We start from the raw sequence: 71241 nt of genomic DNA on the forward strand, positions 1-71241 counted from the left end.
TTCTGCCCTGGGACTACAACATATTGCCCAGGAGTTGTCTTTGAGCCTTGACTGATAGCCCCCAATGCAACAGTGACATGCTGGTCTGCTCACAAATTAAACACCACACAGCTCTGTGATCCCACAACCCATCTCTGCTGCACACCTTGGCCTTTGCTTATGACATCCCAATAGTTCTTATCCCTCATTCACAGCACAGCTTCTTCTATGTACCTCAGTCTCAATTCACCACCTTCTTTAGTCCATACAGACAGAAACCAGCAGATGTGGAATATGTGAGTCGCTCTGTTGCAGCAGTCCCAAGGTCTCCACAGTTCAGTATTTTACCTCCTGAAAAAGCTACCAGACTAGACAGAGGAGGATTTAAAATCCACTTAATAGCCTGTCCACCATCCAAATTTGAACTGATATTAGTTTAAAAGCCTGAAACATCATGTTTATTCTGGATTTCAGTTATGTTATTAATAACTACAGTGACTCTCCACATACTTGCCATTCACACACTGCCCAGTCAAGTAGACAGTAATACTACAAATGCACTGAGTAGTGATGCTCAGATCTTTTGCTAAACTAGAAGAATTAAGTTAGAGCAATTCAAGACATCTGAGCAAATTAGTTTTCTCCCAGATCATGCTTTGTCTTCTGGCACTCTACAAGGAACTTCATTTGCCATAGAGCCTCCTCCTCAGTAAGTTTAGCTGAGTTTCTTTGAATTCTCCTCTAGTCTCGATCAACCTAAATTTGGCTAGTGCTGGCATACTAATATTTAAAGCTCCCGCAGTGCAAATGAAAAAAACATGCTATAAAAGGATTCAAAACAATACCATTTGTTTTTTGTTTTAAAATTTTGGTATTGAATTTCATGCTATTGAATCCACAGCCCTGGAGTCCAAAGTCCCCTTCTTACTCAAAAAGAGCTGCAGAGGCAAGACAAGATTCTTCACAATGTGCTGGGGGATGGACTTCTACGTTCCCTAGAGAGTTCAGACTCTAAGGAATACTTAGTCCACAGTTTTTTTGATTAAACTGTCAATGAGTGCAACAAAAGTCCAAAGCCTTTTTGAGACAGGGATATCCTCGACCACTAGGAACTGGACTACAAAAAAACCAATTTATTTCACACATGTACTGCCAAAGAGCTGTCAAATGAAAACAGTTTATTGTGAAATGTTTTTGTCATGAGAATGAATATTCATTCAAGAACAAAACAAAACCTACCAACCTCTCTGACTTTAAAAACAAAAAGCCCTTTGGCCAAGAGTTTCAAAGCTTTTCACCACCCTCAGTTGGCCCAAGATCCAGGATCCAACAAAGTTCAAGAGCTGCTGCCCAGTAGGACACGGAATGAGATCCCAAACAGGTGTGGACCAGGTGTGAAAAAGTAGAAGGTTAACACACCCCATCCATCACTGGACAGCACATCTGTAAAAACGGAAATAAATATTAACTCAAGTCACAATCTTGTCTGGAGATGAGCAGAATTCTCCCCAGTGGCAACTACAGAATATCATGTGGTGAGGATTGCAGCTGAGCTGATTTACTGCTAAACTGTGCTTGTATGTTTGCAGGAGGTTCTCGTTCCCTTGCTGCTGAAGTTCTTTTCCTTAATACAAGAGACAAAGAGTCCTAGTGCTCTTCTGAATATCTCTCCGGCTCATTTTTCCAGTTGCAAAGCAAATGGTTTGAAGTTTCATTGTCTTGCCAGACTCATAAAAAGAAACTATCAAGCATTAGCCAAATTGTGAAGAACAGCATGTTTTATGAAAACCCAATTAAACTATGGTCATCAATATCACTTTCATCTTTGCTGAGTACTGCCTCAGCTTTCTTATTGCACACCAAGCTCATGTTCTTCTCTGATTCACTCAGTGAGATTACAGTTAACAGTTTTGTTTTGCTGGGTTTTTGGGGGGGGGACACATACAAAAGCAGAGTCCTTCTTGTTTATATACTAGATCTGCAGGGTACCAGAAATAAGTGTCTTTGGGCTCAAGAGGGTATTTTATTTTCATGTCTCGGATATCAAAATGGGAATTGGTTGTCATTGTCACTCACACAAACAGACACAGAATGCCTTTCCCGGAAAGAACTGACAGAAATTAAATTACAAAAAGCACCACACTGCAATACACTTTGGAAATCCTCATCAGTGAAACAGCTCTTTGAGCTGCACAACATGACCCATGTAGATCCTATAGTCCAATGTACCAGGAGATTTGGAAAGTATCAAAAAATACTACCATGTCCTTCTTTCCCCAAGGGAAATTCTTTTTTCCTTTATCTGTCTCTAAACAGATAAAGAGTCCAGCCAGCTATGACTCATAGAGGAAGCCATAGGGAAATGCAAAAGTATATTGTGTTTTCACCTGATGGCAAGGAGGACAACACTATAGCTTTCCAGAAGCCTCCATGCCTCTTCCAGGTCGATGATTAATAAAAGTAAAGAATTCACTAAAAACGCAGCACAAAAGACTGCAAAGCAGAAAGCACAGACAGTTAGGGATGAAGTAAAACTGATTTTAATAGACCAACAATTGTCACTCCAGCCCACCTGATCTTTTTTCCCACATGCCAGTCCAGGAAGCAAGCTTGATGACGACTTAAACAAAACAGAGAGGTCCTACTGTCTTGTACGGTTATCACTCTTCTATTGTCTTCTACTGTCTTTTCTTTTCAAGACTGCCTAATAAGACTGTCTCCTATTGTCTACTACTCAGTGCAATTTTAGTGCTAAGTGATAAAAATGCAGTGAGAAGGGCATTCCCTGCTTTTATTTGTCATGATATTTGAGGGTTTTCACGCTGAACAATATTGGAAAATTTAAAAAAAATAACCTAGAGAGCAAATGCATATTTTCCAGATTTGTAGAATGCAAAGATAATTAGAAGTTCAGATAACAGTGCTTTGTGTATTAGAAAAATCTGCTGGGACTGACGGTGGTGGCACACATAGGTGTGTACGTTAAATGCCATGTTCTAAACTATTAAACAGCTGGAAAACAGCAGCATCACAAAGAAATACCACTCTGAGAACTACATCAACAGCACAGTTGGCTAAGGGAGCACTCTTCTCAGAAATACTCGGAGGAGTCAGATGACCGAAAGCCTCCAAAATTGAAGGACTTTGAGGCGAATCCAGCTGATATATTTGTTGTATGGTGCCAGCACAATTTCCCCGAAAGGCTAAAGAAAGGGGGAAGCATGAAAAGGGTCAGATGGGAATATATGTGCATGTGGGGGAGGGGGGCAAAGAAAAGGCAAAACTAGCTGAGAACAGGCTCCATTTAAATTGCATGCAGACCTCACACAAAGCACAGAGAATTGGTCAGTAGATTGAAGCCATCTGGCTGGAGGAGCCATAAGAGTAAAACCCTGCTGGAGATCTCCCCATCACGTCCCATCATGGTCCAACATCAGAGCACAGCATGGGCTTCCCCCACTCCAATCTCATGGAGTGAAAAATGGGAAGATGAGCAAGAAGAGGATTGCAAAGTTTGTCATTATAACAGAGCCTCTTCTCTTTTCATGAAGTATAAACCCAGCTGGCACTTTCTCCTGCAAACTATTTCAGCCTTGACTCTATGCCTGATTAAAAAATACCACTTCACTAAAAGTCTAGGTGTTTGATCTCTGGCTGGAAGGGGCTGTAGAGCCTGCTTTGCACTCAGCCAGTCTCATATAACTCTTGACTGTAGTGATTGATAGCTGAGCTTGTGGATCCTCCTGCACTCAGAGACAGGGATATGAAGCTTACAGATGTCCACACTAAATACTCAATAAAGCAGTTTCTACAGCGATACATCAGTTTGGCAGAAGGAAGGACTGAACATGACTGGTTTTGTCTACGTTGTCCCAAGGCCTCTCTAATAAATCTCAAGCTTTGGTGACAAAAAAAGAGAAACTGAGTCAAGGCTCTATGCTCTGCAGCCAACAGCACAGAACAGTGATGCAGACAGCTGGCTTCAGGCTTCCATGGCTCCCCAGTGAAAGACCACCCCAGGGCTCTCCTAATGTGAATGAACCAGCGGACTCTGAGTCTCCTACTCATCCTCGCCATTTTTACAAGCTTGTCTGTTATTGAAGGCAAACTCGGCATTCGTTAAAATGCAGCCTGGAAGCATCTGAAGACGCAGCATTCTTATTGTAAAAACATACAAATGTATTTTAAAACTTATAAAACATATCCTGATTTATGTCTCAGATAAAGCCTCTGACTTCATTTAATGCATATTAGCACTGATTGTGTTTCAGCACACTGGTATCCGAACACTCAGCGATGCAGTGGTCTTTATGCCAACCAACCCTTACAAATCCAATGGTTTTTATTGTCTGTTTTTCTGAAGTCTCTCCTTCACCTGAGCTGGAAAATCAAGGCACTTAACATCTGGAAAAATTAAAGCTTTGGAAGTCTGCCTGTCCGATTGCCACGGTGTTGTTACAGAATTTGTGTTCCTTATGATTCTCCCATGCAGCCCAAATATTAACTGCCAGAGATTAAATCCAATGCAAGTTCTTCAGTTGTTTTCCATCACTTTGACTTGCCCATATGGAACATTCCCAAAGCATCAAAAGTCATTAGTATTTTTTAAACACTGAAAATCCCAGAACTTATCATTTCTGTATCAGAAGTGCTTTTCAGTGATCCCAAAGGCTTCTCTCTCTGATAAATGCCATCACTGAGGTATTGCAGCTGATGTCAACAATGCCACAGATACTGGGTATAAGAACAGTAGCAATGAAAATACATAAAGAGAGTGGTGAGGGGAGAAACAGAACTGAAGCGCTCTTGAAAAAGGAAGTTGGATTAATTTTCCCACTGGATTTTTCTTGTTTACACTTAGCTTGAAATCTTGGAAGGAAACGTAATGAAATTATTACTTGGTTATTTTACTTTGAAAAAAAGCCATATCCACTGGGAAAATAAGAAAACCTTAAAAATATAAACAAGTTATATTGAAGTGAGTCGGTCGTTCCTCTACCAGAGTGCCATCTCTCTCTGCTCTCTTTGCAGCATTTCCTTCTTACCATCTCCAGCCACCTATTCATCCCCCTCCCCACTTACAATTATTAATTTTTGTCCCAATACCATTCTCTCCATCCTCTAAGATCTATTTCAGAAGCTAGCTGCTACTTCTTCATGGACACAGGCATTTGGGGTACACTGTTGTTGTGTGGAATAGGCCAGGCTTTCCTGTTGATGTGACCACTCTCGACCAGGACACTCGGTTCACATGCGTGCAATGAACCCTGCAGGAGCCTCTGCGCCCTAACAGACTCGTGACACTGGACAATCTTCAGGGAAGTTCCTGTATGTCAGTGGTTGGGTAGGATGAACTGTATTTTCAGTGAAACATGATTGTTATTCTCTTCCTTTATTTAGACTTAAGAGGGGTTTGGTTACTTTTTTTGGTCTTTTATGATCAGAAATTTCATTTTAATTATCCAGACTTTTGTGTATGTAACTACAAAATATTATTGTAATACGTGCTTTCTAAGTATGGACAATCCAACAGGATAAACCTGTGAATCTGTGTCACTGTCACTACCACTAAGCATCCCCAGAACAGTTCTCAGGATCTGTAACATCTAATATACATACATACCTAGCAAGTAATTCTGAAGAGCTCAGTAATTTTCCTCATTTAAAATCCTGGATGATAAGTTGTTGGACTTGAACACATTTCTTCTGCTTTTGATCACCCAACTTCAAATTACAGGCTATAACATAAATTCTAGACGTTTTGCAACCTACTTGTCACTAGATTCAGGTTTCCTAATTTTTCAAGAAGGGGGAAGGGCTGTTGGATTCAAAGCGAGCGCTGACCTGCACTGACCCCTTCTGGAAAGCACCAAAAATGTACCATTGGAAACAAACCTGTACTGATTCAGGGGGTGCGTGTGGGAACTACTTGACCTAATAGCTTTTTCCATCTCTATTCCTATGACTTTTAATCATGTTTGGTTGGAACAGCCTCAGCCTTCACAAGCTATTTGCATGGGTAAGGCTCTGGAGCAGATATACATGTCATCCATTAGCATCCAGCAGACCAGAAAAGGCCCAAAGGACAAGAAAAGTTTCTTCGTAGCTGGAAGCAGAAAATAGTAAGACATTATAAGAAACACGGCAAAACATTTTCAGACAAGGACAGAACACAAATTAGTATGAAAAGAAAACAGAGCCTTACAGAACGTCTACAATGTGTAATCCCAAAGCATCTGAAACAAGGGAATACAATTTCTTTGAGAACAGTCCCATAAAATCTCTGGAGGCTATAAGCAATTGGGACATAAGTTTCTAATCTAAAACATGATACTTCTTTGCTCCTGAGCAGACTCACACTTGGGAGCACAGGTTTAATTTTTATTCAAAAGGAAAAGGACTAATTCTTCAATGGCCAGTGACATCCTGTTCTGTTCCTTGGAAACGTCCAGTTCTGTCTAAACTGGATGACCCTCCACAGTGCTGACAAATCACAGACCATGGCTGAACCGGCTTACAGAAAGAAAATAATTTTCTTTTCTCTCTTGTGTACGTGAACATAATATTCAAAGCTGTATTTCTTCGCCCTTGAACACAAGGGCTTGATAAAATAAACACATTCAAAAAATATCTGCAAGAAATCAGAAATATGTCAAATTTCCAAATTTGGAAAGAGATTATGGGCTTCAACTCAAACTGGCATATGCTTTGTTTGTCTCCTTGGGACTCAATGGTCTGCACTGCTAACAGTTGTAGAAAATACAAGACAAAAAAAAACAACCAACCAACCAACCAAAAAAAAAAAAACAAACCACATCTCGGGAGAGGACACAAATCACTCAATCCAGAGAGTGCAGGTTTTTAAGAAAGCAATTATCTTCCTTGTTTACATTCAATTATGTGTCACATAAATTCCTTTGGAGACAGCGTCTTTAAAGGTGAGGCGAGGAAGTGGAGTACTTACTCTATTTGAACTACGACCATATTGCTGGCCTCTTCCTGTCTGACCAAAAGCCACACTGCTGCTGAAGTATCTGCTTCAAAAGTCCCATGACATGGAGAAACTCTTGGACAGCCAGTAACCCTTTGTCTACATATCTTTACCATGATAAGCCAGCACTGTGCTTATCAACTGTTGGTTTCTATGACATGAAGAAAGCCACCCCTTTAGCCTTTTCAATCACAAGAGGCCAGCAGAAGAAATTGCATTTATTTTAAGACATTGAATAAACTCTCCTCTTATGTTGTTGCAGACAAACTCCTTCCACTTGGATAAAAGTCACTTTATAAAGGAAAAAAAAACCCAACCCTCATAAAAATGTGACATCACTACATCACTGTGCATAGCAATGTTCCTTCTCCTCATAGAGTTGATATTCCCAGACTGGATGGCAGTTAATATTTTGTTTGGCTCTTATGTTTAAGATTTTGGACAAGTTAAAGATTACCCTGCTTCTAGAAATCATTATATAGCATAAAGCAGCAAGAGAGGAAGAGATCTCTTCCGGCAAGCATTCTTACTCAATTTGCTCTCTGAATAACCGTGATGGCCCTGTTTTCATCGCTTGGCATAAAGCACAAGAGCCTGGACAGAAGCCCTGCCTTCATTCCCACTTCTTTGGAAAGTCCCAGAGTTAAGTGCATAGATCTGCCACATAAAGAGATTTGCAAACTAGACTGTAACAAGAAGCAAGTGCACACAAGAGGATGGAGGTGGAAGACCTACTGTGGCAGGAAGAGCAAACTAGATTTTATAATAAATTTTACATTTATGTGAGAGTTTACATTTTACACCACATTTTAGCTATAAGCTCAGAAAATGTACAAAAGACCTCGGATGATCGCTGTTGACCACTGATGGAACTGAATGGCATTATTTTCCATCAATGCACATGACCCCCAAGTGATTTTAATTTACTCAGTTAGTTTTCGCTTGCTGAAGTGACAGAATGCAAACAAACACTTGGAGAAACCCCATGAATGACCTTTCCCATCGAGTACACTTCAACCGAAGTACTCTCTTTATGAAGATGCAGAATTACCATCTAAGATGAACTGTTTGTTGGTATCTGAAGTCTCAGCAGACTAAGCTGGCTCTAAGCGTGCACCTCTAGGCTACCTTCCACGAAAGGCAGGTGTAAGAAGCCAAGAGGTGAGGCATGCTAAGAAAGATGATGGGAAAAGTGACCTCTCAGCAGCCTACAAGCTGCCCAAGGCCTGACAAAGGCAAGTGATATTAAAACAAAAATGGAAAGCGTTTAAACTGAACAGACTAGTTACAAGAGTTACATCCTGGTAACATGATGCTTCAAATCTTCACATGCTGAAATACACAAACCACAGTGGGAACATGCAGGGACCTCAGGATCCATACAAATGTGGTCATTTGAAAACAAGCCCCTTTCACACATCCCACAGAAGGCCTGAAATACTCCTTGAAATGAGAGTCACCCCAGAGCCCATCCAAATAGGGCAGCCATATAGTTCAAGCAAAACCACCCCTTGGTCTTCCTCTCATTGGAGAGCTAGGAGAGACTCAGGAGCTGTGGCAGGAGTGTAGCTCAGACTTCCATAACACAAAGGCAGCAGTACATCTAAATTCACCTCCATTCTCCTGAACATGAGCCGGCAGTGTGCCCAGGTGGCCAAGACCAATGGCATCCTGGCCTGTATCAGGAATAGTGTGACCAGCAGGACTAAGCAAGTGATTCTTCCCACTGGTGAGGCTGTACCTCAAGTCCTGTGTCCGGTTCTAGGCCCCTCAATTCAGGAAGGCCATTGAGGTGCTGGAGCAAATCCACAGAAGGGCAGCTGAGCTAGTGAACAGTCTGGAGCACAAGTCCTATCAGAAGCAGCTGAGGGAGCTCAGGTTGTTTAATCTGGAGAAAAGGAGGCTCAGGGGGCTTTATGGTTCTCTACAACTACCTGAGAGGAGGTAACAGCCAGCTGGGTATCTGTCTCTTCTCCCACGCAACAAGCGACAGGACAAGAGGACATGGCCTCAAGCTCCTCCAGGGAAGGTTAAGGTTGGACATCAGGAAGGATTTCTTAACAAGAAAGTGTGGTGAAACATCAGAATAGACTGCCCACGGAGGTGGTGGAGTCACATTCCCGGGAAGTGTTCAAGGACAGAACGGACGTGGCACTTAATGAAAACGAAAGCCCCGGGTGGAAGGCGCTGGGCAGGGGAAGAAGACCCTCCCGCCCCGTCCTGCCCCCCGGTTGCCGAGGCGGGGAGGACGCGCCCCGAAATGGCGGCGGTAGCACCGCCCTCCCGCTGGCGGAAGCAGAGTGACGGCAGCGCCGGCGGCGGCAAGATGGCGGCGTCCAGTCTGCTGTGCGGGGGGCTGAGGCGGCTCTTCGCCGGGCTCTGGGGGACCGGCTGGGCCGCCCCGCCGGCCCGGGCCCTCCGCCAGGGTGAGTCCGGGGGCGGCCCCACGCTGCCCCGCTGCCCCGCCGTCTCGCCGCGGTCGCGGAGAGATGGTTGCGGTCACTGTAATTCGCCTTCTCCCAGTCCCCAAATACCACTTCTTTAAGGCTGAATGACTCTCATTGTGTCCTTCTGTCTCTTTTTTTTTTTCAGTTGTGGAGGTGACTGAAGGCAACACGACCACAGTAAGTCCCTGTACCCCTTTTTCTCAGTAGCTGCCTTTGCTGTCGCTTCTCCTTCCTTCAGCCTCCAGTCATGTGTGTGGCCGTGTGTGTCCATGCCCGCACCCCCTCGCCCGCCCCTCCCTCTCCCCCCCTAGCAAAGTTAAGAAAAAAAGGGCTGAAGGGCCGCTTTTTTTAGGGGTGTGAAGGCAAACCCAAGGTAGGGTGCGTTGCGAATGCAGGTAAGCAATGGAGGATTTGGCTGCCGAAGGTCAGGATTGTCGCCCTGCTGCTGGTGGCAGGTGCCTCTATTCCGAGCCACCTGTGAGCACCAAACCCCTCACTACAGTCCTTGTGAAGCTGGAAGCCCTGACTGGAGGCATTCAGAACCCAAAACACCGCAGTTCTTCAGAGGGTTCATTTCTTAAACTGGTGACACTCGACAATGTCTCGAGTACAGGCACAAAAGAGGGCCTGGTGGCTTTGTCATTCCATCGTGGGCTGGCAACACGATGTGGCACTGAAGGATGGCTCTGTATCGGCTGTGTGCCATGCGCATCTCTTGCCTTTGATCTATGCTGTGTTTGGTAACCACTGTGTGTGCCATACTGACTGCAGGTGATACAAAGCTTACATCTTATAACACACATGGTAAGAAAAAATATTCGGTGAAAGGGGTATTTTCAAAGAAAGGCCTTAAATACTAAAGGGAAACAGCCCCTGAAAATAGAACAGAAGTTCTGAAGTAACTACTGAAGAAGAACATCTTCTCAGCTACACTTTAAGACAGAAGGAAAAGATTAAAGCAGTAGAATTCGAATTTTACGTAATTGACATCATCTGATCTATTGCACTTTATTGAAAGAATTGTCAAGGAGATTGCAATATTCTGCTCACATTATTTATGCCGGTAGCAATCTATGCCTTGACTGGAGACAGGTAACACAGATATCTTGAAATATATAAATAAGGAGAGTGGAGAAGGAATAATTTGGGAATAGTTAGAAGACAGTGCACCTAAATGCTAATCTCCATATACATAAATAATAAGAATGGGATGGGCTTTTTTTGCTTGCTAATGAAACAGACAAAACCTGGTTGTTCATGCCTTTGAAAGTCTTAAGTATTTTTGTCAAAAATGTATTTTCTCAAAAGTTTTGTCTTATTTGTATTAGTGGACATTGTCATGTTTGAAACCTGCATGGAGCAGGTTATTCGTTCTATTAGAGATTATATATCTAAAACATAGGGCAGCTAACAAGATTTCTTAAGACTGTCAAAAACCCCAAGTTTAAGGTGTGATATTAGGTGTGATAGAAAGTATCTTTTTCTTACCTTGAAATGCCAGGCAACTAATCTCTGCCCAGAAACCTGAAGAGAAAAGCTTGCAAGCATGCCCTGAAGTTGTTCTAATCAAAACAAGGGGTAGTGTGCACACCAACAACACACACAATGTATTTTGCTCAGTCACTCACTCAGTCAGTGAGTGCCTAATGTAATTTACATCCCTTTACAAAGGAGATGTAAATTATAATCTCAAAGTCCCAAAACATTAACTGAGGTTTGTTGTAAAAAAGGTATGCATTACATTAGCAGAGCCCTCTATAAAACTAATTCTTCCTGGAGATTTGGGGGTTTTTTGCTGAGTAATATCCTAGCGTCAGTCTAGGATCCGTCAGTGCCCCTAGATGAGGAAAGTCTTGTAACAAATGGTGTAAATTGACAAACCAAAGGCCTGATACATTTCTCAGTGTATCCATTGGTCACTCTATTTATCCTGCCAATTCTCCGTTTGTCTTTCCTGAATCCGTCTTTCTGTGCTTATCTCTCTGTGTCCTTGTTTTTATCAGTATTGAAGGAAATCTTTGACATGAACCAGATGAATGAATCCCAGAGGAATCTGGATTTCAGCAGCATACTGAGAATGTAGAGCCTCTTTATGCACTCTTAAGTTGTTTAACAGAAAAATAGCAACTGAGTGAATTAGCAGTATTGAAATCCTCAGTAACTGGGGAATAATTGCTAAAGCTGTACACTGAAAGTTATCTCAAGAAACAGTGATCTTGACATAGCATTCTGAATCTGTATTCACTTCCAGCATGAAATTATAGTCAAAGTACAATCTGAAGCCAGACTGGCAAGAATCAAGACCAAATACACCAGCTTCCCAAAAAATAACTTTACTGATTAATAAAAAATTAGATACTGGCCTACATTTTATGTTCATAGTTAGGTATTTGTTTCCGTAAAACTGACTTTTACTTGTGGGAGGTAAGAATCTTACTTAAAATTTGACAATACTGCCTCTTTGAGATAGCAAGATGCTTGAACTACAAATAACTTATGTTTCCATTTTCCCATCACCAGACAAGAAAGACACAAACCCAGAGTATGAAGGAGTTCTGCCAGTTCAGCTGGATGCCAGTTTGCTGTGCATGCTTACAGAAAATGTCTTGCTTTTCTTTTCCCAGGTCTTCCAGCACAGAACCTGATGGTTTCCTAAAAGTAACCTTGCATTCCACCCAGGGTTTCTTTTCAAACTCTCTGGTGCTTGCACTGTTTGAGCCTGCCAGTTTATGCTCAGAATCTGCATTTAATCTTAATTTGACCGGAGGAAGCTTGCAAAATATTTTGGAGAAAAAAGGCTTAGTTTTATTGGTTTTTCAGTCCATTTGGCTGCAATTTGAGATAGCTCTTGCTTCTATTACTAAGTCCTCAAAAAAAAAAAAAACCAAATGCACATGTAGATAGACTTTGTATTCCTATACTCCTACATATCTACTTTTAGAAAACAAATTTGTTGAGTTCTTCCTTTACACACCTTCTACATCTCTTTGCATGTTACTTGTGAGAAAACTTGAGTGTTAGACATCACCACTTTGTAGTGATGTAGAAAAGATCATCTTATAGTCTCGAAAAAGAATTGTCCAGCAAATTAAACTGGATAAAATATTGTTGTATGTAAAAAAGAAAAAAAGAAAACCACAAACTCCACAGATGTCTCCTAGCAGTGCTTTCTTAAATTTAACTTTTGCTCAGAATTTGCCCTCTTTGTGATTTATAATCTAGCAAGCCCCTGCATGTTTTTGTCTATAATGTACGTCTGCTATTCTGTGATATTCTTGTATTCCCAGAAGAAAATTGTTTTCAAGGTTTTGGCTAAAGGGACACTACAACATTCAAGTGTTTCAAAAGAGTACTGCAATAAACAGAATTCGGGTGAATATGAGAACTTCACACTGATTGTCAACTAGGTTATGTTTAGTAACCTTTACACAAGAATTTACCAAAGGGTTTTCTGTGCCCTCTGGATTTGCTCTTCTCCCCGTAGTCTGTGGCACAGATGTACCAAAGTGCTTGGTGTACCTATATAAAAGTGAGTTGAATGCAGATTCTCTTTTCCTTACATCTGCACAGAACTGATCAACGTGTTGTGGGCTTCATGGAAAGTATTCCTTTAGTCACAGGTGCAGGTAGAGGTCTAAGCTATGCCTGGTCACTATATCCTTTAAATTTCTTCCTAGATTGAAGGGAAAATTATAGAGGATGCTGAAGCACCAACTCCTCCAAACCCCTCTGGCCAGTGTCCCATCTGTCGCTGGAACCTGAAGCACAAGTACGATTATGTGGTAAGTTTAATGAAGGAATTCCCCCAACCTCATAGCTAGATCAGATGGCCCTCAGATCTACGTACTGCACAGCCTACCCCTCTCGTCTTTTGCTGGGTGTAGTAAAGATACTTAACTCCATCTCTGCTTCTCTTGGGAGAAGAGCTTTCTATGGAGTAATTGTTTGCCTTGGCTGATGGTGTTCCTGGGAAAAAAAAACGATGAACTCGTATCAAATAGGAGATTTGGAATTATACAAATGGCCATCTGCTCTGGGAAGGCCATATATTTCTTCTGTGCCCAGCTGCCTTTCAGCATTGCACTTCCAGGAGAATCAAACTGGAATGCAGCAGTAAGTCAATGGATACAGGTGTGTTCTAACTCCAGAGAGGCCAAAAGTCAATTATATGACTTCAAGCACTACAATTTCTCATTGGGTCACTGTCCACTAAGTTAATAACTGTTTCATATAACCTTTAAAAGTGTTGATGAGTACAAAGGAGAGCATACATTTTTTGCATGCCTTGCAACAGAAAAAACAGGTTTTATTCAAGCTTTTTGCAGGAAATGCTAATGAGAGGTTCATTAACTAATGAGGGGATAACTAACACTATGTCTAGACTATGGGAAGGAAATCCTGTAGTACTTTAAAACAGAAGTACAACAGTTAAGAACACTTTAGAATAAGAAACGTGAGATAGAAGATGCAGAATGTAACTTTACAAGAGGTCATTCAAACACAGAGTTTACAAAGGGAATAAGTTCTCCCCTTGCGAGCTAAAAAAAACTCAGAATAAGTTAATGTCAATAGGATTAGAGAGATATAAATACATTGAAGGAAAAGAAATGTTTGTGAGAAAGAAATTCCATTAATGAGAGAAGGGGACTGAAAGCCACATTTGTTGCAGAAAGACTAAGCATGTAGTCGTAGTGCACACACAGAAAAGAAAAATCATGTTTTAATATCTGTGTAGTAACAGCAATGTTGAAAATGTAAAACAACAGGAAAAAACAGGTGTAGAAATTACTTAAGCATTGAATTAGGTACAGACCAACAGGTCTGGATTGCATGTTGCCCCAAGATCTTGAAGGATCTTAAAGGAATTACTAACAAATATATTACTTCACTCACAGGATTTTTTTAAAGCATGAAAAAAAAATCCTAAGGAATCACCAAATGGTTTGAAAATAGCAAGCAAAATAATAAGTAGTTAAAAGAGGAAGGAGAACGATGCTGATGATTACCAGTTGGTAAATAAAATGTTGCAAATTCCAAGTAAAATGGTATCAGCTAGGAGTAAAAACAAATAATGGATTGAACAGGACTAATTATGACTCATGAGTTATGAAGAACATGAGTACAGCAATAAGTGCCAGACAAAATACTTGCAATTACTCCAGACAGGTGAAACAGCAGATATGAGATGTAAATGAAATATGTTTAGTATCTTTAAAAGCCTGTGTTGCAGAAATCAAGGCTTTAGTATCTGAGTATTGTCAGTGATTCTGACTCAGGCTGGGTGCAATGTTAAACAGGGGAATTAGTTGTGGGCAGGAGAGTATTTAGTGTTCTCTGGTCTGGTTTCTCAGCAACCTGGGAAACTTAAAACACAATGAATTTGCAGATTATAATAAATTAGGTTAAATGGCAAATACCATTAAGGTTTGGAAAGTACTACAAAAAGATTGTGTTTATTTTGTGTCACCCATGTTTGAACACAGCATTTTCTTCGAACTCATTTCTTCTTCATGTTTGCTGAATGGTGGTGTAATCAAAACCAACCAATCACACTGGAAAATACTTTGTTTAGGTTACTGCAGCTTTACGTGACTTTTATATGCAAGAAGTCGACAGCATCATTAAACTAGAGATTTACAGAAAGCATTCCATGAACCACATAGTAACAACTCAAGAGAAACTATAAACTGATGTCCAGGGGTAAAATGAGCTGTGGCAGTGGATTAAACTTGGAAATTAATATATAGACTCAGTTTATAGTGCTGTATGTGGTAGAAGACTGTTGCATGTAGACATAATCATGCCATCAAGAACCAAAGAAGCGGTTTTAGACAATGTGATGCTGTAGAGTCTGAATTCCAGGATTAGAAATGGGTCCCAACAGACACAGTAAAACATGAGTTTTACGTGTATTTGTAGAGTGATCTAAGGTTACAAGTTTTCTTCTACACTTCACTTTGATTCTTAGATCCTGATTCTTACTGTTCAGTATAGAGGCAAGAGAAAACCAAATGTGAGGAGAAATCCTGCAGCCAGAGTCTTGTGAATCATTGCTAAGATCATTTCTAAGAAATTGTGGTCCTGAGAGACAATCTAGGAACATGTCCATCTCAGCTGTCATACAATTTTTGAATGCATATGCATCTAGTGTATATATTATCCAGTACTACTCCAGTAGAGCAGAGGAGAACCTGGACAAAAAGTTAAAGAGAGCAGTGTGAACTAGTATTTCGTAACTGTAGAAGTTTCTTACCTCATATTTAGAAGCATCCCTCTGTAGGGGTGGTGAGAACTAGGAGAAATTTCAGTTCTGGAGTAGACCACTTCTTTTGCTTGTGTAAGTCCCTTATGTTTTTGAATGCTTTGTACTGGTTACGGATTTTCAGGATTTTAAATGTAAAGGTGAATAAAAATCTCCCTTTTCTGCACTAAAGTGGTCTCTGCTATTTTCTTTGCTGCAGCAGTGATGAGCAGCAGAATCTTGAAATGCTTAAATACTAAAGTGCAGGCATTTAACTGTGTGGGCTGTTAAGCAGTGGCACAATTTACTCACTGGTGGTTAATTGTCCTAAATGTCTGTAAATTGAGAACGACTATTTTTGTTAAAGATACAGCCTAGTTCATAGAGCATAACCTATAAGCTGTGCTTGGTAAGAGATCAGAATGGATGGATCACAGTGGTTCCTTTGAGATTGATAAACTGAGATCAGTCGGTTGCACAGAAGGGAAAGTGTGAGCTTTTTTGCTTGAGACGCTTGTAATTGGACTGAATGAGGCACTATGAAAAGGGAAGTGTTGAATTAGCCCCTGAGGGAGCTGAGTAATATGACCTCACAGGACTTTCCTTTTGTCATGTGCAACTAGCACAGTCTAGAGTAGTGGCATAATGAGTTACTCTGGCTGTCAGAGAACTGGGGGACCAGTGTCTCCAAAGTTATTAATCAACTGAACAGGCATTGTGAGCACTAGCAGGTCATGATTCCAACCTGCCTCAGCTGTGGTGCGGAGGGCTGCAGTTGTCTTTGCCAGTTCAATCCTTAGCCTCTCCTGTGGCTCAGGATAACAGAGCTTAAGATATAAATTCCCACAGTTTGTGGTCTATGTGTGTCCGTCCAGTGAAACTGAGATCTCAGTTGATTTTTTTTTTTTCACATCCATTGGAGATAAAAAAATTATTTTGGTCATTATAAGGATGCAACTGGATTGAAAACTACCATCCGGTTTTGAAATGCCTGGAGAATGGTGTACAGCTCCCAGGAGTAAGAGAGAAAGGCAAAACTAGACTCTTGTATAACTGGAAATAATGACTGGTGGACTTGTCCAGTACAGCCCAGTAGTAATTTGTCTGCACAGACAGAACTGTTCTCATGGTAAATTAAGGTTTTAATAAATCACATATAAGCAGTCAAGGATCCTGCTTTTCAAAGTGACTGCAGACATTGAAATGCAGAGATGCCTCGCATTTTGGTTGCCATCCATTCACAAGAACATGCGGTATATAGCATTCCATTTAGCAAGTTTGTCCTGTTAGAAGTGAAGGCTAAACTTGTTTTTCATTTCCCCCCTTATCCACTTCAGATATCATTAGTTTGAGTAGGCAGTAAATATGTCATCTTGCTCTGGCAACAATTAGGGGAAACCAAACTTTAAGCTTTGCCTATTAGCCTATTATTAATTCAATCCAAGTTGTTTTCATCAAATGCTGCAGATCACAGGGGTGGGAATCTGAGTCCAGCCTCATGGAAGCTGTCCAGTGATTAAAGCAAATCCGTGGTTACAGGCTTGGCTGTCCACTAGCACAAAATGTGATTTTCATGGAACATGACGGCACCATGAGAACTTGCCAGACATTTTTTTCTTTGACCGCTCCACATATTTGTTCACTTCCCTCCACAGCTGCCCAGTGAAGTTGGCTGTACCTGTGTGCTTTCTCCCAGTGGTAAGATACATCTGTGCAAGTACTTTGGGAGAGCACCTGGCCTGTTAACTGTGGGGATCTTCAGAAATGGACAAACCTTCGGTCAAGTGTGCAGCATTTTAAGCCGAATGGCGTGACTGTGATTTGGAGCTGTAGCAGCTGAGACATAGATGATTTCAGTCAAGAAATGACTGCCACACCAGGGTGTTGGTCAGTTGGTGACACTGTTGGTCAGAGATCATAACAGAGAACAGATTTTCTTGATTTTTTTTTTTCTCCCACAGAGAGAAAAGGAAAGACTATCTCCCTTTGCTTCCCACCTCTCCCCTTTGCATGGAAACATTTGATAACAAGCCTGTGACTCCATGAGGTGTGGTAGTAATATTGAGAAATCACTTGGACCACACACACGCCCTTCACAAGAGCCTGTGGCCTACTTAGGCTTTCAGGAGTGCAAAAACTGGAACTGCCTCCAACTTGCCATTGGCTCCTTTTTGCCTCCTCTCCACAGAGTAATGCAGCAGGCTAGTAGCAAAGTCTAGCAGGTTTTTTCTTTCTAGGCACTTGGAGCTGAACATCCGTTTTTCATTCAGGGAAGTGGTATGTCCTAAATGGCAAATTGAGCTGTTGGTCATTTGAAGAACCAGATGGCTAAAAAAGAGCAAAAAAGGGAATGAAGTTTTGCCCTGTTTTCCTGAATCCAATCCAGTGTATTTCAGGAGTGGTTGAAGGTCAGTGACCTTGGACTGTTTGGCTGGCCTCCATCCAGTTTCTACCAATGCAGCTGGCACTATCTGGTTCCCTGGTTACTGTTCTCCTTGGCAAGGCCATGTGTCAGCTGGGCTGAGGACACTCCACTTCCATTTTAACCATCGACGGCCTCCCAGGAGCTTTTTGCTTGTTGCTCAGCTGTGCTTTTCTCGTTCTTTGGATACAGCATCACTCTGTAGGGTGCCCGATAAGTCATTTGATGTCAGTGAGACACTAAAGTCAGGGTCTAAATGTCAGTGAGCCTTCATAATGTGCCATGTTTTCAAAGGAGCTAGATCTGAAAATCAGCCTGAACACATTTCACTGTAAACAAGTAGAAGCAGGAAGGAAGCCAGGTGAGGGAAGAGGGAAATTATGTGTCATGATGGTATTAGTGAGGGTGTTATTGAATGAGGGGAGGGGGGAAGGACAAAAACAAACCAAAAACCAAAACAAACAAAACCCCTCTAAATTGTGTCTGTAACACTTGTAATGCAACAATTGTCCCAGGTGACTATAAAAAGGGAAACGTTATATCCATCTTAAAAAGGATTGAAAGGAGAACCCTGGGAACTACTACCTGTCAGGCTCACCTCCATGCCTAGGAAGGTCATGGAACAGATCCTCCTATAAGTTGTGCTAAGGCACATGGAGGACAGGGAGGTGATTCAAGACAGCCAGCAGGGCTTCACAAGGGCAAGTCCTGCCTGACCAACCTGGTGACTTTCTATGATGGAGTGACTCCCATCACTGGACAAGGGAAGGGTTACAGATTTCATTTATCTGGACTTCTGTAAAGCCTTTGATGCTGTCCCCCACAACATCCTTCTCTCTAAATTGGAGAGAGAGAGATTTGATGAGTGGACTGTTAGATGGATAAGGAGTTGGTTGGACTGTTGCATCCAGAAGGTAGTAGTCAGCTGCTCAGAGTCTGATGGACATCAGTGTCAAGTGGCGTCCCTCAGGGGTCCATACTAGGACCAGTGCTATTTAATACCTTCATTAATGACATAGACAAAGGGATCGAGTTCACCCTCAGCAAGCCTGAAGATGACACCAAGCTGAGTGGTGCAGCTGACACACCTGAAGGACAGGATGCCATGCAGAGGGACATGGACAAGCTCAAGAAGGGGGCCCATGGGAAACTCATGAGGTTTAATAAGAGTAAGGTGCTGCGCCTGGGTCAGGGCAACCTCTGGTATCAGTACAGGATGGGGAATGAACAGATTGAGAACAGCCCTGCCAAGAGGGAATCAGGGGTGCTGGTGGATGAGAGGCTGGACATGAGCTGGCAATGTGTGTGCACAGCCCAGAAAGCCAATTGTGTCCTGGGCTGCATCAAAGGCAGTGTGGCCAGCAGGCGGAGGAAGGTGATTCTGCCCCTCTACCTTTCTCCTATGAGACACCACCTGGAGCACTGCATCCAGCTCTGGGGTCCCCAGCACAGGAAAGACATCAACCTTTTGAGTCGGTCCAGAGGAGAAACACCAGCATGATTAGAAGGATGGAGCACCTCTCCTGCGAGGAAAGGCTGAGAAAATTGGGATTGTTCAGTCTGGAGAGGAGAAGGCTTCAGGGTGACCTAATTGTGGCCTTTCAGTGCCTGAAGGGAGCCTACAAGAAAGACAGAGAGAGACTATTTGCAAGGGCATGTAGTGATAGGACAAGGGGAAATGACTTCGAACTGAAGGAGGGAAGATTTAGATTAGATGTCAGGAAGAAATTCTTTACTGTGGGGTTGGTGAAGCACTGGAATAGGTCGCCCAGAGAAGCTGTGGATGCCCCATCCCTCAAAGTATTCAAGGCCATGTTGCACGGGGCTTGGACCAACCTGGTCTAGTGGAAGGTGTTCCTGCCCATGGCAGGGGGGTGGAACTTGATGATCTTTAAGGTTCCTTCCAACTCAAACAATTCTATGATTCTATGACAGCATCTGTCAGAATTGGCCATTACCAGAAGGCCATCCTAAATTCCAGCAGCCCCCTTCACAGCTGAGGTGGTCTGGTGCTGTGGAGGTGGATGAATAATTCCTAGTTAGCTAGATTTCTGAATACTCATTTTATATTCTCTTGTGATTGTTTGCTTTTGCAAGGGCAGTAAATGAAGCTAGGAATGCTCCAGGGAGCTCTTTGTAAAAGAGCAAAGATGGGGGATGAGAGCAGGTCTGTGAGTCTGTGAACAGGCTCACCCAACGTGAAAAGCAACAAGTACTCTTTGTTCTTGCCTGTTGCCCTAGACAGGGGGGTGTAGCGTTCTGACATGCCTCATTTGAAATCTTGTTCTGTCTGAGTTCTCAGTGGCAGGTCCCCTCAGACTGCAGGCAGCCTCTACATGGTTCTGCTGCCTCAACTATGAACATATTTACAGTAGTGATGGAGAAGTAAACTCTCACCAGCAACAAGTCTGTCAACAGAAGGGGAAAAAACAAGCAGAGAGTCTCCAGAGGCCCTTTGGGACAACTTATGCTGACATCAGGATGTCAAGGGGGCCTTCTTATATTGGCCTGAGAGGTACCTTTGCACTGGTGCTGTGTGTGGAAACGGAGAGCACATATCTGAATCCTGGGCTGTTGTACTGTGTACAGTTAATGGGACACTCATGCAACAGCTGGTGCTGCTGTGTTTAAAAGTTTGTCATTCCAGCCCTGTGATACTATCTGATCCTAGAGATCCCTTTAATTTTGTTTTTATTAAGAATGCTTTACATTTCTAGATCATTGGTCTACTCTGGCCTGCAATCGGGAGGTCTGGAGACACACTATCTATAACGCTGCTGCTTCTTTTGAGAAAGCACGCAGGATCGCTCTTGAGGAGAAAAGACAACGTAGAAAGAACCGTGTCTTGTCGATACCACCTGAGGAGTCTTTCTGCTGTGCCTTTTGCAACTGGACTTGTCTACCTCGCATTGGCCTTTTTAGCCACCAGCGCGCTGGCAGCAAGTGTGGGTAGAGCCTTTCCCAAATCTTCATTTGCGAAGCCTAGCCATGAATGAAGGAATTGGAAAGGTCAACAGCAGTGTAGTCTAAATTTTTCTTGAATCACAGATGAACCCTCAGCATGCTTTGAGTGCTCCTTCCATCCAACATGGCTGTCACAGCCCCATCTTATTAAGATGCATGCACAGTTGAAGGACTGAAGGCAGCAATTTATCCTATTAGGCCTTTCTCATCAGCACACATTCTTTTCTTACAAAAAGCTTCCTCGTGCAAGATATTGGATCGTTGCCCTGCTCTGCACCCTTCCAGAGAGACATGAGGGAAGTTCTACTATGGGAAACTGGACAGAAGTTTGAGAAGTAGATAGCAGAGAACAGTCCTGCTTTGAGGGAACAAGGAGGGGACCAGAAGTGGTCTAATGTATCTGTGACCTTTAGGATAGCAGCTGTGATGGCATTTCAAGTTGTGTAAACAGTGTCCACCTGTGGGTCTTGTGTAACTGTGCCTGAGTACCTAGGACACATTATCTTAGCAAGAATCTTGGAGCAAGTAGTGAAACAGTGAAGGAGCAGAGATTGCAGCTGACATCATGTGTTTACACTAATGAAGTCAGGGGAAGACTGAAGCCATCTGAGTGACCTTACTGAGCTGAGCTGGCAGGCAGAAAGTGACAGCAAGCAAAAGCCACTTGTTGTCAAGCTGCAGACAAAATGCGCAGGAAAGAATCACTGTTTTGTTTTGAATTGTTTTGAATTCTGTACACAGCACAAGGGTCAGCACAACACCTTGAGTACCAGCAGTTAAGGTAGCTGTAACACTGATGGTTTACCCTTCTCTTCCTCTGTCAGGATGTGTTGCTGCTGAGTCAGTTTATCCGTTCTGATGGAGGGATGCTGCCACGAAGGATCACAGGCCTCTGTTTGGAGGAGCACAAGAAGGTTGCTGTCTGTGTGCAGATGGCTCACCGTGCAGGTACCTAGCCTCCACCTGAGACAACCCTTTACTGTGGAGTACCTACAGAACCCCTTGAGAGGGGTCTCCTGCCCAGTAGGTATAGCTCAGTGAGATGTCGTTGTCCAGTCACCCAGCAAACTCATTATTGTCCAAATACTGGGACAGGGTGATGGAGCAGAGACTACTTGTTCTGCTTACTGTGTGTCTTGACTCCTACCATGGCAGCAGACATTTATCCCTGTACCTGAAACTACCATTGCAGAAAGATCTGGAAAGTGGCTCAGTCTCTGTTAACTAATGATTAAACACCTGCTTCTGAAATGATGTGATTTAGTGTAAGCTTACCTACCCCTTTAGTAACACACAACTCTCTACCATCTGCCGTGTGACAGCTTTTTTACTTTTCCCTGGGACTGGGACGCAGGTTGTCACAGTCAGAATATTGTGCTGATCTTTATTACTGGTACTTGAGTTGTACCCAAGTTAAATGGACTGAGAATGTTAATAGTCAGATTTTCCATCCTGGAAATGAAATGTAATTGGACACCAGTGCCCTATGTCCTCTGAAAAATCCTCTCCAGTGAGCCCAAGTGACAATGTCTTTGGTGTGTATTTCCTTCCTATACCCAGCAGAACCTCCCAGCTTTGTCTTGGCTGAGGTGCAGGTTCAGCAGTGACTAAAGACAAAATACCTTTTCTGCTGTACTTGAACTTTTGCTGTGCTGTCACAGTAGCAATCTGGGTTTCCTGGCTTACGAGGTGTAATGTGACTTCTGAATGCTGTAGAAGCAAGGAGGCGCTGCAAAATATTCTCACACCTTTCTTTTTCTGTTTCAGGTTTGTTGCCAAACCACAGGCCTCCACTTCCTGAAGGTCATATTCCCAAGAGACCCAAGCTCAACAGGCGAGTAGTCTTGTCTTTCCACATTTCCTTTTTTCAGGAATAGATTGGAAGAGGAAATGGGGTAAAACATGCCTCAGGCAACAGGGTTTATAAAGAGTACTCATAGCATTTTGGAGAAGTGAGATCTGTCACAATATTCTCTAGCCAGTCTTTTAAGGGCAAGCCACATCTCATACAAACCATTTATCCACACAGGATTAAAACTGCCACACATATTAGGGTCTACCCACCCTTCCTCAGCCGTGCTCGCCTCCTCATCACTAACAATCAGTAAGACAGTCACAGGAGGACACCACAGAGATGGAGTCACAGCACTACAGATTAGCTGAGGCTGGAAGGGGCCTCTGGAGATTGTCTAGTCCAAGCTATGTGACTCAAGCAGAGTCACATAGAGCAGGTTACTCAAGACTATGTCCAGTCAGGTTTTGAGTATATCCAAGGATAGACCTTCCACAGTTTCTCCAGGCAGCTTGTTCCAGAGAACCACCCTCATAGTGAGACAGTGTTCTCTTATGTTCAAGGAGAATTTCTCATTTCAACTTGTGCCTGTTTCCTCTTGTCCTGTCACTGACACCTGCCTCTGTCTTCTTTACACCCTTCCTTCAGGTACTATGAACATTGGTAAGGCATGCCTGAACCTTCTTTTCTCCAGATTGAGCAGTGCCTTCTCTCTTAGCCTTTTTAGCCCCCCAACAGCAGGAGGGTGCCCAGGCAGAGTAAGAGCAGTGAGTGGGGGACCGAGCAGCCAGCAGGGGCCCATCACAAGCCTGTTGCCTTCTGCCCCATCCCCGTTTCCTGCAGTCAGCAATTCACCCTCTGTCTACCCTTCCTATGCAACAACAGGGTCTCTTTCCCCTCCCCAGCCTCAATGGCCCCTGGCCTTTAGTGGGCGAAGGGAAAGCCTATGGCTACCTCCTGCTCTGTGCTGGGCACTTGGAGGTGCTAATCCCCTGTTTATAACCTCACACTAGGTTTCCATGGGGATGCCAGAGCGGTGTATGAACCTCACATTAGCAAGCCATGGGGTTACCAGAGGCCGTGGGTCCATTGCTGGGAGAGCTTGGAGTGCAGGGCTGAGGATGGCTGGAGACTCCTGCACTTCAGGTCTGACTCTCTGCAGTGGAGATTTGAGAGAGGTTCTTGGAAATGTCCCTTAGATGCTGGCATGCTGCATAATGTAGCCATCAGATACTTCAACTGTGATAACTTCTTTCCTGTGTCTTATGAGCCTTGGGGATTCTTTAGTAGCTGTTGTCTATCTTGTAGCTGTGGGGTGGAGCACATTATCTTGTTAGCATTCACACTGCAACCCTGCTTAGCAGGCCGAGACTGGAAATGGTAAGTGCAGTAACTTGCTGGACTCCACGTCTGATTCCCTGACTCTTACAAATTGTTCCATAGACTTCTAGTGAGAACAAGGAATTAATACCTCCGGATACATTCTACATGCAAGTAGGTGTGCTACACCTCTTAAATTAAGAGATTTAAATTGGAAATTAGTATCCAAGCTCTTCCTGTTGCATTGCTAGTCCCTCCCTACACCACCCTTGTTTTTCTCTTCCCAGTGAGGGAGTGTAGGAAGCAGGGTGGAAGCAGAGTTTAGAAAAAAAGAGCAGAGCTGTTGCAGAGGATATGGAACAGCATTGAAATAGGCAGGCTTTGGGGTCTGGGTGGAGACAAGAGAATAGGATCAAGAAATCAAACTGAAAGTTTTGGTGGTGAGCCCGAAACTAAACAAACAAGTCAGAAAACCAGGATAGAGTGCAGGTGTACTTCAGGAGTGCTCTCCTGGTCCCTCATGATTCTTCTGAGCCAGGTGGAAGGGGAAAGCTCTGTGTGTTGGAGCCTTGCAAAATCTTGCCATTGCGGTTCTGTAAGAGTTTTGACTGTGTGTACCCCCACCTTTACTTCCCTCATTGCTCTCTGGAGCAGTAGCTGGCACCACATAAGGCAGGAGTAACAAATTGCTTCCTTCCTCTAGCCTGAAGGGTACCTACATGCTGAAGTCATACAACCAGTACTTATTTTGGGAATGAGGCCAGAGCTCTTATCAAAAGTTTCCCACATAAATGACTTGTCCAAGCTTACCTTGTCATTACTTCTGTACTTGTTTCTAAAGCTTCCTGTAAGTCTGTAGTAAACTTGGGAAGCACCCAACCTGTGGTGCTGCCAAATGCAGGTGAGCTGACAGAGAAGAACAGGGGCAGAATTGGGTATGGACTTTGGAGTAGAACAAACTGCTTTGTTCAATGCCATGAGAACATGACTGGGTCATCCTCTAAACCTGTTTGGTATAATATCAGGCTGCTCACCGAACTTAGCTTGTTCCTTCATTATGTTTGTGTCTGCTGGATTTTTAAGTACCAATTCAAGAAGGGATCAGCAGGATCTACAGAGAGCCTACAGAGAGCAGGTAGGCTATAGGAATAGCTATAGTAGGCTATAGAGTAATAGGAGCTATTACACAAAGTGATGTATTTTCCAAATCCTTGAGTTTCATCTCTTTTTGAGATTGCTATATTGGCTGCTCTAACCATCTTTACCACTGTGCTTAGATGAGAGGTAGCAGTGCCATTTTGCACTGCTGCTGTAGCCCTGGGAATGCCAACAGGGAGAAACAGTGGGGCCTCATAATACACTTGGGCCCCTTGTTAAAGCTTTTCCAAGATGGGAACACGGGTAATGTACATTCCTTAACATCAGTTTATCCAGCCCTTGCACTTTCCATCTCTTCCTGCAGTGATGGCTTTTTTTCTCGCTCCACTAGTGTGTCTGCTCTGTGTGTGGTGTTGAAATATGCTCTTTACACCCCTCCCCCTCCAGAATAACTCTCACCAGTTAAGAGCAGATGGAAGTGCCCATGCTGTAGATGGCTGGAACTGTTGAATTGCCACCAGCTGCTTGAGGAATCTTTTACCTGATCTCTGAGGGAGCCAGGGATCCTGGAACAACAGTTTGCCCAGTGCTGTGCACTGGTGCTCTCAAAGGTAAAAAAAAGACATCACTTCCTTGGCTCTACAGGAGACTGGTCCTACTTAGGCAAAAGAAAGTAGTCATGAAGCACCAAGCCAGCAAACAGAGAGGAAGATAAACTAGGATCAAGGTGGCAAACTGAGACGGATAGTCCTCACAGGTGGCTACTAATATCTAATATACTGAGAATTTAGGCCATTCCCAGACACATGGCCTCCCTTTTGCTCTCCATCTCTCATCTGCACTTATTTTCTTGCCATCAGAGCTTGCATTGCACATGGAGGAAAACTTTGCATACAGAAGACACAGTTCCTGCTATACCATTCTAAAATAAGGAAGTGCAGGTTGAAAAGAATAGATAGAACACTGTAAAGGTGTATTCTGTGTCAAGACTCGGACAATAAACTTTGTGCTGCTGAAGGGCAGTGTTTCAGTCTTACCTGTACTTTTGTGTGCTCACCCTTCTCCCCTGAAATTCCTCTCGTTGCCCTACCCCATAAGCAATCCATTGTTTGTCTCTTTGCTCTGAATTGAGAAATCTTTCACTTTTGTAAGGGAGGGACTTCTGAGAAGTCACTGTCTGCTCCAGATGTTACCCCACATAATTCTGTGAGTATTCCTACCGTCGGGGGACTGCCTGCCTTACAGTTACACTGAGCTGAAGAATGTCTTGCTGATGGTAGACTGCAGCATCAGCTGCTAGAGTGCCAGGACAAAGATGAAAACCTGAGATAACCTTCAGGACTGATTCCACTCACACCACCTGAGACTGAAGGCGATTCATCATGGGAAATGTAACTTGGAGTGGGAGTCAAAAGCCCAGTACCTCTACTGTAATACAGACCTCAGCATTCACTTACTGCATGTAGACTCACAGCAGCAACCCCTGCTTGGCTGAAGTCTGGCAGAATACTTCATTTGGATGAGCAATCCCTTTCATTTCTCTCCAGTCTTGCAAACTTCTGGTTGGTCCTCCCTTTGGCCAGGTTTCTTTCGGGGCTGTGTCAGTATTTTTGAGAGCAGCTTCATTTGTTGCTAAAAGAGAGACAAACCAACCTGATGAAAAACTGATTTGTCCCTGAGGCAACGTACAGACCATCTGCACAGGAGGAACCCTATGGTTCCTGGGCAAAGATGCTAAGGAAGTACACAAAGAAGGACTGAGGAGCTGTGTTAATGTATGCAGCACCAGAAAGCACCAGAAAAGCTACTCCTCAGCTATTAATTTGCTGCATTTGTGGCTGTCTTGGCCAGGATGTTTGGCCCATGTCATGGTCACCCTGATTAAAGTGAGCCTGCTTCAAATCTGGCATGCACTGGCTAGCACCTAGTTGGGATTAAAAGGTATCATGCCGCCATATGGAACTATCAGCAAACTGTCTTGTTTTAACAAGGATCAGGCATGCTGACCTGTCGTTGATTTAGTGTTGTGAAGTGTGCATTTATCATACAGAACCCCTCTTCCTCTCAAGAAGGTGCTCTTCTGGTGCTTATTGAATGATGTTTTCCAAAAAGCATAATTCCTGTTCTATTTTCTGAAGTGGTTTTATTGTCTCAATTGTAGGAACTTTGGACATTCCCTTCTGCATGCCTTAGATTTCTCTGCAGTTTTTTCCAAGGGATGGTTCCACAACCAAATTTGTCTTGCCAAGGATTGACCCCTCATCCTCAGCCTGAATTCTCCCTTTCATAACTTCCTGCTGTTACTTCTGCATCCATTCATGCTCCAGCCTGATATGTTCCAGTTAAGTGCTGCAGCAACAAAATATTTTCACTAGCCCAAGAGGCTGAGGGAGTTCTCAGTGATCTCACCAGCACTGTGCAGGGTGACAGACTGTTCGCATACTCCAGAGTCTTGTGTGTGCAGGACACTACACACTAGAACCAATTGGGAAACAGCCAAGCTCAGCTGTAGGTCAAACTTCTTCCTTTAGGTAATGGAAACCTGAATAGCTCAGTGATTTTCTTTTCACCATGGAGGTTGTCACATGGGTAATGTGGACTAACACTCAATCCAGAACAGTCCCTGAATTCAAGACAGTATCTAGATGCTCTCTTAACGTGAATATAGCACTCATTTTCTTCTGGCAGGTCCAACATATTGATTAAAGCACAACACTCTAAAGTTGTTGCACACACCCTTTCCAAAAGGACTAGGGGATTTTACAGGTTCCCTGAGTCTGAGCTCTGTCAGCAAGAGGTGCCTGTAAGATTATGGAGTACTTGATTTTGAGTGCTCAACTACCACTCCATTTTCAATTTCCTGCTGGAAGAGCATAACTTGGCACAGGTAATATCCAAGTTAATCCCTCCTCCATCACCTGAGCTGGAGGAGTTGCTGTGTGTTAGGAAAGAAGCAGGTTCCATGTGAATCCTTCATGAATTACAAGGTTCTCAGTCTCTGTGGACACCTCTCATCCCTGGGAGCAGAATCTGGTTTCACTGCTATCAGCATTTTACTCCACCAGCATGTGGTTTCTCTCATCTGCGTGGAAACTGTGTTGTGCACAGCATGTGAATTCAAAAGCAAAGAGCTAGAAAGGTTGCAGGTGAGCAAAGCCAAGAGGTGTCGTGGGAAGGGATGTGGCAGGGAAGAGGCAGTCTCGCCAGCACTTTGATCGAGTGCTTCCTGCAGTCTGTAGCCCTCTGCCTTCTGCTCTTAATCCAAACAAAAGCCATATTGAAAAAGTTCAGTGAGGGTTCAGAAGTTCAGCCTTGAACTGCACCAACATGGCCTTTGCTTGGGCTGTGTGCAGGACTGCAGTTGCCCCATTTCCCTTACCCAGAACATGGAAGCCCTGTGCCTACTCCTGGGAGTTAAGTAGCAACCTCCAAGGAGGAAGACTTCGGGGCCCTCCTGCCCACTAAATAAAATCCATGGAAACAGACTTCCACATGCTACAGAGATTTTAGGCTATTAGAATGACTGCAGGAGACTAACCACAGTTGTTTCCATCCTGCTTATATCTTGCCTTTTCCCATCAGGGAAATCCCATCAGGATTTCCATCACAGTTCATCCAAACTACTCATTTTTGCAGCTGGAGTGTAGGGATTCTTGTTGTTGCTCAGGACCCTACCATACTCAGGGGCAAGCAGAGCCCTGAGGTGAGTCACCATTCCCAAGACTGGCAGTTCTGTCCCCCTGCACCCAGAGTGGGAGCTCTGCACACTGAGCCCATATGGGTTAGGAGACAGCGGACCAGCTGCATTTGGCATCCACGTGGAGAGTCTGTTCTGACAATCCTCAGACCATCCATCAGTGTGTGTTTATAGGTGGTTATAAAAACTCCCCAAGACAAACTGTGTTGTTGGATACAATGAAAAGTTGAGAGACTTGGCTAGAAAAGGGGGTGTACGCTACCTTACATGAATGGCAGAGTTTGCAAAAAAGTCCCATGTGCTGGCCTTTGAAGCTCTCGTATGTGAGTTTTGTGGATTGTTTTTACTCTCTGGAAAAAAAAAGTCTGTGAGACAGTAGGAACTGGAGTTAGTCAGAGAGGAAAAGGAACTTTGTAGACTGACTGCTCCCAGGGATCAGGCTTTTGCACTGCTGAATCAAGGTAAAAAAAAAAAACAAAAAACAAAAAAACCCAGCAAACAAAATAGGACAAGTTTGAGTTTAGGACAAAGCAAGTATTAAAAGCCCTAAAACCAAATGTGCTCCAGGAAGGGAAAGCGTCCAAATGTCTGTTTCAGTTAACAATGAAAAGCCCCAGCCTGCAGTCCCCAAAGGAAGCCAAAAGCCTGGACCAGAGGGCTGGATTAGACCTGCTCAAAAGAGAAATAACAAAAGCTTTAAAATCAGGCCATTACTAAATCCTCCTTCCTATGCAGAATTGGGGTGTGCACTTCCAGCCCCCACACAGAAACAGAGGGATTTCTTAAAAAGCCACTGTCTGTCTAAACCTGCACACAGCATTGATGTGTATCTCACATTCACACATTCACTTCTCTCCCAGTGAGATCATTTATTATCACGGGAACACTTTCCCGTAATCGTGTGGACACGTGACCAGAACTGCACTTGGCACACTGATGCATTAAAACAGTTTGGGATTTTTTTTTTCCTCCTTTGCTGTAAGTGCAGTCTTGCAATACCAAAACTTGTGCTACAGCTGTCCCCCTGCAGCAAGGGGAATATGAAAAGAAGGACCTAACCCATGTGCCCGTCTAATACCCCCACAGCTTCTCCCAGAGGATTTGCCTTGCTGTGGTTCTTTGCCAGATGCCGAACTAGGGACCTGCGTTTGGTCTCTCTGAACTCTCCTTGCATGTGAAATTAGAGACAGGAGACTCTCTCCTACTTCCTGTCCCAAAGTTGTTATGTAAGGGATTCCACTAATGCATGAGCATAGCATTACAGGTCAAAAGGGACTAATTGAAGGCACAAATAGGAGAAGAAGTAGCTGGATCTTGCTCTGTGTCGTCACTCAGACTCCTCCTGCTGTTGCTTCTACGTGTTTTAACTATGGTAAACTCCTCAAAGCAAAAGCAAAGCATCTTGGAAGTGGCTTCATTTCAGAGACAGGAAGCTCCACATGTGATTAATTTTTCAGTTTGTGCTGTTTGGGAGTGCTGAGGAATAAAAGGGCTAGGAAGATGGGTTGTTGCATACTCTGTAGCTGCCTGGCATAGCAAGCTTTCTTTGTAGTTCTTAGGAATGTCCCAAATGCCTTCAAACAAATGCATTACATGGTCTCTATCCAAAGTTCTTAATATCTCATATTTGCACAATGCAAATAAAAGGTAACAAAGCTGTTTGGGGAGAGGATGACTGATTGAGGTTACATTAAGACCATGGGATTACTCAACAGAGGCATGCAAACATCTCTGGATAAAGTTTATCAGTCTGTTCCAAATTCTAATTTGTTGGAGCATTGTTTGTGCAGATTATGCTAGGGTTTTACTTTGGATCTTTATTGTCTGAAAAGACTCCTCTTTCTCTAAGGACCTCTGTTCCCCTCTCTACTGGTAGCAAAAGATTTAAAGCCTAACAAAACTCCAGGCCACCCAGTCACAGGGTAAGATTTCCAGTAAGTGATTCTGGATCTGAAATCCCCTGCCTATTTGCAAAGCCAGGTCTAAAACTTCAAATGGTAAAAAAACAGAGGATATTTGCCAGACATTATTCTTCACAGAGATTTGTAGTTGTGACGATAATTCCATTTTAATACCTCTTACACTGTTGGTGTTGACTTCCTGCACCAGCAAGCTGCAACAATACTATTGTACAGAGAACACTAGAGCAAATTTGGACATATGAAAATACAAGACTAGGCCAGAAATCCATTCCATGCATAAGAAATAACCAATTATCCCCCAAAAGTAAATTAATCCCTTTTTAAAGACTTTATTTCTCACAGCATTTAGCCTTTGTAATTAGTTTACCTTATTGAGACCAGCTGTTGAAATAACACTTCCCCTAGAGGTTGAATGCATTTAATCTTGGACTTAGTTGCAATGATGGGATTTGGCACTCTAGTTTAGCTGCAGGTGGACAACTTGCCAGCAGCCTGGAGACTACACCTGATTTGCTTTGTGAGACTGAAAGTCAAGCAGGTGCCAGTGGGTTCAGTACAGAGGTGAGCTTAGAAATTCCAAAACAAACAAAAATTGCTTTCCAGTAGTCCCTTCTGAATTAAGAGAGCTCTGCTCATGGTTATTCCTTTTATAAATAGGCCTGCTCCTGCTTCAGTTGAAACCCTTTCTCAGTGATCAACCTCCAACTGAAACATGTTTGTGTTGTTTTGACAGGTACCTGACCCGCTGGTCCATCAGATCTGCAAAGCCCATCTGGAAGAGGGGCCCTAAGTGGTGCAAAAAGCCCTTTCCAATTGGACACCCTTTGCTGAAGGATAATGTAAAATATACACGAAAGCCTCTCTATTTAAACCACTAGTGGCCAGAACTGGCATAGTTAGTAAGCACATGTTTTGCACTGGTCTGCTTTTTTATTTTTCCAAGTTTGTGAATATCTCCAATTTTCTTATTCCAAATCCTTAGTACTCTATATTGTGTCCAGCTGTGATCTGTTCCTCTAGAATACAAGATCCATCAAAGCAAAGTTCAGTGTGCAGAATGATTTGAAGAAAGCAAAGGGCAAAGACTTCTGCCTCAAAGCCAGAAAGGATCTGAAGGCTTTTGTTTCTTTATGTTCCACGTATTGGTTTGGGAAAGGATGTTTCCTTCTATTTCTGTCAGTGAATGGTGTTTCCCAATTAACATGTGTTTCAACTCAGATTTGCACCATTTGGGCTGTAACGCTGATGGAAGAAAAAGTCCCCTCAGCACTAGGTTTCCTTGGCAGGAACAGAAATTGTTAATGACTACTGACATTAATTTTTTTATTATTATTATTATCTGTACTATCCATCATTTGCAGCAGAACACCTGTGGCTGTGGCAGACAGGCATATGTGTCTTACATATCCCCTTAAGGATTCCTGGCTTGTGCTTCACTCCTGGATCTGAGAAATACACAGTGTTGACATCCTTGATGACTTGGCCTGTTTTTTCCGCTTTGCAAATACATTTGTCATAAGTCTTCCATGTCAGTGATGTGGTTGCTTCCTAGCATAGCTTGGAGTTGATAGATGTGCCTTATTGTCCATCTTGTAATAAAAGGTGGCACCGTTTCTCTCCCTGTATAGTACACATATGCACCTTCCACCTACTGTCCACTGCTGCTTATGGGCCTGGTATGAAAGGCTCATTAAATTTATCAGGGTCATTATTGATTTGGTTCCATTTCTTCAGTATTTTTCTGGGGGCTACAAAACACATCTTGGGGATGGTCCTGAGCAGGGCTAAGGGTTGGACTCAATGATCCTTGTGGGTCACTTCCAACTAAGCATATTCTGTGATTCCATGACCCCTCTAATTTTGGTGAAACCTAACATCTGAAAAACTAAATACTGTCCTCTCTTGGATATGCCTTTCCAGAGTTCAGGGTTTAGTACAGATCCCTTACAGTATCTGTCTGCTTTCTACTCTGACTCCAATTCTGTTTTTGTCATTCGTGGGTGACAGCAGGTATTCGTTCATGTTGTCTCCAAATTAGTTCTTGTGTAAACAAGGTGTCTTTGTAATCAGACAGATGGCCTAGTTTTGATTTCTGACCTAGAGCTTCACCTGTTATGGAAGAAAATGCCATTTGTTACTATCTAAAGGATCTGCAGTGACACATTACAGGGAATCCAATCTGGATTGGATTCAGTGAAGTCCCAACAAAAGAATCAGGGCCAGAGTCCAGGTACAAAAGAATCTTGCTCAAAGAGCAGAGGTTTCACACATTTATTAGAACAAGCAGTAAACAAAAATCTCCTAACAATAAAATCAAAATGTTCTTTAGTTCTTGAGTCCTTGTGGCAGACAGGGGAGTCACAGCATGAAGGGCAGATCCACGTTCTTCTCACCAGTGCCAAAGTAGATGTAGCCATATTGCTTGGTCATTGGGACATGGTAGAACGTCAGTCCCAGCCACAGCAGGCTCCGCAGCACGACCACAGCACCTCCCTTCTCTAACTGGACACTCCAGGAGCCTGTGCGAGAAGATGTGCAAGTGAATCACTGGGCAAGAGAAAGAGGCAGCGTTCCTGGAACAAGCTATCCCTAAGCTGAAAGAAGGACTGCCATGGGTTCTGCTTGACCAGTTAACAGTGCACGAGGCTGCACTGGCGTTTCTGACACCTGAAAAGAGGGAAGTCAGGGAGACCAGCAACCTCGATGCTCTTTTTTTCTTTTGTCACTTCAGCACTACAGGCTGCCCTTGTTTCCAGATGTCTGTGTCTCAGTTCACATAGTAGCATATTTCCATGGCTATGATGGTAATGTCATATGCGTCACAGGAAGGGACCCCTTGAGCTCCAGACTTGTATAGTTGATCCCCAGGAGAGGCTCCAGCTATTCTTGGCTGTTTCTGAGTGGGCAGCAGTTACTCTAACAAGCTCTGCCACCTACTTGGTCTAGCTAATAGCTATAGAGAGCCAAGATTAGCTATAGCAATCCTACATAGGTATGAAATTTGTCCTTAAAATAAACTTTTAGCATTAGTAGTAGGGAGAGGTGCTTTCCTGATATAGTGACTGGGAAAGAGGGAGAAAGTGAAAAGCAGGGTATTTCCTATCTCTGAGAAATTTACGGAAAAGTTTGATTCTCTTCAGTCTTTCTTGGCTCCACCATTGAAGAGGATGTGCGTGGTAGGGGCAAAGGGATTAGTTTCCACATTAGTTTTGCTTTGTCTCTGCAGAGGAGGTTCAGAGCCAGTGTGAAAATGCAGTTTCTTCTGGATACAAGGAGCTCTGAGCCACTGAGTATTTATTTTGCATCTGACATGACAGCCTGGGAACTATGCCAGAGGGGAGGGGGATGAAGAATCGGCTTGGATTCAATGCTGGAGGGCTAGGAGCTTCCAAGAGAAGAAAATACCAGCTTCAGCACCAAATCGGTAGTGCCTAGAGGCTACAATATAGGGAAGAAGGTTCCTGCTGAATCTCCATTTAAAAGAAAAAGGAGCACGCCCAAATTTTTTAAAAAATTGCAGTTGGAGCTGTCAGGCTACTACTGGCCTGGAGTCAGGCAGTCAGCCTATCTGCACCCAAAGCCAAAATCTGCCAATTCCAGAGTAAGCAGAAAGCCCATAATGTGCCGGGCCAGTTAGGCGATATTCATCCTTGTAGATAATTTTAGGCTCATCAATTTGTGCTATGACTCATGCTTACTCACGTCATGGTTAACCTGGGGAAGGACTTCTGTGATTGCTGTCAGCTGCCAGTTCTCCCCTTCCCACTCACTTGTGACTCTTGGCCAATTTTAGTCACATCTGACAAAGGGCTGAAAGGCTTTAACACCGCAAGTTCCTACAACAGGTCTCCCCCAGGAGGTCCAATGGTTGACTGCAGCTCCTGAAGCTATTTGTTTGGTCTGCCAGCAAGGAAGCACAGGCTGTTAGGCTTGCCTGGCAGCCACAAGGCAGCAGCTAGCTGGGCAATCTATGTTTGTGTAGTGTTGGGCTCTTGCATACTTGCTTGTGGTACATGTAGTCTCTTACACAGTTCATGGCAAACTACAGTAGTTGAGGGCTTGAGGGAAGAAGTTGAGTGGAAATGTTTACATGGTAGCTGCAGAATCAGAAAGGAGTAACACAATTCAAAGCACTGTAATAGCAGGTCTTGTGATTTGTGCTGCTCACCTGTTACTCTGTCTTCTCTTTTCTTTGTATTTGTGTACTTTTCAAAAGTTTCTTGGACCATTGTTTCCCATGTCTCCTTCAGGAGGAAGTTCCACAGATTTGTTATACTATAATATACCCAAGTCCTGTGTCATCTTTTATGTTACCTCTCAAAGTACCCTCTTCAGTCATGTGCAAACACGGAACTCAGTGAAGAGCAAGAATGCCTACCTCCTTTCTGACAGACTGACTCTAGCTGCCAGACAGAAGTACAGAAGAGACTTTCACAGTCTTTTGACTCAGGAGAGTTCTGCTCTGGGGAACTCACTCACTCACTCCACTCCACGTTTCCACTAAAGACAAACAGCTAGGATCCCAGTAAAGCAGAGCACTACTTGATATGGGAGGGTCAATACAGGTGTGTGCCATCTTTCAACATTACTTGCACTGTGACATTCTTTGAGCAGGTCCTAGTTAAAACACAAGCTGTCTTCACAAGCAATGGTTTCACATACAAGGCAACCCGAATCTCCCATCCAGTCTCTCCAGTGCCACACAAACTAGTCTGGATCTTTTTCATACCTGGAGTAAAAATACATATTATGGTTCAGCCGCTGGGATTACAAATTCTGATTGAATGGGTCTCCAACAAAATCTGCATGTTCTTGAGAAACTTCACCACTTGGATAGCATGGAAACCCAAATGAAGAATACTTCACTACAAGACATTATCCAGTGACTGAAGCACTAACAGCCATCTACTGTCAAAAGGACAAGCTTTCAGTTTCTTGAACCTTGTTTCTAGAAGTTTTCAGCATTTGCCAGTGGTAGTAGCATGACTGTGTATAGAGGTATTTAGTAACAAGTGGCAAGCAAATAGGTCTAAATGTAATAGTGACCAATAACTTTCTCAATTTCTCCTTTGAATTGACTTTGCTCCCAGTACAGGATTCTCGCAGCTTGAACTTGGAGAAATGATCTGCAAGCCCTTTATCTAAATACTGGTAGTTCTTGCTGCAGGTTAGTTTGCAGGAAAGGGGAGGATGACACACTGTAAACTTTGGGAAAAGTTTCTCCGACAACAAGATAATGGAATGAGGAACTCTCATTGTCTTTGATTTAGGACCAGTCCTCTGAGAAGCAAGTCTGTCAAGAATAGGACTGTGCCTTGCCTTGCTAGGTGGTGAAGGCCTTCAGGGATTATCTAATTTGCTAATGCCTCCCAACATACCGGAAGCATCCAACAGCCTGTGTACATGTATATGTATATGTATATATATGTTCATGTACACACATGAACCCTGTGCTCCAAAGTATTTATGAAGAACAGAAAGAGATGCCTGGAGCATGACAAATGGGAAAGGTGAGAGGGTAAACAGGGATATTAATGCTCTTAGAATTATATCTAGATTCAAACATCTTTTTGTTGGACAAGTTCACAGAGGGGATAGAGTAAATCAAGTTCAACATGATTAAATTCCCATATCTGTGCTCTGAGGCAGTAGAGTACATGGATCCATGATTTTCTCAGAGCACTTACCCAGTGACACACAGGCTTATCAATCTCAGTGGAATATTCATCAGCAGTTAACTCTGCTGATCAAAGGAACTTCCCATGCACCTTCACACCTGGCAGAAATGGACAGATGTAATTGAAGACACCTCCATTCACTTTCGTTCTAGATCTCTGATGGCTGTCATGTGCAGCTGCTGTATTTCCCCAGCATCTGTCCAAGCTGCAAACTCTCAAAGGGCTCATATTTGTCATTTCATAAATGTGAGACCTTTGGGGAATATTATTATTGTTAAACTTTCTAGGTCTTTTCTGGCCCTTCATTCTGCATCTAATTCTACGCAAATATGGACAATAAAGTTTTGCTGATGCTGCATAGGTCTTTCTGTGAAATGAGGACCTGAACAAAGCAAGCAGGTTACTTAAGGCCAGTTCCAACTGGACTGGCACAACAAAGGTTGAGAACAGGAAAAGATTACAAGAAACTGCTGCAAACTGTAATGTCATTTTCACTCAGTTCCTGTTTTCAGCCAGAATGATCATTAGTCCTAGAGCTGCTCTTTATTCTGCAGAGCAAAAGAGTAGCAGCAGTGCCACCTTCCACCTTTTACTAACCAGATCATTGGGGACGTTTTTCTAACCCAGTTATCAAAGATGATTTATTCAACGTACTTTTTCTAAACTGGATTTTGCAACGCACAAAACCCATTCAGAAACTGCATTTGATACAAAATGCTGGTGTGTCTTCTTAGAAGACATCACATTAAAGTTCTGGAACTTACCTGGATTCTTCGGTCCTTTTCTTTAAAGGAAGAAATTATAGCCTGTTGTCTCCATACTTTTTTTTCCCCCCATACCTCACCATATTACCTGTATTTGAGGAAATGGTGCAGAAAACAAAATTTGAACTCGTGAGACATGGAGAAAGTTATTCTCTTGGAAAGATCCAAAGCAGTTGTATTCTCTCCATCACAGCTCAAATCTCACAATATTCAAACAAGATGCTTTTTCAGGCCCACCTTTCTTGTAGGAGTTTGAAATATAGATGTCATAAATCACTCTAAAAGCACTTTAATCACTACCTAATGAACAATATGAAATAATGGCTCAAAATGAATATACCTTCTTTCTCCTTCAAGAGAAAGTCTTAAAAATGCATTTAATAATACAATATAAAAAGAGATGAGGAGAATTATAAAAATTAAATGCTAGGTTTATCCTTCTTTTTTTCTTTCTCTTTTTTTTTAAACTTCCCTGCTATCGCAAATAGTTCTTGGAGTAAAATCATTGCATAGGTAGCTGTAGGTCCATATTACTATAAAAATGCAGAAGTAGGTTGCTGGGTTCAAATCCCTTCTAACATTGGCTGAGAATATCCCATGGCAGTCCCTATGTCAGACAATATGTCTCTTACTAGGAGGCTGGGAAGCTCAAAGCATCAATCTGTAAGGTACACCAATACTCCTAGATAAAAGTTGTCTAGAAAAAAAGATTTTAAAGCTCTGTTATTTGCATTGGAGGGAATACAACTAGAACTAGAAGCCAGCAAGTAAAATCTCAATTTCCTAGAGTTAAGTACTGATTTTAACTTTTATCTACGTGTGAGCTGTAGCCTGTGCTGCCCCTAAATCAGGCAGCAGAGTTAACTCATCATGCAAAGCTCAGTGAGGTGCAGGGAACTGGAGGTCATTGCTCTCACGCTAGAGATTTCTACCAGTAACTGCTCTGGTGAGTTTCCCAATCTTCAAAATACATTTTTTTAAAAGAGCAAGTTAATTCTTAAGCTGCACCCAGCAAACCTAAGAAAGCCAAGCACTGTCTGTGCTGAAACTATTGCCTGTTGCTGCTCCAGAAGGGAAGGGAGGGAGCTGCTGTGTGGGAGGAAAGAGCATGGGAAAAGCATTTGCTGGATGAAGATCTGGAGCTTCCTATTCCCTGTTTGGACCAGGCTGCAGCCTCCACCCCTCCCAACACAGGCAGGAATTCTGAGGAGTTCCTTACATCTTTCCCAAACAAGAAAGTACTTTGAAGATCCTGATGCTCACCCAGTGTTAAACCACTGCCTTTTTATGGCCCTTCAACAGCTGCCAGGACACCAGGGCTGAATTTCAAAAGTCAACCTCCTCAGCTGCTTCTTCCTTTCCAGTCGCTAATAGAAATCCATGCCTCATCGTCCATGTCTGCCTCAGCTATGGGCTGAATCTTATAATCCACAGAGGCAACAGAGTGCATGAGACATGAGCTTTTAAACAAAATCCATTTAGGAGGGCTGTTTGCAGAAGAACTTTCCTGCCGTAACTGGTCCACTTTCAGTGTGACCTCTTATAACGCTGCTTTGGAGGTGATTCAGCAATGCCTCATTTTAGTGCAAGCTTGAGAAGAAACAGCCTTAAGAGCTAGACAGCCTGATAGAGAGGCTCCACATCACAAAAGCTCACAGAGGGTCATAAAAGTGACATTATCAATTCCTCTTCAAAGGAGTAAAAGTCTCAAGGGAAAAGCAGCTACAGCGTGGTTGCACTTACTGTTAACACAATATGCTGCCACAAGAGCAAGTTACAAGGTATGTTCCTGCAGTTAGTCCTGAGAGAGAGTCAAGTACGGAGTTATAGGACAAATATTAACACCCAGAGAAGGACATAACCATTTCACTCTGCAAAAGCAGCTCCTCTTGGCTGTGTGACTCCAAGCACTTAGCTCTGACAAAGCCTCACTACACCCATAGGATTTAGCTTCCATTTCACTTCAGCATAAAATCCTAAACTGGGAAGAGCTTCCTACTTCTAATTTGCTGTCTGTAGCAAACAAAGACAAATTGCAAAGCAGAGCAGCTGTGAGAAAAGGTCACCGTGGTTTGGCTCTCAACAAATTGTGCCACACGGACGTTTCGTGCACAGCCTATCAGCCATAAGGACACATCCAAACACTCTTATGTGGGGCCCAAACTCCTTCATGCCACTTACTGGCTGCAAACTAAATCTCCTTCATTTGCTTGACACACCACCTGCACCCCATATGTTAACACTGCTGTCAATATTTCCAATTCCCCGTATAACTATTTAATAATAATTAAATAAAAACACAGACTGGTTGCAGGTTCAGTACTATTTTTAAAAGCCTCCAGTGCCAGAAAAGCACAGCTTACAAACAGTCAAATGCTGCCAAGTGGCTCTTGCGTGGTCCTAATGCCTGCCGTGTCCTTGACACACAAATACAACCATTCCCAAACCTCAAAGTAAAATGATCTTACTTCAGAGGCTTTTCCTCTCCATTATTCTCTCCCACTGGGAACGTGTCTGCAGTAGAAATGATTAAGACTGGCCTGGACCTGCCATTTATACATGAAGAACCCGTTTCCTGCTGACAAGGAAGACTAGAGATTGCAGTGCTGTCCTAGATGCACAGCATTCAGGTACCTCCAAGTACTGGGTGAAATTCAGGCCATTCTTAGAAATCTGACAACAGTGCTGCTTAATCCAATTGAAGCAGCCTCTGCCCTCAAACCCTTATTCCCGCCCTCATCACTCTTCCATCACAGAGACCACAAAAGTGTTTATTTACTGCTCAGTGAGCCAGGTCAGTGAAATGATCTGACTAAAAAATATATTAGACAAAAATAATGTTTTTCCAGCTGGAATCTGGCTGCACAGCTAGCAATGCCAACACAAAAGAAGGGACAATACACAGATATAAATGAGCAGCAGAGGATGTGAAGGACTGAAAAAGCTAGCACAGAATACACATCAAATTACAGCCTCTCTTATAGCCCTGTTAGTTTGCCCCTTAGTCCTAAATCCACCTGATAAAACAAAAGAAAAAAAAAATATTCTAATTAAGAAAAAGATGCAGGCTGCACAGAAAGCATCCAGAACAAAGATTTGGAATGGGGCTATGCACTGGAGGAAACAGCAAGACAATAAGCAATCAAAACTTATAAGGAGTAGGAAAAACTGATTAAAATCCCTGCTATTTGTATTCTGACAACTACAGTACAGATCATTGTGTCTTGGGTCTTCTGTAGTAAATTTAGAAATTGCTCAGTGGCAAATCACCCTCCTTCCAAAGCAAGTTTATGCTGGATCTCATCACACTCCATATTTCTTGTTCAGCTGGTCGCTGTGGAAACGTTTTTGGAGCGTGCCAGGAGTCACGTAGCATCTACCTGGGGAGCCCCTGCATTAATCCGTCACCTTCGTGGGCTTCTCTGAGCCCATTGGCTGGTAAGAAGAAAAAGGAGTCTCTCGCCCCTCCCTGCTCCAAATGAAAGACGCTTCCTCTAAATCTTGCTACAGGATTTCAGGCTCAATTCAGCTTCTTTGGGGCTTTTGTCACCAAACAAATGTGATGTCTTTGAAAGAAAGATTAACAGTTTGATGAAAGGTTGCAATGGACAGCTTTGTTCTAGCCTGCTTCCCCCTAGAGCTTTCGGTCACTGTCACTTTCTTACCCACAGGAGAATATCTGTCTGACTCTCAGAAGAGATTATGGCCACCTTGTAAGATTTTTCCTTTCCTGGTAACAAAGCACTGGCCACTTTGAGGAGGTGATAATGATGAACAGGGGCTGGATTAGGGGCAAAGAACCTCACATTGATCTCTGAATTCTGAGAGAACACAAAGCAGTCGATGCTGGTATTCAAAACCCACTGAATGCTTAGAGCACATCCAATTTGCTCTCCTGCAGGAGGGGCAAGGCCACAAACCCTGTCAGTCCCCCAGTCATACTTCCTACCTCATCATCAAATTAGCAGGGCTAGTTAAAAGAGCTTAAGATGAGGAACAGATGGCATGGATTACAAACTGTTGATGTTTTCCTGCTAAACTAGGTATGAATTCTGGACCAAATTACTCAAAGAGTTTACAGTTTTCTGAGAAGACTGTCCCATGGAGCATATCCACACAGCACAGTGCAGTGTTGATACTCAAGCTAATTCTGAACGCTAAAGATGGCTGAGCATCTTTCAATGCCTGGGATAGCCTAGCCATCTCTGCACAGCACAACTGCTTTACAAATATACCCACAGATAAATTGTCCCTTGTCCTTCTCCCTCCACACACAGCCATGCACCCCTTCAGTGTGCACAATTTCCATCCATATGATATTTGTGTACAGTGAAACAAGACAATGCCCATTGACTTCCTCCTTGCAAGAGCTCCATGGCCAAAGGAGCAGCAAACAGCAAAGCAAAACTGTATTTAGGGCTGGCACCAATGCCAACGGCTGCGCAGGCAGGAGCTGCCACTCATTACGTGGAGCCCCTTCAGAGACTGATCGCTCCTAGGAAAAGCTGACCTCGTTTTGACTTCAGTGACACACAGCATGTCCTAGGATTTCCCCCACAAGTAATTTTTCATCGTTCCCTAGAGAAAGGGTTAGGCCAAGGCTGACTGATGTGGTGATAAAACTACAGCTTCTGGTTCTATAAGGCTTTACCAGCATTTCCCAGCAGTTCAGCAAGAAGTTCATCTCCTTTTCATATCCAGCGAACCAGGAGCTGAAATGGAGACAGGGTGGGTCATGATTTCTTTCACTGAGGGGAAAAGAAACTTTAAATACAATCCCTGGATAGTAGCTATGAAGTCTTTGCTTCTGTCCTCATTCTTTCGCTAGAGCAGTCAGGAGGGCAAAGGACTCCACCACAGCTCTCAGTTGATGGGCAGCCCTGCTCCAGTATAAACTCATCCAAGATCTCTGATTAAACAAGACCCCTGAGGTGATATAGATCTAGGACCCAAAAGCAGTGAATGCACTGCTTTATTAACCATAGATACAAAGCCCAAGGAAAACAGTCTCCTTTCCAGAAATCAAGATAGTCAAAAGCTATAATACTGACTGGTTCTGGAGTCCTCCTACTGTGCTCCCACATGAGAGGTTCCAATCTGATCTTGAACTCCTGAGCTGGCAGCACCCCAGCTTGTGGGAGTGACATATTGTCTTGTTCCCAGATAACTCTCTTGGGTCACTGCAGCAATGGCTTTAACGGCCTCTAAAGCTTCCCAGTCCACACATCACTAGCAAAAATGAAGAGTGCCTCTACTTTTGAAGGATGTAGGGGACACAATTATGTATTTGTGTATGTCCATTGCATGCTTATGATCGCTAATGATAATAAGAAAGCTATTGAAAAACCCAGTGACAGCTCCAGAATTTGCCTTAGTTTGGAAGGGAGAGAGTATCTTCTCTATACCTGCAGTTCAGGAGGTCAGTATATCATACACAGTCCAGAAACTCAGGCCATACCTTCTCGATTTGATGCTGCTCTTGGTGCTTTTCTTTCTGTTTTACTTTTCTGTGGTTTCCTTTCTGTGCTCACTGACATTGCTGGCACCATAGTGCACCCTGCTGGAAGACAGCAGCTAGAGCCATCCTGAAATTTCTGGGGATGGCCGACTTCAGTTTTAACAGAGAACTTCAGGTACCAATGCTTTTACTAATAACCCACTGGGCCAGCTTCTGGGTTCAGTTTTCAGATCTGAAATTCGACTGTTTTCATGCACACTAATCTGTTCTACTCCTTCTCTAACACTGTTCTAAGGCTTGTTTGTCAAAACCACTTGTCAGGTAACTCCACGGGATACTGTAGTTCAGTTTCACACATAAACCAAGCCTTAGGATAAATCCAACAAGGAATAAGGATAGCTGTGAGCCATGCTAGATATTTCAGTCTACATTTTGGCTACCTGTTTTTATCCTTACGAACATGAAGCACTGCCCTCTCATTTATTACGAGTCTTTTAGTTTGGATTTCAGTGAGACAGCTTGAAAAGCCTTGTCCCCGTGTGGCTCTTGGCAGGCTAAGAAGTAAAGTGCTCTTGCTCTCGGCTTTCACAGAGCTGGGGAGGTGCTGCTTATTGTTAAGCAATGAAAGGGGAGGGCTCAGGTCACATCTGTGAAATGTTAGCAGAGAAGGGAGGCTGGGTGAAAGTAGGTGGCCAGCACAGCATAGCACTTTGCTGGATTTTGCAAGGCCACTGGGGAGATAGGCAGCCATTTGTCTTACAGCCCTGATAACGGGCCCTTGCGCTCTGCTGGCGGGCTGGGGCTGTAAATACCTCTGCAGACACAGGCTCTTCAAATGGCTGGAGTCCGAGGCTGATAGGGGATTAATAGCCTTGAAGGCCGGGGAGGGGAGGAAGGGGGGAGGGCCAAAAGGGAGTTAAATAGGTGTGTTAATGCATGGAGATAAAGCAGGTTTGTGCCTCCTGGTCTTGTTCTTTCCTGCACCCGGGCTTTTGGGACAGCCAAGTGGGGCTACCAAAATGGCCCTTGAGAGTGTCCACAGAAACTATCTCCCACTTAGAAATGCAACCCCTCTATCTTCAAGGGCACATTAAGCACCAGCTTTTGCTAAACCGATAAAGAGTGTGCCAATGAAGCTTAGAGGACAGGAGGTTAGCGTTCTAACCCACACTACTGTTCAGCGAGTTTACAGAAAGGCTAGTGCCCAAAGTATTCAGCCAAAGAAATGGCCACAGATCCCTTTGTCTGTAATGCTGTATAAGGAATGCTCCAAAACCACTGTACTTTCAGATGAAGAAATAGAGCTACAGACCAAGTGGCTGTCACTTCCTCCACAGTCAAAATGCTAAAGGAGTTGAAATTATCTTCTGTCTAGGCACTTTTCCTCTACTTTAATCTTAAACAGCAAGTAGACAAGACTCACTGTGATGCATCCTGCCACTCTATACCCATTTAGATTGATGCTATAAAATTTCTCCTGGCATTAGAGTCAGCAATTACATCTGAGAGGTCTCAGCTCCCCAGATTATCGTTCACAATTGACAGCAGCAAATCGGGAATCTTTTTAGTCCTCTTTTGAGCCCTCATGAATCATAATTCAGAAAGCAAGCCAGTTGATTTGCACTTACAGTCACTGTTTCAGGAATCCATTGTCACCTTTGTGTTATTGTCACTGACAATGAAGAAGCCCAAGCTAAACATCACCCTCCATGGTTGTCATCAAGTTTATGGCCGGGCATACCAGGAATCTGGACTCCTACATACCACTGCCCGTTAAACTGAACTCAGTTGCTCGGGTCTGGGACTATCAACTTGTATTTGCATTTGGATGAAACACCTTTTCCAGGAAGATATCCAGCATGATGTTAAGCTACCAAGAGACAGAGGCACATCCATTACTCTTGCTAGCTCGTAATAATTTCATTGTTCATTTTAGTTTTTCTGGCTATAATATTTAGCTGCTGATCCCTGTTATGCCTTTCGCTGCTATAATAAATAGATCTTCAGTACCTAATACTTAAACTCCACAGAGTATTTACACAGTGTAATGCAGCCATTCTCATGGTCTTTTCCACAAGATAAACAGATTGAACTGTTTATGTCTCTCACCAGCCCTTGAATCTTTTCTGCAACTCTCCAATTTTGCAATGTGCAGTAATCCAATCCTGATTCCACTAACAGTATATGCAAAAATACAGTCACCTCCCTGTTCCTATTTGCTACGCCCTTGTTTATGTATCTGCAGATCAAATGTTTCAGGATCAGACTGGGACCTGCTGTTCAGTGGGATGTGCCTGGATTTGTTTTCAGAGCTACAGCTTCCAGAATACAAATCTAAAAGTCTGGCTTCTAATCCTTACTTGTAGATATGTGACTTTGCAGGTAGCTACATCAAAATGTACTGTATTTAAGTAAGCCGAGTCTTCCAGATCTCTGTATCTATCCTGCCCTTGTCATTCTTTGTCTCTCCACCAATCCTTTACTTCTAGATCATTTATAAGTAAGTTGAAGAATATCAGTACTAGCACTGGTCACAGCTGAAGCCCCTTCTGACCCCTTCCAGAAATACATCCATTTGGCAATTTCTGTATCTCAACTACTAATGAAGATTAAGTTTAGGGGGGAAATTCTGCAATGCTGGGATTTATTAAAGGTTAGTATGCCCCAAGTCTCCTGAGATAATGATTTCAGAAGTAACTTATTTGACTGCCATTTGAATTCTTTTGACTCACAGACAAGGTTGTTTAACTCTTCCCTCTCTTAGCAAACAGTCTGAAAGCTGTCTGAAAGAGTATTTTATTGTCTTTGTTTAATGTGAGTCCATATTCTTTCCAAAAACAAACCAGAAAAAAATATTGAGCACTGCTGCCCTTGCACATTCTTACCAGCCTTTTTACCATCACCATTTAGTGACAGTTTCCAATAGCATTACTATGCTTTCTTTTCTTCTCAATATAGTTGAAATAAATCTGCCTTACCGTTGTCATGGACTACTCCAGGTTATTCTGGCTCCCTTTGTCATTTTCTACTCATTATAAATTCCAATTTATATAAGTCATTAATTGTTCCAAACTTTCTGCATTTCCTTTTATGTGTCTTTTTAAATTCTAATTTCTGCTCCTATTCCACAAGTGAACTGTGGTAGGCTTTCAGCCAAAAGCAGCTATTTATTGACTGGGAGCCATGACTTTTGAAGAAAGTCTTCTCATATAAAACCTAATTCTACTCATATCTTTTCCTATCTAGACATACCTCCCCACCCACATCAGTTTGTCAGTTTTTAACAGTGTCCTGTCGGTGTCCCTTCTCTCCATATCAAAGTGATCTGAGTCAGTAATCTGTAACAAACCCCCAGAGTCAAGTTAGTGCTTTTCTGAACTGTAGTTTGAAAGCGCCAAAGAACTGCATTCTCCACCCCTGTCTCACATCCTCCCAAGCTTTCCACTTTACACCAGTGCCTTAGGCTTTCTGTCGCCCCCTTTCTTTACCCTTGCAGAGTGGAGCACAGTCTGGACTGATACCACGGTCACAGTAAAATCAACCTTCACCCTCTATTTTCACTTTCCCCGTCATATCAATGCCTGACAAGTGACTATTATTTCATATCTCTACAACATTAGATCAAGTGAAAATGCTGTAGGCATGCTAGGAATTATTGCTATTTGCTTTGCCATTCCATTATCTATAAGCATATGTAAAACTGCCACAACCCTAGTTCCTGAAATAGTAAGTTTAGGGTTCCAAACTGCATGCAGCAGAAAGGACCACGCTGGCAGTGTGCCAGCAGCTGAAAGGCCACATCTAATTGTGCATAAAGTTGAGCAGATTGTCTGCTTAGACCAGAGCAAACAAGCTTATCTTTAATGCAGACATATGGCCAGCAAAACCTACAGATCCCAGCATGCAATGTTCTGGCCAGCTGGCCACTTGGATCAGAATAAAGCTTTACATGATCTAATACTGCAGTGTCAGAAGATCAGCACTGCAACCCCTCCATGTTCATGCTTTTGAGGCAAGACACTTTTCCCTACAATCATTTTTAAAAATGTATTTTTTTAATAAAAGCTCAGTCACACAGTCACTTGTCTGTGGAAGCTGAGACATCAAGAATAAACAGACAGACCCACAGAATGATTAAAGGAGGAGCATCGATATGTTCCGAACTCTTAAAAGTGCACAGATAACCTCATAGATAGACACACAGACAGAATTTGGAACCTGCAAACACCACAGATATCACTGGCAAAGATAAGGATGGCAGACAGTTTTGTTACAAAACTCCAGGTTTTCCAATTTTGCACTAAACTCTGCTTTTACCATTGTTGCCTTTATTCAATCCACTTTTAACTTCCTTTCTTCCCACCTCTCAGCTGTCATATAAAACGTTCTTTCTGCCTCCAACTTTCCATTCTGTAAGACACCTCTGCTCTCCTATAATGACACACCATACATTTTATGACAGTTACCCCCTTGACAGCCATCACAGATGCTAAGTCTCCAATTAATAGAGAAAACTATTCAACAGAATTGTTACTTTTAGACAGGTTAAAATCAGCCCTTAATCTGTCAGTCCTGTTCTTTAGGTCTTTTAGGATGCTAGGGGAATTCTAGCTATTAGAGGCTGGGAGCATCACTCCCATGTTGCGTATCCGCAGTCCACTTCTTGTGTATTTGTTGAGGACAGAGAAAATTCTGGCTTCAGTCACAATTCTAGATGCCATTTGACAATTCCTACTTCTGCTCTGACAGTAACTGCTCAAGAGAGAATCTAACCAGGAAAGGCAAAAAAAACTTCAGGTCAAAATGAGATTTGCCAGAGCTATGAACAACACATCACAAAATAGAAAAAGCACTGTCTGCTTTTTCTGCTCTGTCAGAACCAACATGCACTGTCACAGATGAAGGAAAGTAATCCAAGAATCAGAATCTGAGTGCCTCACAACCAGGAGTGAGTGACTTTGGCAGAGCCATGCTGATAAAATCAGCAGAAAGCCTGTGTCTGCCCACTGTTCTTTCCCCACACACACACACATTTTCACAAGCAACCAGTACTTTTGGGTAACTTGAACGCTTGTTAAAGGAGGGTGAGTTGATCTTTCTTTAGTGTCAGAGCTCCTATCTGCATGTGATAGAGTGCAATTAGAGAGGCTACATGCCTTGCTGTAACAAATTCCTGTCTTATTTCCTTCACCTGACAAGCTCATTCCATCAATTCCCAGTCCAAAAAAGAGCAGGACAGAACAACCAGAGCTGCACTGGCACCATGATGAATCTTTTCCATTAAGAAGCACTCACCTGCACTTGAGCTCAGGTAGTCTCTGAGAGGTAACTTTTTTGGGGGAGACTGAGAGATCTGTGCTAACAGCAACACCCTCCTGGGAAGGGGGCAAAGGTTCCTGCTTACACAGACCTCTCATTGCTGCAGGAAGACAAACGCAGCAATGGCACAGTTGAGCCCTACTTTCTATCTGCCACTGGGTAAAATAAAGCTACAAGGTAAATTTGATTTGAAGACTTCAACAAAACTGCCATTTTCGCATCTAACACACAGCATGTCTCCCTATGACAAGAGAGGGAGAAAATAAAGGAGGGAGCAGAGAGGAGGCAAACAATAGCAACACCTGAACTACTGTACAAAACAGCAGCTAAAATTTTCTTTGGAGATATCTAGGAACTAATCCCCCCCTTGCAATACTCTTTTGAGTCAAAAAGGTCACCTCAATGAGCCAGTGTATGTAAAAATGTGCAGTCTCTCCAGACTACACCTCTGGAAAATGATTGCATCAAGGACACTCCCAGTAAGTTGAATAGTGGTTTAGATTTTAGCAGTTTATGCTCTGTACAGTCAAAAATGTTCAGAATTCAGGCAGAAGCTCACTAGGTTTATTCGCAATTCTTTTTTGCCAAAGGGAAGATTACAAGCAGGGGGGGGAAGTGGGGAAGAGAGAGAGAGGAGGAGAGAGAGTGCCTGAAAACCTATTTACAGTACTGGCAATTCACTGTCCCTCCACTCAGTTCCATCTGGCACAAGTCATCTGCCATCCTATTCTACTACTCCAGGGTAGGAATAAAATAGCAAACCTAAAGTTCTGATTGTGTCCATAGAATCTTCCTAGACAGCAGGATGTACAAGCACTTGGTCCAATCAAAAAAAAAAAGTGCGGCACATCAACAAAAAGCAATTAGAAACAAATAACAAGCCATTCCCATCTCTTCAGGGAAATATTCTACCAGAGGAATCCCTGGAAGAGGCTGTAAATATATTTCATGGTTGTCCAGCAGAACAGTAGAGTTGTGAACTGAAAATACATTCCAGTATGCTATCTTTTTTTCTCCTTCCACAATTTATAGTCCTACCAGAGTACAGACTATTCCACACTCCAGCATTTCTAACATAGTTTATCAAATGAACTTTTGAATGCAGCCTCTCAGAGATACCAGCCTGGTGTTAATGAGAGCCCATTAAGATAAAGAAGAGCAGTGCTGGGTGGGACAGGAGGTGTGAAATACTTCAAACCACATAAATTCCCTGCTATCACAGGTGGCGTTATTTCTCCCCATAGGGATACCAGTTTGCCACAGGCTTTACAGAAGTCAGGAGAGAATATGACATTTAGGCTGAGGGGTTAACTGCTGGTGTGGTCAGACCTGTTGAGAGGATGTGACGGCCCTAGTACACTTACATCTTACTATTGTAAGCAATTAGAATTGCTTAAAATGAGACTTAACTACAATATTTAGTAAAGGATAAAGTTCTTTTACAGATTCACAGAAGCTTCTCCCAAGCATACCACCTCTACAGTAGTCCAAACCAGTAACCTCACTGTTTCCTAGACTACTCAAACTGCCTTCCCTTTTACTGCATCTGTTGATTTTCCTCCCTTTACCTTGTGGGATATCATGCTCCAGAGAATCCAGAAAGTCAGTGGATGGGTCCAGGTTAGCCTTTTCCAGCAGGGTTTTATTCTTCAGGTTAACAGGCTCAGTGAAATGGAAATAGGAACTTAACTTTTTTGCCTCCACCAAAGACAGACCTGCAAAGAGCCATTGGTGACCATTAATGCAGTGAACTAGGGTAACATTCATTATACAGTCAAGTACAACATTGTTTCTCTAATTCCCACAGCATAGGGCAGAATCACAATCTTTCTCCTGTAGACTCTGCAGAAGACTACAGTCTTCTCAGAAAGAGATGTCAGCACTCCCTAATGTTGTGCATTGCGGACCATACTGACTGTAGTCCAGATAAGCAATGGACACCAAATTGCTAAACACTGACACAAACTACAGTTTATGAAGACATATGAAACTACAGGTTTAAAGATCAGAGCCATTACTGATTCTTCTCTCCCCATCCATAGTTGAATCATGCACCTGAACATAAGTGGCACTGGATTCTCTCCTCCCTGTTCATCTTACCCAAGGGAAAAAAAAACTGAAATCAAAACATCAGCTAGAGAAAGTCATCTTAATTTACAGCCTTTGTGATCAAAGTACAGTTGATACTGATAAAGACAATGAGAATTTACCTTCAAAGTGTCTGTTTTCATGCACAGACCCAAGAGGAGTCTTCACAAATGCCCCCCGGGGGACGATACCAACTGCTCTGTCTATCTGTTCTATCGTAGCTATGAGGCGGGCCTCCTCCTTTATCACAGGCTTTAACGAAAAATAGGGAAATTTTAAAGGCAGGAATTTCCTTGTTTTCGTTTCTGAAAATAAACTGGAGGTGACAGTAGAAACCACAATGGACTCATCAGCTTGAAGCCCAATAGCACTAAGAGGAGAACCACAAATCAGATTTTTTTCTCATAAGGTATGACAGAAAATTTGACTAGGGGCAGAGAGTTTAGATTCACCAGAGAGATAAATATCCCTCTCTTGATCCATTCTTTCCTCCCTCACAATTAAGCTACTTACGACTTCTCTATTCATTTATAAAGAATGGTGCCTGCAGTTACCTGCTTCAGAAACTGAAGTGAGAATCTGTACCAATTGTTCATAATAAAGCATAAGAAATATATACTGTTTCTGAGCCCCATATAACTCCGGAAATAACTGAAGAGGTCAATCAAGAAGTTGTTGCTACACAATGACAAAGAAGAGGAAATTGTGTATCTTCTGCCTGACTACAGACTTGGGCTGCTAATTACAACAAGGAGGAGGAGCCACCACCTGTCCAGTGCGAGTGGCTCGACTGTAGACAAGAGTTCGAAAGTGTTTTGCTGTATTTACCTCCTTACCACCTTCAAACAATGTCTCAGCAGCTTGTGGGTTTATCTCAGCGAAGTTGTACTCAAAAGAAGGATCACCCTGAAAGCGGCCCTTCAGCTGCTCGGCCTGCGCAACCATCTCCTTGGTCGCTGGTGTCAGGAGGCTCCAATCCAAGCAGTTCAAGCTGCCAACGACAAGCAGGACGCAGGGCCGAGCCCGTTAAAGAACAGGCCCCTCAGGGCACGGAGAGGCTCCCTCCAGGACGTCCGGACAGCACCCCTCGATTCCCTTATCTCCCCACCGCCCCAAGCCGGCCCCCCTGCCCCAGCTGCCCAGGGCGGCCCCCGCACCTGTAGAGGCGGATGCGGGGCGCGGCGCGGTCGGGGCGCAGCCCCTCGGCGATGTAGTAGGCGCCGCGCACGCCCTGGATGCAGCCCCAGAACCAGACCCGCTCGAAGCGGTAGTTGTGCTGCAGCAGCGGCAGCGATACCCCCAGCGCCGCCCGCTTCTCCGGGCTGAGCCCCGCTCCGCCGCCCGCCACCAGCGCCAGCGCCGCGGGCAGCGACTGCGCCTCCATCGCCGCCCCGTTGCCGGGCGACCGCCCCGGGTCACGGCGAGGAGGCCGAGCGCCGGCTGCGGGTCACGCCGGGCCTCCGCCAACGAGGAGAAAGCAGGCAGCGCCCTGGGAGCCCGCGGGCAGCTGCCTGTGCCGGCCCCGTGCACAGCTAACCCCGCCCGGCAGCCAGAGATGGTGCTGAGCACAATAAGGACGCAGCTAGGGATGGCAGGCTGCGCACGTGTTCCTCAGTTTCAAGAGGCCTAAACCCAAAGCAGAGTCCAAAAAGCAGGAGGGCATACAATTGCATTGCACCTTCACTAGGATACCACATTTTCCTCGTTTCTTACATGAACAACAGGAAAAAAAAAAACCAACCAAAAAACCCCAAAAACCAACCAAACAAAAAAACCCTGCCACCAACAAAAAATTACAAACAAAACAAAACAAAAACTCCTGAAGTTCACTTCTTACCGTGTCATTCTTACAGATCCAGAGGAGGGCTACGAAGTTGATAAGAGGACTGCAGCACCTTCCCAGGAAAGACAGGGACTGTTCAGCCTGGAGAAGAGAAGGTTGCTTGGAGACCTCGTAGCAACCTTCCAGTATTTGAATGGGGTCTACAGGGCAGCCAGAGAGGGACGCTTCATCAGGAACTGCAGTGATGCAACAAGGAGTAATGGGTACAAAGTGAAAGAGAGGAAATTTCGATTAGATAGTAGGAGGACATTTTTTACTGTGAGGGTGGTGAGACACTAAAACAGGTTTCCCAGGGAGGTTGTGGATGCCCTAAAGCTGTCAGTGTTCAAAGCCAGGTTGGATAAGGCCTTGAGCAACCTGGTCTAGTGGGAGGTGTCCCTGCCCATGGCAAGGGGAGTTGGGACTAGATTATCTTTAAGGTCCATTCCAATCCCTTAACATTCTACGATTCTGTGATCTTATCTACTTCATATACATCTATAAATAAATGACTTATTTATAAATGACTGCATTTGGATTGCTCCTTGGCAGCTCCTTTTGCTGAATCACATTCAGACAAACATCCAGGAAACAGCTCCTACCCTAAAAATCTTGCAGTCTGGCTTAACAAAAAATGCAATAAATAAGTAATGAAATTGTGCAGCTGCTTAGACAAATAGAATTTCTTTTTGATGTCTTCAGGAAGTTTAAGCTTTTATATGTGTGTATTATATAAATGAATATGTGCATGCACTTACATTTAAATCCATTGTCAAGTCATAAGTTCTTTCTTTTTCATCAGTTTCCTGTTAACTTCTAAGGAAAACAGTGATCCTGGGACCACGGCCTTTAACAGTTGTCACCTGGGATTTTTTGTCAAGTGAGATGTTTAATGAGCTTTACAGCACACAATCCAACCCATTAGCTTTACTTATGCTGCAGAAAAGGCAACTCAGGTTCCTGGAGGTTAACCACCTCTCTTTGACATGAATCAGGCAGAACATGCAGGAGTGACCACAGACTTTTGCTCCATGCTGTCACCTACCTATCCATACTGTGGTTTGCTCAATGGAATAGGAATTTTCAGGCTTTGTAGACTCATTAATCACTGATTTCTCTAGAACTGTGTGTTAATATTTTGTGTTAGGGCTATGATCTGACCAATAACAGCAGAACTGCAGGCCAAACTCATTTCACATGAGTCAGAGAGGCAACCCAAGAGTATAATGAATTTCTGCCTCTGTCAGCCACAGCTGGATTCAAACCAGATGCTAACAGCTGAGAGGCTCTTTAGCCTGTTATGGATCTTCTAAGCCACCCAGTCTAGTCTTTGCCTGTCCTGACTGAAGATTATCAAAAAGGAGATCTATAGCTTAAGGAAATTCTTCCTAGTTCGGTAAAGTATGGTGGGTAACTGTACTCTGCTTTCCTTTGTCTTGACCCCAATTACTAAACACCGATAAGGATCGAGAAGTAAGTGGTTGCATTATTTAACAAATGAAAGGTCAAAAGCGCTGCTATTGAGTAAGGTCAAAGGTTACCATCACTGTTATTAAACAGTTTGAAAGCAGTTTCTCCCATTCCTCACCATCCCAGGCTCTCAAACAAGGAGCTGCTCAGCAATCGGGCAGTCAGGAGGGAAGAGAGGTACCAGGCATCATTCAGCCAGCTGCTGGCTAGGTGGCTTTTCTTGGACACCTGCTTCAGTGAGGGAAGGAGTCACAGCCCAGCAGCACCCATCAGAGGACTGAGCTCTCCTGCCTCTGCACAGAACACGCACATACCTGTGTGCCAAATAGCTTCAGCTCCTCCCAGCTCTGTTCTTTAGAGCTGGCATCCTTTTGGGTGAGAAATCAAACTTGAGTTCCCTTCCTCTCATCTCAGGCAAGGTACAGAACATCAGAGCAGCATCAGAGTTAAACTACTTGTTTAAGTAAGTTGCTGCTGTGTGCACAGTGACTCCTGTATGTTTGCACAACTTCACAAAACATTTGAAAATACTTTTAGTGATGTAGTAGGAAGTGACCTCATCTTCCTTCATGTTCTTTGGTATACCTTATCTCAAAAGAAAGAAAAATAGCTATCATTCCATGTCACTTCAATTTCTACTGGTACAGATTAAGAAGGCTGTCCTCAAAATACTCTTGCAGGACAACTGTTGCACTGTCCCGGGTTTCCATTGGGCTGACCCTGATCACAGGTTATACTTCTATCCATCATCCACTTTTTCATGTTGTACGGATAATCCGCAGCTGGTTCTGGTGCAGCAAAATACAGATAGGGGTCATTCCTCCCAGGTATGTTGAATATAAAGTCTGATTTTCCTACAAATTATCTCAAAAATTCAGACTGTCTCTGGCTTCAGAAACATTGCAGCTTTGAATCATTTCCCTGCATGTAAGTCATTACTGTATAAGGATAGTAAAAGATAGTAAACAAGAGAGAAAAGTACAGAGTTTTTCTGAATAAGGAAGGAGCGAAAGATGGCTGCTTGTCAGGAGGGGAGGAGACTGTGGAAGACAAACAGCTGAACAAACTTCAAGAACTGCAAAGTGAAACCTTGAGCTATGCTGAGCAAAAAGTAAGGAACTAGAGCCAAGTAATGGTTTAACAGCAACAGAAGGGATCAGGGATGTCCCTACATGATACAGTACAGACACTTTCCTCTCTCTTGGAAATTGTACGAAATATGGAAAAACTTTGGGAATACTTTGAATGCAAACTGTTCAAAGGAAAAGGATGTGGGTCTTTTGGCTTCCCCAGGATCAATGCCATTTTCTCCATTAGTGAGACCTGAGTTAGCTGTGTGCAGTCATGGGGAGACTCGGAGAAGAAGGGGTGAAAGTGCAGTGTGTACCACGGGCTGGACTCCTCCACTTCTGGAATTCAGTCTGGAATAGCATTCTGGGTAACAAGTCAGCAAGAAATCAGGCTAGTAGGTCAGGATGGGAGCAGCTGTGCTAAAATATAGAGGAAATCTGCAGGATGACTGTGACAAGCCTTCCCTGGAGATTCTCTTTGGCATAATCCTGGACAGGCAATATGCCCAAGAAAAGTATTTCTCCTACCCAGCTCAGGAAGAGACAGGCACAAGAGCCAAAGAGCTTTGTCATTTTGTGACATGAAGTTTTCTATGTCTTTAAGGTTTGTTTCATGCCTTTCATCACTTCCCTAATAGCAGCTGTCATCTTGATTGCTCTTGGTGCAGCAGGAAGGTAAAGAGTTTACTGGGGTAAGAAGTACCAATGTGCAGAGTTATATCGTCTTGCCTGGGCATCACATGAGTAGCTGTGATTCTTCTAGCTGGCAGCTGAACACGCATGTCTTGGTTGTTTTTCAGGTACCCAGAGGGGTGTGGTGTAGCATTCTGACCTTGCACACACCATGCTGCCAGAGTGCCTGGGAAAGACAAAACAGAACAGTGAGAAAGTGCTGAGTCAGTGTAGTTCTAGCTGTGATTAGGCTACAGGAGAATTTAATGCATTAGTGTAGGTGTTATCCACATTTCAGGCTGCTCGTTGTCCTAGCGTATTTGAACTAGGATTTAATAGAACAAATAACTAATACAGGGTTTTTCAAACATCCTACAAGGATAGGATAGGCACTGTATAAAAGATTGCTGAATTGTTTCGGTGATTCCTTGGAAGCAGCTTGCTGATGACAATCCCTGGTCTTGATGATCCAGTCAATTTTTAGGACTGACGCTCATCCTATCTCTACAAGCTGCAGGTGCTACAACAAAATGGTGGAAAAGCACGTGTTATAGTACAGGTACCTGAATGATTTAGGCTTTTCAGAGCCGTGACGAAGACCACATATCACAGAGAGGAATGAATCAGAAGCCATCAAGTAATCACAGTCTTGGTGTAACAAAGTTTAATCAACTTGTCCTTGGAAGAGAGCTCAGCAAGTCTGAAGCTTTCAGGTGGCTCCAGGCAGAAGCTTTCTAAAGCATTTAAGCGAAGGAGCAACAGAGACCTGAGTGATGCCTGATGCATGTGGCAAACTTATGATCACATGAGTGTTTCTGGCCTACCACTGAAGAGCCTGGAGTTGAAGTGAGGAAATGGATCCAGGGATGCTCTGGGATGAGAACAATGGACAGGGCAAATCTCTTTAACTAAAGATGACATTTTCAGAAAAAATCTTCCTTGAAGAAAGCCTTGTTTTTATCTCGGCAGAGCTTATTCTGTTGGAGATAACTGCGTGTCTCTCTTTGCCGGATAGTCAGAGGCCACTGGCCTTTTCTCATGTCACTTTCTATAGTGATTGTTATTTTCAACATTTTTTTCTCTCAGGAAAATACTTACCAGTATGACATTTCTGCCCAGTCTCAGGCACCTGCTTAGGTCTACTAACCTTTAAAAATGTGTGGGAATCAGAGACCAACTGAGGTGGGGTGCATGGTTTCAGATAACTGTGTCCTACGAGCATCCAACAGCCAGAGAACCGTGTGCATCCCCATCTTTGGGGCACTGACTCTTGTCAGCAAAGCTCAGCCGTCCGCGTAACAAGCCTTTTGCCTTTGTATGGATTCACTCACCCACCTGCTGCTGAATTACTTTGTTTTAAAAACCCAGGTGTTTTATGCTGACACTTGTATTTGGCTTCTTTTTCCATTAATAGGGTAGAGGCAGGTAAATTATATCTGAGAAGGGGAGAAAAGGAGGGTTCCTGCACAGCATCTGCTGCAGAGTCTGTCCCTCCACATGCAGTGTGTGGCCCTCGCCCAACTAGCCTTGCAGTTGCACTAACAAAGCACAACTCGTTTTTACTGCAAGACTGAAAAATATGTTGTGCCTAGTTTAGGAGAAAATGTTGCTCCTCTGAAATTTCCAGCCTTTCTTTTTCTCCTTTACTCAGTTCAGGGCAGAGATTGAGGAAATCTGAGATGACCCAGGAGAGAGAGCAACAGAGACCTCTGCCTAAACTGTTTGAATAGATAATACCCTTTCCAAATACTGTCACCTGGGAATCCTTTAATGACTTGGATGGTGCCTTGGGTAGACTAAATATCTCCTTTCAGAAACAAAGGCTTATTATTATTATTTATTTATCTGCCTTAAATCTTACAAGCAGCTAGAAAGTAACGCTTTCTTGCATTATATTCCTGCCACTGCGCTGAATATCCTGAGGTCCAAGTGTGTTCTCATTTACTCTGATTTAACTACAAGTGTAAATCTGTATTAGGGCAGGTACCTTACATCAAATTTCCAAAGAGCAGAATTTGTCCCTATTCATTTAGTAAAATCTTAGACACACATTGCCCATTCAGAAAGGAATTATATCTGAAAAATTCCAAATATTTAAATGGATGTGTGCCTCCAACATAGCTATTGAAAAGCTAAGTAATCATTTGTAAGGGAGATGATAGGGTTGTCACTGAAAGAGGTAATAGACAACCTTGTAAAATGTATTTTATCCTCTGCATTGGGAAATTTTTTTAAAAACTGAACCTTTATTGACAAAGCTCTGGTAGGATAAATTTTTCCTTCTTGCCTGCACAGAGACTTCTACTTGATCTAAAAAGAGAATGTGGTCTGTGGTTTCATGAGTATGCATGAAGACTCTTCTTAATAACCTGATCCAGAGTCCTGATCCTCTGAAATTTATTTCTTACCTCTCTCTGTCTTGCCTTGATTTGTTTATTATTGTCTGCTTCACTCCCAAAATCTGATTACCTCTATAACATCATAATTTGTAGACTTGAGCAACACATTCTTTGCAGACTCCAGCCTTACTTGGGTTAAGCTCTTTTCCAGTTTTTTGATCCTTAAACAAGTGGAAGAATTGGTAGCAAAAAAAGTGAACAAGTAAATGCTGCAACTTTAGAGCTTTTGCTTTACGTGAGCCCAGCTTACAATTGTAACCTGCAAGGGGGGAGGGCCACTCTGGGTTTGTTTGGCACCCAGCAGAATTAATCCTCTTCCCACTCTCACTTGTTGCCTTTAGTCTACATGGGAATACAAGTAGTGTTGCATGTAATAACAATTTTAAGTACCAGCTTGCTTTCCTGCAGTAACTGTTATATTTGCCTTTGCTTCTGCCAGCCTGTACCTCAGAATTTCCTGCAGCACAGTGGCTTTGTCCAGCAAGGTCTGGAGGTCATTGCAGATCTGAGCCAGGGAAGTTTCCTCAATGACAATAAGAGAAACCACATGCCCAGGTCCCCACTGTGATTTTGTCAACGCAGCAGCACAGCACTATATCCATTGGGGATGGTGTGGATGTCACACAACCAGTTATTTGGGTTTCATAGCCAGCCACAGGGCAATTTCAAACTCAAAAAACACCTCTGAGGCATAGAGGTGCATCCGAACTGCAAGGCCTGGGGCTCTTTTCCAGCTTGGAGGTCCAGATGTGCACTGCAGTCACATCCTGTTTGTTTGTCAGGATGCAACCTGGGTATGTAACTGTCTGCCCTCTCTTCCCTCTCCTTCCTAACATTCTTCCGGTTTTCCGTTGGAAAGAAAACTGGGATTGAGAGTAGGAGGGTGGGTGCTGTGGGGTGGACTCCTGGTTTAGACTGCTTTAGAATCTTATACAGTTCACCTCAGACTAATAACAACACATCACAAAGCTTGGCCTGACACAGTAGAATCACTGTGGGATGGACTGTTGCCAACTTCTGAGCAACTAAGACATGCAGACTTAGACTATGGAGGTGCTTTTGAACCAAATTTCCCATCTCTGAGAACCACCACGAGGTGACCTCAACCACTGTTTTACAGTTACCACTACCAGCACGGATGAGCTAAGGTATAATTGTTTTGGGAGAGGGCTGTTAGGGTCAGTACTGGCTTATCTGGATGCCTAGTTCTAGGACTTCAGTGGGTGTCTGTATGCAAATGCTTAAACATTTTCAAAATACAAAACAAAGTTTTCTTTTCATTTGACCACAGCTGTTAACTGTGGTTAAATTTGCTCCTGTTAACCCAGAATCACATCTTGTCAGTTTGAGATCGTTAATCTTAGAAATTATGGGCCACAACTGTATGAACTTGGCTGAGGGAAAGTGAATGCGTGCTATTTCTAAACATCGTCTACTCGATGTAAACAGAAATTGGAGCTCAGGTAGGCTGTTAGATATGTATTGCTGAGTGGTTGGAAGAATGGTGCTGTGAAAAAAAATTAAATCAGGAATGGGTTAAAATACCAGTTTAGCAACAGCCAGAGGCTATTGGCTGAAGCCTAGGTCCAGCAGAAGTCAGTGTCAAAGCTTTCATTGATTTTGTTGGATCAGAATCTCATCTGGAGAGTGCAAAACGAGGAGTCAACAGAACAGCAATTGCAGAAACAGTAGTAAAACAGTTGTGGTAAGGTCAAGTATGATGGTCAATGTTTCTCATGGAGAAAGAAAATTACAAACCTACAATATGAACTTGATGAGGGAGTTAAGGTGGTTGTGAAGTTCCTACATGTTCTCAAGAGGAGTTGTAAGATAACGTCATGGGAGATGATTAGAACATGACCTGGGCTCTGGCCATTGGGCTTACCTCTCTCACAAAGAAAGCTCACAGCTGCCTCAGATTACTGACTAAAGTGGACTCCTAAGGGAGAGATTCCTCACTAGTTACTTGTTGTGAGAGCACAACAGCATGGTTCAAACTCCCAGAGGACTTCTGGTTACAATTATATAACAATGCTAAAGTCCATCGAATCCATTCCTTAAGCAAGTAACTTTGGCTGATGACTAGCTCCCTTGTATGCTATAGAAATCCTACCTTGTAAAAATTCAGAGACTTCATACCCACCAGAGCAGCCCCCTTGCTCCCTCAGTAGCAAGAACATCAAGGCACCAATTCCTACCCTTCCATTGGTTTGAGAGAAGGTGGCATGCAAGATATCTCTTTTTGTTTAGTTTAAACAACACCTCCTTGGGTACTCTGAATAGTAACATAATTTCTCCTCCCTTCCACTGTTTTTAAACTGAGAGATGTAATGCTAATAGAACCTGAAGGTAGCAAGGAAAGCTTTTGTTTGTTTCTTTAGTAAGTATTTCCTTTTTATAAATCATAAGGATTTTTGCTTTGCAAGGTTAGACTAGAAAAGACCTCGAGTTGGTGAAAAAATCTCTATCTCAGATGCTGTGTTCAGAAACAAGTAGGAATCATGTTTTATGGGCAACATGTTGATTTCTTTTATTGTTACAGTGGTTGGATCAAAAAAATAGTGAAGGTAGTGAAGACAGCAGGCCTATGAGCAACCTAGGGAGCAGGCGAGCAGCAAATGGGAATTCTACTGAATTGATTTTGTACAGCAAAAGCTTGGTACACAGCGCCCCCTCTCTTTCCCAAAGAAGAGTGCATCCCTCTGAACCTTGCTGTTGCAAGAAGCAGAGTTCTGGCGAAGAAGTATGTTGAAGAGATGCCAGCCGTTCAGCTTGGCCTCCTCCTTAATCTTTGTATGTTTGGAAATCCTCTGCAAGTCAGGGCTCCTCCAGCCCAAACTGGAGGCCACAACAAATATCTGAGCTTAGACATTTGTGTCCCTGCGGGGAGATCTAACAGACATGGACACGCAAGCCTCTGCCAGTAGAAGTAAAGAGGGGCTTTGACCCTCTGTAGGAGCACCAGAACTGTGTCTCCTTCAAACACTCTTTCTGTTGAAAGACTCTTGGAATTTGGAGCGCTTACAGGGCCCAAATGCAGAGATCCAGTGAGATCCTCACTCATTACATTCCCTGTGCCACTACTAGAGTTCAACCAGGCTTGTCACAAGTGGAACTGTCTCTCCTCTCCTAATTTTGGTAGCAACAGGAGAATGGGTCTTTTTGAAGAGCCCTCCTGATTGAAAGAAACACAAAAGGTAGAGGTATCAGAGGCTGAGTTTTCACACTCCAGGAAAACACAAAGTTTCCAGAGTTAGAAACAAACCTTCATGGGAAGGATCTGGAAGTAGCCTGTTGCCCAGTGGTGTGGGAATGCATGTGGTTGAGAGACTGCACTCAGCATCTGGGGATGCAGCAGCTGCTGTGCCTGGCACACACACAGGTGCTACTGAGGCCTCAGCTGCTCTCAGTTCCAGGAACTGGAGGAAGAGGCAGCCAGGAGGAGCAAAGAAAACACAGACTGAATAATCAGGAAAAGAAGATAAACTGTGCTGAGTGGCAGCTGGTCTTTAGAGAACAGGCTGTGTAAATACCCCAAGGGCCTTGTGCATCATCCCTGGGAAGCTAGTCCCCAGAGAGGGACTCAGTTGGATCACCGTGCCACTCCACACTGGAAGTATGTTTACTTCTCCACAGTCTTCAGTGTTTCCTGTGAGAACATTCCCCTGCTCATAACCAATATCTGCTGACCTTTCAACAAGCAATGTTTCCTTTCTGTGTCTGTACACATCTACCCGCGCCAGAAAAAGCCTCCAAATAAACTATTTGCTACTCATCCTCTTCTAGACACAGAAGGCATAGGTGCAGTCCAGTCCCACTTTTTGCAGTGTCAAGAGGAGAGACTAGCTACCAAATAACAGGATTGTTCATTTTGTCTTCAATGCATAAGTGACACACAGTGTAGTTTCTCTACCTGTATGTTCTTATAATGGAAGCGGTTTGTAGGAAAATCTTGCCTGGCATAATTTTCAGCATCATATATACTGACAGCTCTATACTGATACTGTTGCCTTGGTAGAGGATAGGTGTCTTTTAGAGGAGGAATGCAGCTTGCCAGCACAGTGTTTCAATGCCTGCTGTTAATGTTGCTTCTGGCTGTAATTGTGCAAACCATTCTTCAGTGAGTATTTAACAAAAGGTATCACCAGTTTGCCCTTCTAATTTATGCATAGGTCTATTTTGTGTCTGCTATGTCCTTTTCTTTTTCTGCTCGTCCTTTGCTGTGTTTCCCTCTTCTCCCTCTGTCCCTCCCTCCCATTATGAGCCTCATAATGTTCATTCCCTGCAATTGATTTGTACTGGTGGACTTGCCAGTGCTGGAGGCACACAGCGGTTTTGGCACTGGCTTTGACATGATCTCCAGTGATCTTGGCAAAAGAACTGACCCCAGCCTGGAGCTGTAGGTTTTCTTATGGTGCTCTGCAGAGGTCCCAAAGAGCAGGGATGAGCAAGGGAGAGGAACAGCTGAAATAATTTACTACCAAATGGTTTCTTTGTTGAGGCTGAGGTTTGTATCAGAAGAGCAGTGCTGTTGAAGCAGCACTGAGGTGCCCTCCAGCCCTGCTTGGCCCTTGGGCTGTAGCTACTGTAACACTGAGATCTTTGGTCTTGCACCAACCAAATCCTTGGTCTTCCTTCCGCTGTCCCTGGCCTTTAGTTTCCACCCACCTTTTCCATGCTTTTGGTACCTGTCATTACTCAACTCTTGGTTCAGCAAAGGAGCTATCTGTCAGAAAACTTTCAGTGACTAATTTACTCTAGGTAATAAACAAACAAGAAACTCTGCCTAGTACAGTCCATACCAATGGCCTGTCAAGCGCACAGCAGTGCTGTAGACACGCTGTGCTTGCTCTCTGACACAGACAACATCCCTGCTCCTAAGAAACTGTCAGTCTGGTTTGGAAATGAAAAACAGCAAGAGACAGGAGGAAGAAGAGAGACATGCTCCATGGCAGAGATCTGCCTTCCCTCCAAAGAATGCATGTTACTTAGAGTGTTTGTTTCATGCAGGGTAAAGGAGCTGGGGTTAGCTGTTGTCTTTACTCTGCAGGCAAGCATCAGGTAGTAGAAACAAACCAGAGAACAGAAAAGAAATGTAAAGAATTAACTTGGATGTTCAGAAAAGATGAAAGGAACTAAATGCATGGTGACTCCCGGAATCTACTTCTGAACTTACTGTTCCACTCCTTAGTTCTCTATCTAAGATCCATACAGTGTCAATTAAGGATCTGCGTCATCCTTTTGTTTACTGGCTGTTGATAGTGCCCACAGACTCTAAATGAGAACAGATAATTAATTGCATTTACTGCAGTACTAGGGAACTTGTGTGTGTATCAGAATCTAATTGTTCTAGGAATACAAACAAACAGACAACACAGAAGCACAGGAAAAAAAATCTAAGTTGCTTTCAGACTAAGTAGATAAAAGAAAAAGCTGGAGAGAGAAAGCATTATCACTTCCTTTTCATGTATGGGAAATAGAGCATTAAGAGATCAAATAACTTGCACGAAGTCATAGAGAGGGTGGGCCAGGAAGTGAACCCAATCCATCACTAGCCTTTGCTTGCAATCCCATCTCTTCTTTGAATAAGAGCTCTGCTCCACCTGTGCAGGGAATGTGGTCATTTAGCTACCAGGCAATAGGCTGAAGGGGGGCATAAAACTCCCACTTTAGGATGTAAGTTAAATTGTAGTTTCTATGAGGAATAAGAACTGAACTTCAGGATTTCTGTCAGAACTGATGCTGCTACTGACTGGCTACTCAATTCCACAGATCCATGAGAAGGACTCAGATTATTTCTGTGTTTATACTCTCTTGCACCTGTGACTTGCCTAAATCTGAAAACTTACAGGAGCTGCAATAATCACCTAAATACTAAGGGCAATGTTTTAGGACAGGAAAGCAGGGAAACTAAAGACTTGGAACAAAAATCTGTTTTGTGCTACCTATTTTTTAATGGAGACTGTCCTGAATATCCTCTTGAAGAAAGCCTGTCTGGAAGTTGCTGAGAGATGGAAAAGACAGCTTGTTTTTCCAGAAGCTGAAGTGGTTGCAGCCACTTCTTGTAGAGCAGGTGGGCAGTGGGCATACAGCTGGTGGCTCCTGCAAGCCCATCAATTTGCCACTGTCATCACAGCTGCTGGAGATCCATTCCTGTATCCCGCCCTCTGTAAATAGCAGCTCATAACCACAAAGCATCGAGCGTTTCTGGTCCAGCATCAGCTCAGGGAGCCAGAGAGCTGCTTGTTGAAAGCTGCTTTCTATTTGCTTGCAGATGTGTCAATATTTACTGAGTGAGGCTCCACTTTTGCCCAGCTGGAGCATGACAGCTTTGCCACTCTTGCACTCAGTAGCCCTATCTTCCAGCATTAACATCAGGAGGTGATGAGTGACCAAGCTGGCCTGATAAATGAGAAGAGATCTGCAAACAGAGAACAACAAACACTTCCTGGGGGGTTCAGGACACCTGCTGAGAAAGATGTTCTTTTTTTTTTCAAGGATCAGGTAGCTTATGATGCTGTATCAGGAGAGACATGGGAAAGGTGCTGTTGGGTGCTGAGGAAGGCTCAGCTATGAGCAGGGGTACACAGGGAGCTGTTAAGGTGGTCTCATGATTCCTGAGCTGCAGATATGTTGCTGGGCTTTCAGCAGAGCCCTGTGAGTGCAATAGCAGGGAGGGAGAAAGACAGTCCAAGAGACGCATCAGCAAGGTTGAGCTCCTCTCCTGTTTTCTACTGTATAGGGGATGGGGAAGGCAGGATGCAGGATACACTTGCGGAGAAGGTACCGTCACAGGCTGAAAGGCAGTGAGCTCTGCTGCACAATTACAGCTGCAGTTCCTCAGTTATCAAATGTGTTTGAGTGAGCCATTATATGCAAATAAATTCAAGAGGCCAGTTTCTGACGTTAAATGTTCAAGCTTAATTCTCAGGGATTTGACAGCTATTTGCAGATACTGTGGTGGCAGACACATTACAACTAATGGTTTGAATTTGGCAAGGCTTACTGGCATGTTCTGCTCTGCATTAGGTGGACAATAGCTCCCAGTGGTGGGGACTGGCAGAAGGGAGGGATTAGTAAACAGCAGAAAGGGCTTAGAGATACTGAGGGAGAATGAATGTTCAGAAAAGGATAAGCTGTTCAGTTTGGGCTGCTTGTTCTTAGCTATTTTTTTTAAACCCTCTCCATAGGGACCCTCTAGGGAAAGAAATTTAAATTACAGAAACTGGGCCTTTTTGTACTCTCTAAGTGATAGAGAGTATCTATCATCTCCAGAGCTGGCTGATGCACCTTCGAAAATCCCTCAGGGATGTCAGTGTGGGTGGCAGCATTTCTCTGGGGATTTAGGAAACAAGAGAAGGTGAACAAGGAGGATATGAGGACAGGGAGTCCAGTCATTATATAGGATCCTAGAATCATTTAGATTGGAAAAGACCTCTAGGATCACTGAATCCAACTGCTAACCCAGCACCACCACGTCCACCACTGAATGAGTACAACAGAGTGCAGAATAAGGGAAGCAGGGATAGACAGAGTATTGAAAGGAAAGCTATGGACAATGAAAGGAAGACAGGAAAAAAAAATACAAAAATGGGGAATAATATAGCTTATGCACTGAGTGAGAAATAGGAGTTTTGGCAGCTGAACTGTGTATACAGTCAGACAGTGTCAGTAGCGTTTTCTAGGCTGTCTGATGGCGAGCTTTGCAACATAGATGGTTTAACATGGCTTGGGACTAATGACCCAGAGGTTCAGATTTCCTTTCGCATTATGGATTGGACAGTTCATCTCAGTGGGGACCGGCATCCCACAGTGAAAACAGGGATTCATTTAAATGAAGTTTTACAAAAACGTTTGAAACAAGCTGCCAGAGCAGAAACGGGTACCAGGAGGGCCACACTCAACACTGTCCTCTGAGGAGCAGTGCAAGGTTACAAAGATCCCAGCCCTGCAAACAGAGCCTGAGGCAGACAGCAGCTGCACTGGACTGCCTCCCGGGAGCAAGGTGGACAAGATCAGCCAACATCTGTTCTCCTTTAATCTCTTGTTCCTTTATGTCTTGGTGTAGTGTTTTTGTGCATAATGAGTTGCTCTGGCACATCCCCAGCCACTGTCCTGGATGGTGGTTCCTCAGGCAGGCGGTGCTGCTGGGACTGAAGAGCTGTCCAAGGCTGGGATGTGTCAGGAGGTAGTACAGGCTACGGACTCTGGTGTGTTTCTGATGGCCCAGCTCCTCCTGCCCCACCAGACTTGGCATGATTCTCAGGACTCACTAGATCCCATTGGGAAGAGGCTGAACCATGCAAGTTGGTTCCCCTTCATGTCACTGCTTCCAGTTGTTTTGATTACAAGGAGTGCAAAATCAGGGCAACTTTCAGGGCTTTCTTCCACTCACACCCCTTTACACAGTCAGTGCCTGCGCCTGTAGGTCCACTTGCCTGGAGCCACCAATGTTTTTAAACTTGTGCAGATGCCATTGAGCATACACAGTTGCATCGGGAGAAATGGAAAGAGGGGAATAATGTACTAACAGCCTTCCACAAAGGCCTTATGCATTCTCAGCTTCCACCACTGCTTCCAGAAGTTTATTTGGGCCCTAGGAAGGGAGCTAGAGATGATCTCCTGCTGAGAAAAGTGGTCACAGATACTTTGTGGCATATCTCCATTTAACCCCTTGCTGGAGAAACTCAAAAAGCAGCATCCAGGGCAGCAACCTGGAGGATGAAAGCTCCTCGTGAAATAAAGGGTTTAGACAGACTTCAGGAGGGGAGGTGCTCTTCTCTCTAAGCAGTATATGAAACTCAAGATAACTTCCTTATGCCTTGGTGTTTGACGGTGTGCCTGCAACTCCTCCAGGTCGGGAAGCACAGGAGGATGTTAATTGCCTTCCACCTCTGAGCCTTTTGAAACATGAGGGCCAGGATCTTTGCAAATATTTGTCTTCCAGGAGAGCATCAGCAAGACAAACGTATACAGGACTGAACTTAGCTGAAGTAGTGAGGTACCAGCTTCTGCATGACAGCATGCTGCAGTCAGGAGCAGTAGTGATGGCGGTATTGCATGTGGAAGAGCAGTTCAGATGGAAAAGGAATGTCAGAAATATGCAATGAGACAGATACTGGAGGGTAGTGAACACAGAGCAGCTCTAAAGGATTGTGAAATGACCCTTCTCCATGTCCAGCTCTAAGACAAAGCTGGCTTGATCTGTATTCCCAAAACTCAGAGCAAGGGAGGATGAATAAAGCATGGGGCCCTAAGCAGAGGGAGCTGCTGGCTTCCACATTTTCCAGACCAACATCACTCTGGCCAGTGTGCCTCTGCTTAGGTGGATGTGTTCTCCTCTTGACGTCAGAAGGGGAAAGGGTGGAATAATGACACCCTGCGGCTAAAGTAAAATAGTGAGAAAAGACCTGGAAAGCTGAGCTGCTGCCCTGCTGTGCTGGTTTCAGCCGGGACAGAGTTAATTTTCTTCATAGTAACAAGTATGGGGCTATGTTTTGGATTTGTGGTGGAAACAGTGTTGATAACACAGGGATGTTTTCTTTATTGCTGAGCAGTGCTTGCACAGCATCACAGTGTTTTCTGCTTCTCACTTCATCCCACCAGCATGGGGGCTCGGGGTGCACAAGAAGTTGTAAGGGGACACAGCAGGGATAGCTGATCCCGACTGACCAAAGCGACATTCCATATCCTACAGAGTCATGCTTAGCATATAAAGCTGGGGGAAGAAAGACGAAGGGGGAGACACTCCGAGTTACTGTGTTTTGTCCTCTCAAGTTACTGTTCCACACGATGAAGCCCTGAACACCCGCCTGCCCATGGGAAGCCTTGCTTAGCTTTGCTTGTGTGTGGAGCTTTTGCTTTAGCATTTAGACTGTCTTTATCTCATTCCACGAGTTTTCTCACTCATGTGAGGTTAAACCACGACACCTGCTTATACATCCAAGAGGCAGAAGCAGTTGATGGCTGTGACCTGTTGGTGACACACCAGCAGGTATTTGGACACCTTTTCCTATCTGCATCTCTGTGCTAGAGGGAGGATGTTGGACTTCCTCACACCTCCTCCTTTGGGCTCTGTGCAACAGGGAGGAGTTGTCACGGCTGGGGAGCACATACAGCTGTGGAAGCTACTGCTCTTCCATGGGTGGCTATTCAAGGGCTCAACCCTTTGTTTTTTCTTTCATGCTCACAACAGCTTTATTTTCCAGAAGCCAGTGAAAAGAGGATATGATGAAATCAAGTGAACCTCTCCGATTGCTTCTCCCGGGAAAAAAGCCTATGGGCAAGGACCCTATAAAGCCAGGAAGGAACTGCCAGAAAAAACAAAATAGTCTCTTAGCAGTGACCTCCCCTCCAGCTAGAGAAACCTCTGCCACAGTCTTCCATAACAGAACAATTTGTATCTCCCTCTTCATACCACTGCACGGATCAAGTACTGGGATGCATTGCCTTTTGTATGTTGCTTTGCAACAGTAGAACTTAAGAGTAGGAGAAACAAATACAAACAGAGCAATAAGCACTTCAGTTCTGGTAGTTCCTTTCCCCTTCTCATCCCCCACTGATAGATACCCAGTTTGGGAACCTGCATAGGATGCTGATAAAGAACAGATGGGGCGTTAGTTTAACTCAAAGGCCGTGGGTTAGTGCCCTCTATTGGAAAATCACTTTGCCTTTTTTTGCCTTTTTTTTCCTAACAATTTCTTCTAACTTTGCAGGATAGGGACATGCTGTATGCCCTTACTTGCTGTGGGTTCCGGCTCCTGTGCCATGGAGGCAGGAAAGCCTTTTGGGCACAGAGCTGCCCACACCAACTATCTGGAAGATAGAAAGAGTAATTTGTCCTCTTTCCTGGGAATCAGTGGTTCTCAGAACAACTGAACACTCACTTGGTTTGCTTTTACTTAAACAGAGATAGAGGCTTAAATCAGTATAAAAGTCAAAACAAAAGCTGTTTGCTCTTTGATTATTAATCTTTAACAGAAATCTGAAAACAGTGGACTGTAGCAGAGGTGGTGCATTAGTGCCTCCAGGATCTGAGATAGACTGATGTATTTGAGTGTTAACTTCTCAGTCTCAGGGGAAAAAATATTGTTGCAGACTGTAGGAAAGGCATCTAGTCAGCCATATTTACAAATAAGTTCTCTGAGAGGAGAAACAGATTATCCTTTTTTTTCCCTTTTTTTGAAGACCTATCATCATTGGTACACTTCAGTCCCATAATGGGGCTGTTAATAGAATCAGGATTTTCTTTCTTAAATATGGAATCTAAGAAGAGAAGGAGGAATTGCTGTATTTTATAGCTTTCTGTTTGGAGTCAATTTAGTTACTTAAGCTTGTTTTACTTTCCAAATTTTCAGGCTTCATCACACATAGGGCATGCCTACCCCAGCATTAGTGTTTAAATGCATCATAGCAACTGCATATAGACTCTAACAGGATTAAGTAACAGCAAGACAGACATCCAGGGAGGCCAGTTAAGTCCAGCCAGGGGCTTGAGCAAGCTTGTTAGACCATGCTCCTGCAGCTCCACTGCTGTTGACAGCCTGGCTACTTGGAACTAGATGAATTTGCCAGTGCGTCATTCCCTTCTCCAATAACACTTTACACAGGAATATCTTGTGGATTCCTCTGTGAAGTCCTGGTGTAATGTGCCACTCTGCACAGGTCCAGAAGTGCCCCTTTACCAGGGCTCTCCAGTGGCTCCAGATCACCCCGAAGGTTTTAGCTCTACGCTTTTTAAGAAAATGAACCCCAAATCCATGCAGAGAGCTCTGTGTAAAGAGCTGATTTTCATGCTTATGTGTTCCAAGGGCTGGTGTGATCCCATCAATAGCTAAAGGAGGCTGATGGAAGCACAGAAACGGAAGAAGGTGAGAGCATGATACGGGGTGGTTCGAATTTGGGTGGATGATTGATAGCGGTAGAGGAAAAAGTTGGAAAAAGATAGCCCTCAGCTATACCAGTGTCTGAGACCTCACCAACAGGGGATACTGAGAGGGGAATGGAGAAGGAGAGCTGAGCTGGTGAGTGTTAGTAGGTCCACAACCTGCACAAAAACACCCATTTGGTACGACAAGGGAACTGCATATGGAAGAAATGCTGACTGGGCTTAGACAAGCAGACAGGAGAAGTCACCCCTGTGCTGTCCTGGTTTGCAGCGCTTGCTCTGTTGAGCACTGCTAATCTGGGCAGGCTGGCAGCTCCTGTCAAATGATGGGCCTTGCCTCTGTCTTAGCACCATTTTCTTGTGCTGCACTTACAGGGGTGCTCAGAGTCCCCCATGAACAGTGTAAGCTTTTCCCTTCTCGAGCAGAGGATTGATGCTAACCTATTGCTGAGTGCCACAGCTTTAGCTCTGCAGCTTTGCTCCGCCTTCAGCACTGGCACAGTGTGATCCTGCCAACTCTGTACATTCTCAGCTTGCTAAATCCACTCTTTGAAGAGCCTCAGGCAGCACCAGGGTCTCCAGTGCCACAGCTCTGCTAGCTTGCCCTGTCCTATCCTCCTCAGTCCCTTACTAAAGGACTCCTTGTACCTCTCTCCAACCTTGCCAGGCATCTGGAAAGGGCTGTCTGCTCCCAAGGAGGGACAAAGCTGGACCACTTCCATCACGGCCATCCTATAGGCTGTTAGAAGTGGGCAGTTCTGTCCACACTGCCTGGTGCCCAGTTCTCAATCCCTTTGGGCCACTGTGGCACAGCCTTCCCAGCCCACAGTTCACTACTGGTTCATCAACATGGCAAACATCTCATCGCCCACTGCCATGACGCTCAGCCAAAGTTCTGCTATAGTAGACAAATTCATGCAGCAAGGAAACCAAACCTGGACAGCAGAGTGAGAAGGGTTTCTGTGTCCCCTCTCCAGACCTGTTTTTCCACACATAGGTGGCACTTCACATCAATGCTATGAATTCAGCACTCCCTTCCACATGCCTTATTCTAGGCACCAGCTCAGTGTTTGCACAGAACAGGATGCCCCTCCTCCCCTCCCCACCAGAAAAGTAATTCTCCATGGTCAGAGCAAATCATGGTCCCATGAGCTTCCTCCAACCAAGGGCTCAAATACCTTCTTCCTTGGAAAGGCATGGGAAGGTAGATAAGTGACCCTATTCTACAATCAGTATTGGTCTAGAGTACCCCCAAAAATATTCATAGGCTGGCTTTATCCACTAGTCATTTCCTGACTGGCAAGTATATTAGGGAGCTTCTCTTCTTGACTAAGAGTCTCTATTCCTGGCTCATACTGTGCTTACCCTGGCAGAGCCTTTATCTTTCATTAGAGAAGCTGTATATGAATACCTCCTATTCACAGCCCTGTATCTCATAGGTAGGGATAGTATAAGAGGAAAACTGGACACATTTTCCTTGCTTCATTTCCACCAATTACTCATAGCTCTATCTTCCTTTATTATGCTGAATAATTTCTCATCACTTTTCAAATACTTGGAGACCAGAATTCTGCTCCTAATCAAACATTCCTTAAGTAAACCAGATTTTGCTTTTGTAATGTTTTTCTGCATAGTGGCTCCAGCCTCCTAATCACCTTTGTTGCTGTTCTTTGGCCTGCTTCTCCTTTGTCATGATTTTTCTGGTAATGGGGTTCCTTGAAATGAGCACAATATTCCAGAG

The 71241-nt window shown here is 43.7% G+C and overlaps 2 protein-coding genes across 4 annotated transcripts; one reads left to right on the plus strand and one right to left on the minus strand.

Annotated features, from left to right (window-relative positions):
* Positions 1-9274: 9274 nt before the first annotated feature.
* On the plus strand, positions 9275-32348 carry MRPS18A (mitochondrial ribosomal protein S18A). 2 transcript variants are annotated; one of them, XM_027641552.1, is made up of 6 exons: positions 9275-9396; positions 9563-9594; positions 13095-13199; positions 21869-21992; positions 22812-22878; positions 25702-26271. In XM_027641552.1, exons 1-6 carry the CDS (start codon positions 9297-9299, stop codon positions 25718-25720), a joined length of 447 nt encoding a protein of 148 aa, XP_027497353.1. In that variant the 5' UTR covers positions 9275-9296; the 3' UTR covers positions 25721-26271. The 2 variants fall into 2 exon arrangements, with proteins under 2 accessions (XP_027497353.1, XP_027497352.1); XM_027641551.1 differs by lacking the exon at positions 25702-26271 and adding an exon at positions 31607-32348 and having other exon boundaries at positions 9279-9396.
* A 779-nt stretch (positions 32349-33127) lies between these two features.
* RSPH9 (radial spoke head 9 homolog) lies at positions 33128-51574 on the minus strand. 2 transcript variants are annotated; one of them, XM_027641549.1, is made up of 5 exons: positions 51338-51574; positions 51009-51171; positions 50303-50432; positions 49661-49807; positions 33128-33392 (listed from the first exon to the last, which is right to left on the minus strand). In XM_027641549.1, the coding sequence occupies exons 1-5, from the start codon at positions 51562-51564 to the stop codon at positions 33232-33234; spliced, it is 828 nt and encodes a 275-aa protein (XP_027497350.1). In that variant the 5' UTR covers positions 51565-51574; the 3' UTR covers positions 33128-33231. The 2 variants fall into 2 exon arrangements, with proteins under 2 accessions (XP_027497350.1, XP_027497351.1); XM_027641550.1 differs by lacking the exon at positions 33128-33392 and adding an exon at positions 47107-47204.
* Positions 51575-71241: the final 19667 nt, after the last annotated feature.

This window comes from Corapipo altera, unplaced genomic scaffold, assembly GCF_003945725.1.
Source record: "Corapipo altera isolate COAL_440 unplaced genomic scaffold, ASM394572v1 48b, whole genome shotgun sequence".
NCBI lineage: Eukaryota > Metazoa > Chordata > Aves > Passeriformes > Pipridae > Corapipo > Corapipo altera.

Excerpts from the sequence above, each read along its gene's own strand:
- RSPH9 (XM_027641549.1), bottom strand. The coding sequence starts at position 51,564 with ATGGAGGCGCAGTCGCTGCCCGCGGCGCTGGCGCTGGTGGCGGGCGGC. Across the intron at positions 51,172-51,337 it reads CCCCGCATCCGCCTCTACAG|CTTGAACTGCTTGGATTGGA; the intron begins GTGCGGGGGCCG and ends TGTCGTTGGCAG. Across the intron at positions 33,393-49,660 it reads GGAGCATGATATCCCACAAG|GCTCCTGGAGTGTCCAGTTA; the intron begins GTAAAGGGAGGA and ends CTTCTCGCACAG.
- MRPS18A (XM_027641551.1), top strand. The coding sequence starts at position 9,297 with ATGGCGGCGTCCAGTCTGCTGTGCGGGGGGCTGAGGCGGCTCTTCGCC. Across the intron at positions 9,595-13,094 it reads CTGAAGGCAACACGACCACA|ATTGAAGGGAAAATTATAGA; the intron begins GTAAGTCCCTGT and ends ATTTCTTCCTAG. Across the intron at positions 21,993-22,811 it reads GCAGATGGCTCACCGTGCAG|GTTTGTTGCCAAACCACAGG; the intron begins GTACCTAGCCTC and ends TTTCTGTTTCAG.